The sequence below is a fragment of the Zea mays genome, chromosome 9 (genome assembly GCF_902167145.1).
Source record: "Zea mays cultivar B73 chromosome 9, Zm-B73-REFERENCE-NAM-5.0, whole genome shotgun sequence".
Lineage (NCBI taxonomy): Eukaryota > Viridiplantae > Streptophyta > Magnoliopsida > Poales > Poaceae > Zea > Zea mays.
Window position 1 is genome coordinate 107,115,788 of NC_050104.1, and position 72,089 is coordinate 107,187,876.

The 72,089-nt window shown below is 42.7% G+C and overlaps 1 protein-coding gene across 1 annotated transcript; it reads right to left on the reverse strand.

Annotated features, from left to right (window-relative positions):
- Nucleotides 1–16,484: 16,484 nt before the first annotated feature.
- LOC103638807 (zinc finger protein WIP2) lies at nucleotides 16,485–19,994 on the reverse strand. The gene is made up of 2 exons (XM_008661621.3): nucleotides 19,124–19,994; nucleotides 16,485–17,618 (listed from the first exon to the last, which is right to left on the reverse strand). Exons 1-2 carry the CDS (start codon nucleotides 19,736–19,738, stop codon nucleotides 17,037–17,039), a joined length of 1,197 nt encoding a protein of 398 aa, XP_008659843.1. The 5' UTR covers nucleotides 19,739–19,994; the 3' UTR covers nucleotides 16,485–17,036.
- Nucleotides 19,995–72,089: the final 52,095 nt, after the last annotated feature.

A 72,089-nucleotide genomic window follows, 5' to 3' on the forward strand; every position in this document is an offset into this window, starting at 1 on the left:
ACTCGTCCTCCACTCCCACTCTTTCTCAGGTGCGAGCAAGGAGAACGAGGGTGAGCCCAGCCATATGACCTCGGCATGATAGCTCACAACATCGCATACAAGAGCTCTAGGTTACTCCTTCCCTATTCGTCGTTCATTGATTATTATATATCTTTTTATTTGCATTATCGAAACATTAGGGTGAAATATTATAGGCTTGGCTAGAAGAAGAGAGGAGGGAACATGTGAAGTTGGAGGCGAGGATGAGGGCGGAGCAGGAGGCTGCCGACCAGAGGATGGCAGACATGTTTCTGTACATGTAGAATCTTGGCGCCGCATCTAGTTCTGCTCCACCACCTACGATGTTCTCTACCAACTCAACCTCCTCAATTTTCTACTCCTACGAGTATGAAATTACTAGTTGTGTGTTATATATATTCATCTTGTCTCACACATGCAATCTATTCTCTATGCAGAATCAATCGGCGGCATCAAATACCTTTCATTGTTCGCCCAACACTTTGTCGAACCAATCCAACCGGCCACCTCGCCAATCTTTTGAACTTAGTGTTGATTGTGAAACTTATGTTTGTGAAACTTGTGATACTTATGTTTGTGAGTGTTGGTGATACTTATGTTTGTGAAACTTGTTGATGTTGGTAATACTAGGTCTAAACTTAGTGTTATTTGCGACAAACTTGTGAGCTTTGTGCTCTTTGTGAGATATGTGGTGTTGGTGATACATGTGATGATTTTGTTATGCATATGTGAAGTCCATGATATATATCTTGTGTTTGCTTGGATGGAATATCAAAAACAAAAAGGAGTCTCTAGTCACTTTGTCGAGTGTGACACTCTACAAAAAGTACCTTTGCCCAGTGTAGTGACCATAGCACTAGCCAAAGAATGCACACCTGGGAATCTGTTGGTCACTTGTTCTCAAATGTTGTGAATCAAGAACAAGGCAACACAATTGTTAATTATTATGGACCTTTGTCTTCTGAAGCATTATCTCCACATGGGTATAATGCTCATCAGATGAAGGACAAGAAGGACATACATTCATTATTTTATATATGAATAAGAATGCAAAAGGATGAAGACAATAACTGCATCTCGTTAATTCATTCATATTTGCATTCTATAAAATATGTATGAATATTAACAGAATTAATATTACATTGATACCTTCGGCTTGCTCGAAGGTGAAGACGCGAGAGAGTGATTACAAATCAGCGCTATTGTTCACCTATTTATAGGCACGGGACGCAGCCCGAGTAAAAGTACATTTATGTCCCCAATATTCACATATGATCATAATACAAGTTATTAAGGACTAAGTAGTCTTTTCCTCTCTCGGTCAGCAACATCATTATACTTCATCTCCGTCGTGAGCTGAAGCTGTCTGTCTGATGATAGCTTCGACATTTACTCTTATCCTTTTTAGATCTGTCTTCATCTTGTGTGCCTTCGTCATGAGGAAGAGGCTTGCATCCTAAAGGCGAAGCTTCCTGTAATATCTTATGTTGAAGACAAATGGTTAATTATGTTATTGAGGACCTTCGGAAGGAGAAGACCCCAAATAGTAGCCCCTCGCAGTATTAATTTGTTTCATTGTAACAAATTCAGACTGTGACAAGAACGAAGGCCTTTAGCCGAAGGTCCAAAAAACACCTTCCCTTCGCTAGAATAGCGAATTATTCTAACCTGTGGGGCCCACCGAGTTGTGGGGCTCTAAGGATATATATAGATACCTATGTTGTAAGTATTTTTCATGCTATCTAGCTGATTGCGCTGTGTTTGCCACTTTAACTTTCTTTGCTTTCTCGAGCTCGATTAACTTTTGAGCTTCGGCATCTGTGAAACCATCGTCTGAATGGCCAAGGAGAAGAAGATCACTGACCCCTCACTGGCCAGGTTTTATGAAGCTATGGAGAAGACCAACACTGAGAAAATCACCAATGAGATGTTGGCTGGGTTGTCTGAGAACTCCAGCGATAGTGAGAGTTTTGACATAGAGAGTGGAAATGAAGATGTCGAAGACCGGCCATGAAGGCCGAGCCATGTTGTTTTTGGAAAGTCAACTGTTAAACAAGGGCAGATCGAAGCGATGAAAGGCAGATACTTTCGTGATATTTCTATTGTGAGGGTCGGAGGGGAGAATACCATTTCTCTTCCCGAAGCTGATGAGGTGGTGGTTTTCAGAAGCTTCATGAAAGCTGGACTTCGGTTCCCACTGCATAAGATGTTGGTCGAAGTTCTAAAAACTTTTGAAATATATCTTCATCAACTTACCCCTGAAGCTTTTATCAAGGTTGGGGTTTTTATATGGGTCATGAGGAGTCAAGGGTTAAAGCCAGATGCCAGGTGCTTCTGTAATATTCACGAGTTATCCTATCAGACAAAAGCGAGTGGGAAAGAGCAATACCACAATAAATTCGGCTGCTACAGCTTCGTTCCCCGCTCTGAGGCCAGTTACCCTGTGCCCACGTTTCGAAAAAGGTGGCCAGGCTCTTGGATGCAGGAATGGTTTTATGTGAAGAATGACCTGAGTCAGAGGGAGGATGTGAAATGGATTATGCATTGCCCTAAATGGTCTCGCTTCGGCATTAGAAGGCCACTCATTGCATTTGGGAATGACGTGCAAGCATGCCAGGCAGCTTTCAACACAGTGTGCACCTATATTGGCATAAGAGACTTGGTCCAAGAGCATATTGCTTACAGAGTGTGGCCCTTGCAAGTGGATGGGAAATGCCGAAGGAGGCTGCCGCTGGCTCCAGCCAAAATGGCTTGGTCTATCTCAAGTATAGCTTTCAGTACAAAAGCCAATTTGATGAACCAAACGATGACTGGCTAGATGCTATAGAGGCAACTAGTGATGAGCTGCTTGGAGCCTACTCGAAGGCTGAAGATGAAGCTATGACGGTCGCCTTTGGCGCTCGAGGGAGAAAGAGGCTAAACAGGGTATTTGATGTTATCGGGTCTGTATACCCAGACTACTGCTATCCCACGTGGAAGCAAGGGAGGAAAAGGAAAGCTGCTACCTCGGCATCTACTGGTGTGTCGAGGTCGAAGAATATCAAAGTTTTGATGCATCGACCCAGGCGCATTGAGACGACCGATGTGCCAAAGCTAAGTGAAAGGGTGGAAACAACCCCCCGGCCATAGAGGCTATTCCTGTTGTGCCTACTGGAATTATTGCAGACCTGGCCAGAGAGCCAGAGCCAGTAATAGAAAAAGTACCAGAGCAGCCGAAGATGAAAGTAACAAAATTGCTGAAGTTGCCAACTGCCACAGGCACTCCAAGGAAAAGGAGGATGGCGAGCGTTTTGGAAGCTGTTCTAGAATCTATGAAGACACCACCTTCTTTTTCTGTCGAAGCTTCTAGGAGTAAAACTAAAGAAGTTCCAAAGATAATTACCACCAGTACCTCTGCCCACGTCGAAGCGGGTCCTTCGAAAGTCGTACCAGAAAATCTTACGGAAGAGAGCGTTCCAGAGAAACCTTCGACGCCTGCTCCCGAAGCACCTTCCCAGGGTGACTTGGACTATATCGTTCGACATGCTTCGGGAAAGCAAATAACAGAAGAGCATATTGCCAAAGTGCAACACTATGCCAAGGATCTGAAATACCCCCGAGGATTCTTGGTATATGGTGGAAATGACGAAGATGACTTCCATTACCGTCTACTAGACAGTAAATAAATACATGTTTGCCGAGAAATAATGGACAACATAAGATATCCGAAGCTTCAACTTGGCCTGTCTGCAATGTCGAAAGATCAACTTGTAGACAGTCTTGCTTACAACAGTCTAAAGGTGTGTTTACTTTGACTTGTCTACTGTTATGGTTTTTCTTGCCGTTGTTATGTGCTCACTCTTCATTTTCTAGGGCTTAATTCTAAGCAAGGCTTTGAAGGACCAGAAAGATGTAGAGGATGAGAGCTATCGAATAGCTCTTGGGAATCTTCATTCAGAAGTTATCACGCTAAGGAATGAAGCTCTTGAAAAGGATAAAATATTACTCTCCTTAGTAGATAGACTGAAATATAGCGAGGCTAAGCTTGCTGCCCAAGCCGAAGCTCACAAAGCCGAAGTACAAGAACTAAAGAGGAAGGCTGTTGAAGCAACCGAAAAATTTGAAGTTGAAGTGGTGGAGCATGAGATATGCGAGATCAAAAGATTAAGAGCGCAAAAGAATGCCGATGAGCTTCGTGCTGCCAAAGTAAAATGTTACGAAGTATCCTTGGAATGTGCTAAGAGATTAAAGAACAGCTTCGCTAAGGTTGGAGCCTATTCCTCTGAGCAAAGATTTATTCGCGGTGACCCCGATGGAGTTATCCTGTGGATCAGCGGGGAAGTCGAAGCTTTTGAAGAAATTCTTAGTGATCGAGGAGATTTCCGCGCCTTTGCTGGTGCTCGGGGGGCACGTCCGTCTTGGAGAAGGCTAGTTGCGATCATACTAAGGATGTAGCTCAGTCAAACTTCACCTTCTCAGTTGATGATATCAAAAACCCTTCAGCCGAAGCTACTACCCTAGGTGGGAAATTTTACTCCGAGATATGGCTAAAGGGCGGACGAGAAGTCGCAGATGAAGCCATCAAAAGGAACGAAAAGGAATCACATGATGCTTCAGAAGAGGCGAAAAGGGCTGAAGAAGCTGCCGAGCGGGCTAGGCTTATAGGTACATCTATTGTGTTTTAGCTTCGAAACTAACAAACATACTTCGGTGCAGCTGAACTATCTCCCCCTCCAGAGCCATATGATCCAGAGGTCGACCCGTCCCTGAAGGAAGCGCTTGAGACTATTAGAATTGCCAATGAAGCTGTTGACGAAGCTGTCAACAAGCCGTTAAACGAAGCTGCCGAGAAGGTCCTGAATGAAGACTGAAATTTTGTATTTTTGCTAGTTTAATGTCCTTGAACGCAGTCCCTAGTCTTGTAAGAAACACTTGTAAACAATTTGTATGTATATTGATGTAATATATTTCTTTGTGATGCATGAAACTTCCGTACATACCGTTTTTGAGCCGCTGGCGAAAAAAACACATTCCCTTCTTTTCATGTTTCATGAAGAAAAAGATTCTCCTTCTGTCGTTTCAATACTAAGTATTTTGCCACAGTTGTTGTATAGTAATACTGCTGATGAAGATTCCCCTCCTGTGCAAAAATATATCTGCCGAAGGCATACATTGGGCTACAACACATTCTTTCATGATCCAACATACATTTTCAAAAGAGCAATTTTCCTTCTTCTCCACAGCTTTTTGCTGATGCAAAATGATGTATGATGCGATGTTATGTGATATGATATGATGGTATGATGCAAAATGATGTTTATGCCAAAGATAAAAACCCACACGAATACACACCCAGACTTTGTATCCCCTTAGGAACGACTTTGGAGTCTCTTCACCTTTTGCTTAGGCGTTATTTCAGCTCTACATTCCCTTAGGAATGACTTTGGAGCTAAGCTCTACATCCCCTTAGGAATGACTTTGGAGCTTCTTCACCTTTGACTTAGGTGGCATTTAAGCTCAGCATCCCCTCAGGAACGACTTTGAAGTTTCTTCACCTTTTACTTAGGTGGTAACTTAGCTCTACATTCCCTTAGGAACGACTTTTGAGCTTCTTGATTCGTTCTTGTTACACTCGATGGTGTAACCACAGGCTTATTACATCAAGCTGAAGGTTAAAACTTCTTGTATTGTCTTTTTAGAAGAAAATATAAAGGCAAAAAGAGTAAAAATATATTGGATCAGGGCACTCCATGGCCGAATCGATGTGCCACCTTTAGTAGATATGCCTCGACTCGGGCACAATGTTGTTGACTGTGCGAGCTTCGGACTCCTCCTGAAGGTCACGCTGTTGCTGAGCCTGGTGATGCCCTTCTGGCTGTTGGTTGTGAACCAAGGCAGGCGCGGTGGTGGCAGTGGTGGCAACTGAGCCCAGGAGGTTTGGGAGTGACTTGCCGAAGCAACAGAAGTCGTAGGTTGTTGATTGCCCACATACTCCGGGATATATAGAGAATAGCATGAAGCAGTATGCAAGACCTACTTCGGTGGGTTCTGTCGTGCTTTGGTTTCAATGATTTCCTTCTGCTTTTGGATCGTGACTTGGCACGTCAATGTCGTGTGTCCCTTATCTTCGCCACAGAACAGGCAGAACACTCTCCTGGGCTGATTACCATATCTTCCTCCAAAGCTTCTCCCCCCTCTACCTCTTGGAGCTGGTGGCCTGAAGGAACTTTGTTGTGCCCCTGAGGATTGGGAGCTATGGTGTTGCCCATAGGTATGATTTCCCCTGTCGTCGCTTGAGCTAGGATTATGGATCGTCCTGACATGCTTAGGGTGGAGTCTTCCTCCGAAGCCTCTGGTCATCTCGGAGTATCTGTAGGCTTCTTCCCTTCTCTGCCAAAAGTCATTGTCGGCTCTGATGTACTCGTCCATTTTCTCGAGAAGCTTCTCCAAGGTTTGTGGTGGCTTCCTTGCAAAATATTGCGCTATTGGTCCTGGTCTGAGCCCCTTGATCATGGCTTTAATGACAATCTCATTGGGCATTGTAGGCGCCTGAGCTCTCAGTCGTAAGAACCTTCGGACGTACGCCTGCAAGTACTCCTCATGGTCCTGCGTACACTGGAACAGAGCTTGGGCAGTGACTGGCTTCGTCTGGAAGCCTTGGAAACTGGTGACTAGCATATCCTTCAGCTTCTGCCATGAAGTAATTGTTCTTGGACGAAGAGAAGAACACCATGTTTGAGCCACACTTCTGACTGACCTAACGAAGGACTTCGCCATGACAGCAGTGTTGTCCCATATGAGGATATGGTTGCTTCGTAGCTCATCAGAAACTTCTTCGGATCTGACTGCCCATCATACATGGGGAGGTGAGGTGGCTTGTAAGATGGTGGCCACAGGTTAGCCTGCAACTCTGCTGCTAGAGAAGAAGCATCATCAAAAGCAAAGTTACCATGATAAAAGTCATCATACCATTCATCATCATTAATTGGGATTTCTTGACGAAGCTCCCTGTGTTGGGGCCTTCGGCCTTGGTCATCCTGAGTAATGTTACACATTTCTTCATCAGCTTCATCGATCTTCCTCTGAAGGCCGACTAACCGAAACATCTTTTCTCTCTTCCTTTGCACTTGCTGGTGAATAGCCTCCAAGTCCCTGATCTCCTGGTCCAACTCCTCCTCCCGAGGTGTTGGACTGGTAGCCTTTCTCTTCTGGCTCCAAGCTTCTCGTAGTGAGAGTGTCTCCTGATTTGTATCCAGTGGCTGTAGGGCAGCCCCTGGCGCTGTTGTCTTCTTCGGCGGCATGACGAAGGTGAATGATTGTCGAAGGTGGTTGTTTGAGTTCACCGAAGGTGGGCACCAATGTTGGTCACTTGTTCTCAAATGTTGTGAATCAAGAACAAGGCAACACAATTGTTAATTATTACAGACCTTCGTCTTGCGAAGCATTATCTCCACATGAGTATAATGCTCATCAGTCGAAGGACAGGAAGGACATACCTTCATTATATTATATTATATATGAATAAGAATGCAAAAGGATGAAGACAATAACTGCATCTTGTTAATTCATTCATATTTGCATTCTATAAAACATGTATGAATATTAACAGAATTAATATTACATTGATACCTTCGGCTTGCTCAAAGGTGAAGACGCGAGAGAGTGATTACAAATCAGCGTGAACAGTACGGTGCTACTGTTCACCTATTTATAGGCACGAGACGCAGCCCGAGTAAAAGTACATTTATGTCCCCAATATTCACATATGATCATAATACAAGTTATTAAGGACTAAGTAGTCTTTGCCTCTCTCGGTCAGCATCATCATTATACTTCATCTCCGTCGTGAGTCGAAGCTGTCCGTTTGATGATAGCTTCAGTGTTTACTCTTATCCTTTTTAGATCTGTCTTCATCTTGTGTGCCTTCGTCATGAGGAAGAGGATTGCATCCTGAAGACGAAGCTTCCTGTAATAGATTATGTTGAAGGCAAATAGTTAATTATGTTTTTGAGAACCTTCGGAAGTAGAATACCCCCAACAGAATCGATTAATCTTCTTTGTCGAATGCCAGCCGCACACTCGGTACAGAGCTTGTGCTTAGGGCCCACGAAAGCTTCCTTTGCCGAGTTCCCAATATAAAGTAATCGGCAAAGAAACCGTTGTTGATAAACAATTCATCGAGTCCTCTTTGTCGAGTGCTACACTCGGCAAAGCCTTTGCTGGGTGTAGGGATGGCAATGAGTACCAAAAACCCGATAACCGATGGGTAAAAACCCTATTAGGACATGAGTATGACGAATTTTGATACCCATGGGTATTTTGTTGGGTCATTTGTTATACCCATCGGGTATGGTGGGCATGGGTATATTCTCTCTTGCCTTATACCCACTATCTGATAAGGAAACCCGCTAATATATGACATGTAGGTCTAGATTATGGTGCATGTTCTCTCTCATGCATGGGCTTGTATGGTGTTGTCATTTAATGTTGAATGTTGTTAACCTTGTAACAAAATTACGTTGGGTTCGATGAATTTGTCATTGCTGGCACAAAGATAATATATCATTTTAGCATCTTTTAATATTGACGAGGTATGAGGTTTCAAAATTTTCTATTTTATACTTACTTTTGTTATACAAATGATCATGTCTATTGTAATGTTAGTGGGTATGAGTACCCTATGGATAACCTCTATCCGTGATGGATATAAATATGGCGTAATTTTGTATCCATGATAGGTAGCGGGTATGAGGATAAAACATTTTTTCTCTAGTGGATATGTGTATGGCTTTATGTACCCATTGGGTAACTTACCACTGCCATCCCTAGCCCAGTGTCATCGAGACTTTTCCAAATACCTACGGCATTCGGCACACAACAGACATTCGGCAAAGAACTCTGTTCTGGTAGAGAACCCGCCGCCCTCTAGGCAACAGAGCACCTCGCTGTCTGTTATTGCCGTCTAGAGGTCCTCCACCTTTTTCTCGAGCAGGTCAATGAGACGGTGAAGAAAAGAACAGGAACTGATTCCTGCTGCTGCATTGCGCTTGCGCAGCGCCGGTGCCTCTCTCGCTCCAACCCTACCATGCCGCTTGCGGTTTTCTCGTACATGCTTCGAGAGACATCTGTAGGTCTCCAATGTCGATCGTGTGGCCGGTGACAATATATAAGTATAATGATTATTGTGACCCCAGCTGGTTCCCTCCCTTTGAAAAGACGCAGAGAGCTAGCCTATCACCCATCCCAGGCCCCGGCCTGTTGGCTGCCTGCCTCTCCCCTCTCCCTTTTGTTCAATCTCGATGCTCGAGTGAAAAACAGTGTCGGTGATATTTTCCCATCCGTGACGTTGGTTGTGGTCTCTGTCAGCAATAATAATGTCTGTGTGGGGCTCTCAAGGAAACATCTTCATCATTATATAAAGCTCATCAGGTTGTGTTTATTGGCGTCGTTCCACAGATTTCAAGCCATATTATGCGTGGCCTTGTGCATAAAGGGAGGATTGTGTCATTATCAACAATTGTTACCAAGTATAAATTTAGTGACATGTATATAATATCAAATAAATATACTGTATTAAGAAAAATTGTATGGCTTATCGATAAGAACTAGTCCGATGTTGTATATGTAATTTTATTTAAGCTATTAACCATTCGTATATAGGCTATAGCTTAATAAGAATATAACACTCAATCACCGTACGTACCGTCTAATTAATCTCTTTTTTCCCGCATACTGCTTGCAATAATCATGTTTAGATTTGTCCCGTACCTAGCAGGCTCAGGGTATGTTTGGTTTCTAGGGACTAATTATTAGTCCCTCAATTTTATTACATTTTAATCCCTAAATTACTAAATATAGAAACTAAAACTCTATTTTAGTTTCCCTATTTAACAATTTATGAACTAAAATGGAATAAAGTGGAGGGACTAATGTTTAGTCCCTATAAACCAAACACCCCCTCAATATACCGTATACGTGAATTCAGATGAAACAAGAGATCGTTCTTAGCGTCTGTTTGTTTGGATCGTGGGTGTGAAAAAAAACGATATAAGCATATATATATATATATATATATATATATATATATATATATATATATATATATATATATATATATATATATATATATATATATATATATATATATATATAAGTTGTAAAAAGCTATTGTATGTTGTAAGCTGTAAAAAAAGTTAAAACTTATTTTACGGAAATCATAAAAGCTGCTAAAAATTCTTTCATATATAATTTCACAGTTTCATCCGGATATATAGATGAACTATTGATACTTCCTCCATTTTACATCCACCTATTTTAAATTATAAGGTTTTAGCTTTTGCCGTTCTAAATCAAACTTATGTGGTTCTGACTAAATTTATAGGAATATGCACAAACATTTACAGCATCGGACTAGTTCTTATCGATATGCCATAATTTTTATTTTCTTAATATAGTGTATTTATTTGATATTATACAAGTTACTAAATTTATATACGATTTGATCAAAACTAAACAAGTTTGATCGTAGGATAAAATTAAAATGACTTCAATTTTAAAATGAAAAAAATATGTAATGAGCCAGAGCTAATTGGGTCAGCGTTTTGACCGCATGAAGGCAATTAATTTTGTCAATAACACTGCACATTGATTCCTTTATTCATGCCATTCTTGACAAAAAAAAATCTTTGACTTCGGTTTGTGGGCCTGAGCTACTCTTCAACGAAGTCGCTTTATTTGTGCAAACTTCGTCTCTTGTCTGACATTTATTTTTGTTCTTCAGTTTTTTTTTCCTTTAGCGACTATGCATGGTCCATGGACATGAATGTATATATATCGTTGTTCTGGTCAGATTAGACGCGTCCGAAGAATGCTAGTTGAGTCAGCGTGGAGCAGCAGCAGCTAACACACTTGATGCATATCTCCTACAAAGTGGACGACATAAAAATTCCAGAACAACGTCTATGGACCATGAAAATCTTACCATAAAGGCAGCCCAGCATGGAATTTCATACTCATACAAATACTCATATAGTACAAGTTGAAAATGAAATACTACAGTAGAACAATGTAGAAGCAGTAGAAGTCCGTACGAATTAAAGTCAAGCAAGCAGGATATTTGCAGCCAGCATTTACTAAGACCCACACCCACCAAACAGACAGAATTACTAGTGAACAGTAAAGCCGCTGACCATTCTGGTATACTGTGCAGCACTACTACCCCTATTCTTTATACTGCCTGGTCGATCGTACAGAACCAAACAGTTGATCCTCATCATGTTCTTGTCCCTGGGCCGGAATTACATATGTATCTCAACATTTTCCGGCTCTTTCTAGCAAAGGTAATCATGCATTCCGGTTTTAATATCCCATGACTGCTAGCTGATCTACTATGCATTATTACTGTCACAAGCATATAATAACAAAAAAAAGCCTGGCATTGCCCATTGCCTTGCCTTGCCTTGCATCGTCAATGCAGAAGGGTTCAAAAGCCGCGATCGCCTGCTCCTGCTGCTGGGCGTCTACCACTCCAAGCTCCCCTCTCTCCTCGTGACACACCACTGTTCTGTGGGGCGTGGATGCATGGCTGGGCTGACACCATGACTGAAACAAGCACGGGAACAGAAGGGAGTGTACGTACGTAATTGAGCAGGTGTAAGCGCTAACTGGTTATGCTCAATAAAAGAATCTAGTGACTGATCATGGCAGAAGCTACTATAGCAAAAGGGGACGAACGAAGAGGGTGTGGTCGATAGAACCGCTGAAAGGTCTCTTTGTTCAGTACCATTTTTCGAGGAGGCGGACCAGTTTAAATTAACTAAATTATACATACAATTACTAACATATGTAACATTACATTAATTATGAAATATATTTTTTGTAGCATATCTATTGAACTCATAAAATACTAATAATGTATACAACTTAGCTAAACTTGATTAAGAAATTTTGAATTAATCCTAATCAGAATGGCATCCTTCCAGCTAGAATGGAGATAGTACTACCCTAGATGCATGGCATAGCATACATAGGGCCTATTTGTTTTGTCTTCTGTTCGTCAGAATTGGCTTCACACAGCCAAATGCTTCGCTTCTTAGCTAGCTTATGTGAGAATCATTTTGTGTGAAAGTCGTCTAAATCAATGTGAATGTATAATTCGCTGAGTCGTCACGATGAAAGGAACCCGCCGCTCCCTACACCCTAAAATATGCATACCCCTTTATTTCCCTCCGCACGCAAGCCCAGTGTTGTGGTCACTTGTTTTTTATTACTAAAGGATGTCAAAGAACAAGACAATAAAGTTATTAAAACGAAAGCTTCTCCCTTCAATTAACTCTTCTTCGAAGGTTAATTCAAGAGAGAAGACACAAGATAAAGACGTGTATTAACGAGAATGGTGTGTAAACAATAAAAAGTAAGACAAATAACTCATCTGAATGCACTCACGCATTATATCATTCCTTACATTTAAATGATTATAAGTGTACCTTCGGCTTTACACTTGTATGGGCTCGAAGGTAGCTTCAAAGGCTGAGCAAATCAGTGATATGAGCTCTCGAGAGGTAAATTTATGCCTGACACAGTTCCTCTATATATTTATAGGGTAAAGATATAGCTTCGATCGTATGTGCAATTACATGTCTGCCCACCAAGTTTATACACATGATTCACAAGTATCACAAGGGCAATATTATCTTTCCTCCTCTTTTCTTGCTGAACAAGTATCATGAATCCACTTCTTCTTCTCTGCTTCATACATGAGAGCCTTCGGCGACGAAGCTGTCTCTTTCGATACACGCCTTCGAAACAAACAGGGGCATAGGAAATCCACCGGAAGGCGGGGGATGGGACAGTTGGCTGAGCGAGGGGCGCATGTGCGGGGAGGGTGGAGTCATGATAGTGTCGTGATCTACACTATTGACTTAATAGGTAGTAGAGATTGACGTCGTACGGTGAAGAATCTCTATTTTTTTCCGAATATGTCTTATTAGGAAAAAAATGTAAGGATGAACACCATGTATGCAACAAGGATAATGAAAGATATGTGTGAGCACAACGTGCTGAACTGAATTTCCTGATTACTGAACACACACATATGGCAATGTTTCCATAAAAAAGTAAGAACAAAATTTCTGCTCAAGAATAATTTAAGCCCGGCCGATTTGTTTGAGCATAAACTTTATTTAGCTTTGTCTTTCCCTATGGCCTAGTTTCTCTCTGAGTCTCTCTTCATACAAACATATATTGTACGTGCTTAGAGATATAATGCCTACTCTCTCTAGATGGCATTATATTATTTGAGTACATACGTACATACAGACAGACGCACACAGATGGAGAGTCATATATGCGGCCAGGCAGACAATGTGAGTCATAAAAGAGAAAATTAAAAGCTAGCAGCCAAATGTTACCCTGAAAAAAATTATAAGAACAGCTCCTACTACTATGCATTGGCATTTCATTCGTCAGCTGACCGACAAGTCAACAGGTTATCACTGGGGATGTACAGTTACTTCAGTACATTGGTTTGTAATATCATAGTAACGGCAAGTAGTACCCCTCTGGTAATAAATATATGGCATTTTTCATTAAATCTGGGCAAGGTTTTGAAATTTTGGCCATTGATAGTTTTCGAAACATTTTGTTTCAGAAAATTGAAAATCATATATGTATATAAATTTGTCTTCAACAATTGTTTTTTTCCATAATCCTATACAATTACTTGGCACTAAATTTACCGGGGATCCCATGAAAACTCAAAAGCAACATATACATCCGCTAGATTAAAGGGGACGTAAAGAACCAAAGGCTAATGTTTCAGGCAATAGCAAAAGGGCAAACTTTAAGCCTGCTTTTCCTACTTTGATCATTGCCTGGTGTACGTAGTCAGGGATACCAAGACTGCAAATGAAAGAAACCTAAACTGTAGGATCGACAAACATAGTTTGCCAAGATATCGTCCATTAGATTTCGTATAATCATTCCACCTTTACCTTTCCGACCTCCTTTTTTCAGCTAAATCCATGAACATATAATTGGACACGGATACACATACAGAGAGAGATCGTCCCATCTCTCTCGTGATTCTTAACTACAGGCTGAAAAGCACAGTGCATTTGCAATTGGGGCAAAGCATATGCATGGGCTTCACATTCTTGAAAGCTGGGGTTATCCCAGGCATAGGGAGGAGGTTGCTCAAAGGGATGAACTTTAGCAAAGCACACATCTTTGTGCAAAAAGATGAGAGGATTAAAGCAAAACTAGCTATGAGATTCACATGCATTGGGATCCACCAGGTGTGCTTCATGTTCCACATAATTTCTTCCCACATGCACGGAATCACCAAGTTAAATTAAAAATAGGGCCGCTACACATCCGTGTAAAACTCAAGCACAAGTGAAAATGAAAATTTCAAACGACCTACATGCACGGAAATTCATCAAAGCATCAGGTGCTTAGGGGTCTACTACATGCATGGATGTACTTGAATTGTAAAGGAATGGTTAGATGTGAAAGATTTTACACTCACATAATTTCCATTTTTATTTCATCTTTCATGCATATGCATGTCTAGTTATTACTTAATAATTCAATGTGTGGTTATCACGGGAGAGAGTACTTATAACATGTGTGTTTATCCTAACCTATCCGTGGGGATCTGTTGGATCTCGCCTATGAAAAGTCCAGACCTAATCCCTTTAAATATAAAGGGGTACGACCGATTAAGAACCTCGAGCACATTCTAACCGAACCAATCTATTATTTTCTTTATCATTTCTGACTTAAAAGTAGATATAGCATAGACCTAGTTGTAGTTCACACATCATACCCTTTTCGGCTCGACGTCGTTTGGGGACGCCCCGAGTGGCCTGCTAACCCTCGGGCATCATCTTCACCTCTATTCGACTCTACATCGTTTAGAGCTGTCTTGGGTGACCTTCCGACCCCAAGACGATCTTGAGATCTTGCCCCTCGGGGAGGGACAAGAATCATGTTATACATTCAACATCTGTTGCTCGACTTGATTTCTTAATTCCTAGGCGACTCCACGTCGTTTGGGGACTCCATAGCCGACCTGCTGACCCGGAGCACCCTAAGATCTCTACCCAGCAGCGAAATCTAGGTTCATGCAAGGAAGAAGATGACCCTGTGTCATCGCGGACTATCCAGCCCAGAGAGCGGATCGTCCGACAATGACGCGGAGAAGGAGCCGCTCTTGCAGTGAGGTCATGGACCGTCCGACCTAGAGCCACGGACTGTCCGCGTCACCGCCGCATAGGGCACCACCAAGTGGTACACCCTAGCGTTTGGTGTTAGATCGGCACCAATAGATTGATATGAATAGCAATATTGGGTTGTTCATATATGGTAGATATATATGAAATGCCAAATTATAAGCAGTGTTCTAAATACTGAGATAAGATATTTAGTGGTCTCTCTCCTCAAACTATTAATAGCAGACTAAGTCGGGCTATATAGCCACTAATAACAACTAAATTATACATAGGAGCTAATTTATTTGCTTTATCACCTGCAAACAAAGTACATCCCAACACGTAACGGGAGATTTAGAACCTTGGCTACAAGCTAATTAAACGTAGTTTCTTTTAAAAATGTAATATGCGTTCTCCTTATTTGTTACCTAATTAAGCTGGTTTCACTTCATCAAAAGGGAAAAAAGTATGCTCACTACAAATTTCATCAAACGCATAGTCTATTATTTGATTGAACTTCAAAGAACCGATAAAAAGAAAACTTAGTCCACATTGTCTTTCCACAAGAAATACCTAGCATCCAAGAAGGAAAAAAATCATACATTGCAGGTATCAGAAAAAAATATTACTCCCTTTCAGTTTGATTGATTAATAGTTTTGGGTACTCGTATGTTCGGAAAGAAAACTTTGGAAACAGATTTCCATCTGGTTGGGAAAAGGAATGTTCATTGTAATCTGCTTGTTAAATCTAGAATAAAAAACATAGTAAAAGTTATTATGAACTCCAATATACATATATCACAGTTTAAGTGCTCAACACAAGTATTCTTAAGTAAAACGTTGACTTTAAAAAACCCAGTGATTTGGGAGTACATAAGCTTTCCTTTTCGTGTATAGTTCATCTAAACAAAGAATGGCACATTTTCATCACTAAAGTCATTTCTTTAATTGCATGAACAAAGTAGAGTTCCAGCCTCCAGGGACCAACTAGTAGTGCACTTTGCAGTAGTCATGCACGAGTTTAAACTGCCTTAGCTTGGCAAATATCTGCAACTATTTGTCTGCATGGAATTTTTTACTAGCTGTACCTCAATTTAACATCTTACATTAAATCCATATGCAATAAGTTAAGTTTGATATGGACAAAAAAAATAGATTAAATATCTGGAAAAGAGAAATGTGCAGCTCATGTGGATTAATTATTGCTACTAACTCTGTGCCACTTTCTGATAAAACAACAAAAATAATTTGCTAAATAGGGAAAAAAACCCAATCAGCTCCAGACCCCAATATGTATATCCCCAATCATTATGGAACCATCATAAATTAACATGCTAAAAGCAAAACAAGAAAAATAAAAAAAACTTTGTATATATAAGTACAGACTCAGTAGGATTACTATGTACAGTGTACGTATATATCTTCACCACTTCCATGCTGCACTGCACGATTATTTTCTCAGGTTAACATTAACAATCTGTATATTGAACCGTCCACCATATACGTATAGCAGATGGATCAAAGTCCGCACATACAATGAAGCTAGCTAGGCTAGGCTACGGCTAATCAGACGTACAATTAGATCCTTTAATTATATGCATACATACATAAACCCTGCTGCATGCTGCTTATATATACGTCTATCGATCGATGAATGGAAACCTTGCGTGCATGCTCTTTTCTCATGCACGGTTAAGTGATCGACGCATGGTTTCAGTTTCACACGCAACACACTCAACAATATACATACGTTTGCATTGGGTTACGGATCGATTGCTTGCTGTAGTAGTACCTTACCGTACCGTAGCGTACGCACTCACCCCTGGTCTATAGCAGTCGGTCGCCGGAGCCTCTGCTCGACGACGACAATGGCGGCGGCGGCGGCGGCGGCGGCTTCCACACGCTGTGGTGACGACGGTGAGCATTAGCTGCGGCGGCGGCAGCGGTAGTAGTCATGCTAGTAGCGTTGGTGGTGGCGGCGTGGTCGACCTCGGAGGAAGGGTCGCGGTCGTCGTCGTCGAGGTCGTCGAAGCAGTCGATGCCGCAGGCGGCGTGGCCGCGGCCGAACGCCCGGATGTGGTCCTTGAGCGAGCGCTTGTGCTTGAAGTCGGAGCCGCAGGCGCAGTACCAGAGCTTGCCGCAGTTCTTCTCGTGGGTGCGCCAGTCGCCGCGCACGGCGAAGGCCTTGCCGCACTTGCGGCACATGAAGGGCTTGATGCCGTGCTTGCGGCGGTAGTGCGTCTGCAGCGTGCGGAAGTCCTTGAGCGGCCGCGCCCGCGGGTGGTCGATGTTGTTCCGGCACCCCGCCGCGCAGCAGTAGCACGGCAGCCGCAGCATCGCCGTCGGCTGCGTGCCGCGCAGCGACTCCGGGCCCTTGCGGTACTGCGACCCGTGGCCCCACATGTGCATCTGCAGACCATTACCACATCCAAGGGCATAGCTATAGCATCAGTGATTCAGTGGTTACTGGTTAGTGGAGTTGGAGTAGTGGATCGATCGATCGATATTAAAAATGGGAAAAATCTATCGCCGTGATAGCAGATTAATTACTACACACGCCATCGCCATGTGAGTTATTAAGCATTCTCTGTATGTATTGCCGTGTGAATGATCTACGGAGCAGTAGTATGTAGGCTGTAGCTATGCAGTTCGTTAGCTGCATGCATGAGAACTGACTGAGCAGTTAGCATCGCGTCGCAGCCGTGTGGGTAGGGTACTGAGACTGTCTACTGTCTACTGGCTAGGCAGGAGGAGTGAGGGAGAGAGAGAGAGAGCTCGGAGCTGCAAGTGTGTAAGTGGAGTGGCGCTCTTCACGTGCTGGAGCGAGGCGACGGCCGGACGGGGGCAGGTGGTAGTTGCTGAGAGCGAACAGGATGAGGGACCAGCTAGCTCCACCTCTGATCCTCGATCCCTTCGTTCTTTGGATGCTGGCTGGTCTACCATGGCTAGCTACCTTGCAGTACGCAACCCACAGTCATGTCGATGCTGCATCAGTCTGCTATGTTGAGGAGAGAGGAGGGAGACGATCGAGCAAGGCAGCAAAAGGGATGTTGCATGCGGCAGGGGTCTGATCGATGAGGAAATTGACTGTGCCGTGCGTCACTGATGAACGGCACTGCTCGTGGTGGGGTTTTTGTTGCGATGAGAGAGGGAGAGACAGGGGTGGGGGTAGAGATCTAGACTCTAGTAGAGAGAGAGAGCGCGCCGCGAGAGAGAGAGAGAGGAGGAGGAGCCTTGAGGAGATGAGACCTTGTTTGTTGCTTGAGAAGCACATCTGTGTAAGCCTGAAGGAACTGATCAGGCAAAGATAAAGATGCCTTTTTGCCAGATCTTTCATCTCAGATCTCTCTTTCTCTCTGCCCCTATTTCTCTCTGCAGTCTCTCCAATTGAAAAAAAAGGCACAATAAGGCGCAGACTCCAACAACACTGCACACTACTACTACTCCTAGGTAGCTAACACAGGCTCTTCAGAGTCCTTCCCCATGCCAATGGCACGGCAGCCATTACTGCATGCCTCTGTGTCGCTCCTGCTTCTCCCTTCTGCTGCTCGGTTCAATCAAATCAAAGGTACATGGGATCAGAGAGAAGGGGGAGAGAGAGGAGGATTGAATGATCCAAGCCTGCAGGTCTAGTACTACTCCTGAGCTTGTGATGGATGCATGCATGCACATCTCTTCTGATGGTCGAATCCATGCAGCAAGGAAGAGGAAACACAAAAAGATATAGGGAAGGAAATTCACAAAAATGAAAGGAAATTAAAGATGATAGACGAGACGCAGCGGGTGATAATCACGAAAAAAAGAGCGGAACCCAGCACCAGCACCAAATCGATCAAAATCAGGCACAGCAAGAACAGGAAGAGCATGTCAGATCGATCGATGAGACTCAGGGATGAGCTGCGCCTGCCCCTCACCTGCATGTTGTTGTATCGGTTGAAAGTCTTGTAGCAGACGGGGCAGGAGAACTGGGTGGGCCCAATGAGGATCTGCGACGGGGTGGGGATCCAGTACTGCCCTTTCGTCAGCCTCCCGATCCCGATGGACGCGCAGCCCACCGTCATGGCGTCCTCCTCCTCCGCTTCCTCCTCTTCCCCCGCTTCATGGTCGACGCCTTGATGCTGCTGGCTCCTCCCTTCCGCTGATGGTTCTTGGCTATCGCCACCGTCCGCCGCCGACTCGGAGGGGCTGGGGCCGGAGCCGGGGCTGGGCAGGCCGATGTGCAAGGCCACCGTGACCTCCCCGGCGGCGGCCTGATCGGCCTCTTCTTGGTTGCTGCGCGAAGTGGCGCGCTTATTGCCGTCCTTGTGATCTCGGACGTCGCCGCCGCCGTGGTTGTGGTTGGTCGCTGACGATGGCGTCAGGTTGCTGAGGAGGGGGAGGGCTTCCCTGATGGGAGGGGAGTGGGGAGGCGGGTGGTGGAGGTAGTAGGAGGAGGCGTAGCTGCTGGGGAAGGAGGTGGCGGGGGGAGCGTTGGAGGGAGGTAAGTGGGAGTAGTGGCCTCTGAGAAAATTGCTGTAGGGGTCTCCCATGGTGGAGTGGTGGAGTGGAGCTGAAGATAGAGAAGAAGAGGAAGAGCTGTGGCTGGGAGGGAGATGGGGAACTATTATAGAGAGAGAGAGAGATGAGATGGCCAGGGTTGCAGCTGCTAGTAGGTACTCCCTATGGAGAGAGAGTGAAAGAGAAGCGTGTGCTTGCAGCCCTAAAGGTGTAATTGAGGTTGTAGTGGAGGAAAGGGAAGCTCACTAGAGAGAGAGGGGTATGGAGAAAGTGTGTGTGGGAGAGAGAAAGAGAGAAGAGGCAAGAGTGGGGTGAATATCTCCTGGCTGACAGCAGAGAGAATAGATGAAGGTTGATGACGAGTAGGAACAAACGCAAAGGTTCGGAAAGTGGCGTTCATACTGAAGCTCAAGTAGTAGTGTATGCTGTATACTCAGTAAATGCATGGTGAAAATCTTGGGACTTGGAAGTATAGTTTGGGAACCAAATATTCCACCTGCTATGCATCATACGAAATTTATTCCACTCGTTGAAAACATGCACGCGTGAACCCTGTACGAAAAAAATCTCTGTATGCTACAATAATTTTACTTGGTAACGTCACTTCTATAGCACTTTTTATCCTTCCATACTATCATTAGTGATATAGGAGGTTAGTAGTGTTTGAATGCACTAGAGATAATAGTTAGTTGACTAAAAATTGTTAGTAGAATTAGCTAGCTAGTTAACAAATAGCTAGCTATAGCTAACTATTACCTAATTTGCTAAAAGTATCTAATAGATGAACTATTAGTTAGACTGTTTGGATGTTTCGACTAATTTTAGTAGCTAACTATTAGTTATAGTGCATTCAAACACGCTCTAAAAAAATTGCATGTCATAATCTCTTATGTACCACTATCTAAGTGGCACAAAATGAATTAAAACATTTACGACGATAAATAAGGTATTGGTTAATGTTGGTGGCATACAAGAAATTGTCCCATATGAGAAAAATATATACACACTCTATCTATATGTACCACTAATAATAATCTATCAGTTTAAAGTTTGCAAAAAAAGCCACTCAGCCAAACCACCCCACGACCCATAACCTCGACTAAAATCCACAAAAAAATTACAACCAGAATTACACACTGTCAAAACCAACGGTTCAGATAGCCGAATAACCACTCTTCCTTACTCAAATCCAAGAAACAATATTATGAATCATATTTTATCCCTCGACCCTCTCCCTTTTCCGCAACCTCGCCATCCTTAGCTAGCTCCCCCTCTCCCGTGACACCGTCATTCGCGCCGCCGTCACCAACCACCGCCGACCCTTTATCTCCATTCTTCGGGATCATAGCGTTTACACGAACTATATATATATATATATATTTGTCACTTAAAAATAGACGAGTGTGTAATCATATGTGTTACTAAGATCATGCTCCGCGACAGAACAATAAGTTAGACGAGTACTATAACGTGCACATGCGCGTGTCAAGTCCTAAACATGCTCAGAATTAAACAGAGACGATCACAGAGAAGGAGATAGACTAGTACCTAGATGGCTCCGTGACAACAAGCTTCATGCATGCATCATGCTAGCGGTACATGCATGTTGGACCGGTGTGTCCCACCTAGAGAGAGAAAGTTTAATTAGAGGGCCAGGAGAGGCGGCTACGACTAGTAGGTGGTGTGCCAGGAAGTAACACACAGCTGCTCGGCCAGCGCACGCTTATAATTACAAAAAAAGAGCGTAGTTTTGGAGGACGCAGTCACTAGAATACAAATTACCGTATACTGTACAAAATATGCACAAAAAATACTCCTTGTATTCCAAATTAGTACTCCCTCCGTCTCAACTCCCAATACACTATTTGATTTAGGTCTTTATTTTGTGTTAATATTCTAATTGATGACAATAAACTTAAACACATATACAAAACACATACATCAAATATTGTATGAATCTATTAAGAGCCTAAAACGGATATTATTTTGGGATGGAGGGAGTTGTTGTTTTAGCTCTTGACTTTTTTGTCTATATTTAAATGGATAATGATGAATTTAGACACATGTATAAAACACATTACTTATTTTATGAATCCATTAGAAAGCTAAAATAAATTCTAATTTGGGACCGGGGGAGTATATATATGCTTATAGTACATGTATGAATGTATGGCAAAAAAAATCTTTTTCAATGCATGCATGATATCCTTAGGTTATCCGTATGTGTATGGAGTAATAATGCCGCATGCAGAAAGAAAAAGAAAAGAAAAGTAGAAATGAAACAAGTCGCGATGCATATGTATGTATCTCTTAGCTACGCCACTTTTTGCTTTGTGGGTAGTGGAATACTAAAGCAGAGCTTTTGGGCCCAGCAGCTTTTGCAAGTGAAGTCATATACTAGATTGCCTTGGTGATTAAACAATTACTCTACGCGTGGTTGTCGCCTTGTCTATTTGTTTGAATGCTTAACGAGCTCCGTGTTCGCTTTGATCAGTTGATTATTACTTCTCTATTTGCGACAGGGAAGCAGTTCGCCTTGGGTCCTTGACAGGCGAGCTACCTGTTGCCTTCAGCTAGCGAGCGGAGCTACCTGTTGCCTTCACCTTGGTCCTAGTGCAATCTGTGCTTGGAAACTGTACATGGATCGCTACTTGCCGGTGAAATTCGGGCTTTGACTAGGGCGTCGGACGCCGTGGCTGGTTCAGCAGGCTCGGGCCCCTATGCAACGCGTGACTGAGGGCTTGTTCGGTTATTCCCAATACACATGGATTGGATGGGATTGGAAAAAATTGTGAAGAAGTTTGAGCTGTTTGGGATTCAAACCCATCCAATCCCGCTCAATCCACATGGATTGAGAGCTAACCGAACAAGCCCTGAAGGGGAAAAAAGAAGGAATAGGAAAAACATAGAAATAAGAAGATAGGAATGTATATGCAAAACAATGAATTAAAAAACACCCGATGTTTGTAGAATTGCAATTGGAGAAATACGGAAAACCAAAACATGATGTTTGAGTAGAATTTTTTTCGATGGATTTCTTATGGAATCAAACGCAAAGGAAATTTCCAATGTGCAGTTCCTGTGAACCCTGGGTCAGGTGCTACAATGACTCAATCGATAGGAACGGGAGTCCTATTGTTGAGCCCGCTTTTGGGCAGGTGGACGGTCCGGCCTATAGGGCCGGACGGTTGCGGTGGTGACGCGAATAGTTCACGTGTACAGAATCAGTTATGTTCAGAGTTTTTTATGAGATTTGTTAGCTAATTCTATGTGATTAACTTGGGAACCGACTTATAACGGGTCTAGACTTCTCCGATCCCTTTATATAGATGAAGGGCTACGACCGATTGTATCCTCCACAATCGATCAAATCAAATCTACTCATCGTTTTGACCTTATGCATTAGGAGTAGCTCTAGTTTAGCCCTAATTTAGCCTCCATCTACCTCAAATCTTCGCCTCCCTTCGGCTCTACGTCGACTACAGGCGTCTTGGGTGACCTGGCGACGCCAAGACACACCCTGGGATCTCTCCTCCCTGACGGGGTCGCTCCCGGGAGGTGAGATATAGGTCTGCTGCGAAGAAGACCCTCTGCGCCATCGCGGACCGTCCAAGCCCCAGATGCGGACCGTTCGAGCCCCAGACGCGGACCGTCTGGATGTATGTAGAGGAGGAGACGCTCCTGCGCCAGGTCGCGGACCGTCTGGCCCTGTGCGACGGACCGTCGGTGCCTCCACAGAGAGCACCGCCAGGCGGTCTGTTCCAGTGTTTGGCGCCCAGTTCGACGCCAACACACTTTTCGACGACTTCGCTAGGATCAGGTGTCTAGATCTACTAAAAATCAGGCCCTTAAATGGTCGGTTCTAAAGATCACACCGATATTTCCCTAGATAATATCTTAAAGCTGGCTGTTGAAAGTCTAACGGCTGAGGGGCAACAACATTACGAAGACTACTGGGCTGTTTGGACTGGCACCTACGGCGCCGCACCACGCCTAAGGTGCGGCGGCCAATTTGAGCGCCACACCAGAGTGTGGCGCGGTGTGGCGTCTGGGAGAGCCTACCAAACATGCCTTACATACGTCAAGCGAAGGAGAAATTCTTGTCACAATACACGGTGGATCGCCACCAAAAGGTTGTCAAACATGGAGAGACCAACGTCGCATCTCTTCTATCTTCGCTTCAAGTCCCCAATGTAAGTAAACCCAACGACATCCAATCTATAACATTATGTAGATCAGTGGCAAGATCAAATAAAACAACAGATTGGAGGGTTAGAAGAATCAATTAGGAAATTAACACGTGCGTTGGAGAAATCTGTTGCCCCTAGTTTTCCATCATATGAAACTAGTAGTAGGATATCTGTGTCTAATACATCGGCAACAAATGAGGACTCGCAGCCCCAGCCATTATATGGTATGCCGATGAACTCATATCCAGGACAAATACCACCACCGCCATCCCTGCTTGGCAGATCGGCGCCCCTGGATACGGTTGGACCGTCCGAGCTTTTTCCTGGATAGTCCAACCCTTACGCGGACCATCCGGCTTTCCCTGTCGGACAGTCTGGGGCCACACCAGGACCATCGCGTGGCGCCCCAATAGTAGCAAACACAATCGAGCAGTTCGGATTTACCACCGGACAGACCAGATACGCATACGAAGAACCTACTGTTGCACAGTATGCTCCAAATTATTGCACACCACAGCAGCAGTATGTTCCGCCCCCTACATATTTAAACCACATCGCGTCATACGATCACAGGTCGATCAACATTATCGATCGGTCACGACAAAAAGGTTGACATAGCAGTGCTCGACCGAATGAGCCCCACAGCCCAGGGTCTGGTGGTTTGCCACCCGGCGCAATAGAGAAAATTAGGGAAGAGATGGCTAAACTATTTCGAAATAGTCTCAGAGTTAGTGTAGCCAGAGTAGGGCAGTCATATCAAAAGCCATATGATCACCGGTTTGACACTGTCCCATATCCACAAGGGGTAAGGATACCGAAGTTTCCTAAATTTTCTGGTGAAAATGGTAGTACACATGCACATATAAGCCAGTTTCTAGCACACCTACGCGAATTGGCCGATGGGGAAGCTTTTCGTGTTCGTTTATTTTCCTTATCCCTTACTGCTACCACTTTTGTATGGTACGCCGCTATGCCTCCTAATTCCATTAATTCCTGAAATGATTTAGAGAGTAAATTTCATGAGCATTTCTTTTCCGGGAAATATGAATTAGTGTTAGCTGACTTATCTTCAGTTCAACAGGGACGCGAAGAATCAGTTAATAATTATATCTGGAGGTTCCGGGACACCAGAAACCAATGCTTTCAGATCCATGTCACAGACAAAGAGCTGGCAGGGCTGGCTTTTAATGGGTTGCTATCCTACTTAAGAGACAAATTAGATGGCGCACAATTCTTTTTAATAGCTCAGCTACATCAGCAGGCTTTAGCCTGTAAAAGCCGATTTAAAAAGACATAAAAATCGATCGCACGTACTATACATCTAGTAGAGCGTGATAATTCAGATGATGAATCCGTAGATGTATATACCGCTGAGCTTGTTTGACAACAAAGGCCAAATCTTGTGCATGTTCTTCTTTATAGCCGGTTCAAAAAATCGGCATGAAGAGATTAAATTTACCTTTAATGTTGCTAAATGTGATAAAATATTTGACGAGCTACTAAAAATGGCAATATTAAATTAACTCATACTATTCCTCCTATGGATGAATTAAGAGATGTGCTTATTGTAAGTGGCATAATTCTTTTTTCCATGCCACCAATGATTGTAATGTTTTTCGTCGACAGATACAATCGACCATAATTGAGGGTCGGTTGCCTTTTTAGGAGATGCAAATGGACACACAACCATTTCCTGTCAATACAGTAGAACCCATAAGCAAAAAGGTTTTAGTTCGGCCCGAAGTGGCCGATAAAGGCAAAGGCAAAAACATCGTTATTTGCGATCCTCGCACGTCAAATATATCACAAGAAGAGATTGCTCGAAAAGCTCCGGGCAGAAAGACTAACAAGTCTGGAGGCGCCAGGGGGCAGGCTCAACCGAGCAGCCGATCAAAACTCCCTGACTCGAGCATTGCGGAAAGTCCGGCACATGCGCGCGAACGGTCCGGTGCTCATGTGGACAGTCCGGCTGACTAAGCCGGACAGTCCACCCATGGCTAGAGGCGTCAACCTCCACACAAAGCAATGTAAGAGATGCAAGGGCAAAGCATACATGGTCGGCTGGTCAAAGCCGGCCCTACTTTTGATTAGTTGTTCTACAAATACGCTAGCAAGAAGGCCATTCTATGTGATCGGCCAACAAAGAAACCCCGGTCACCCGCTAAAACAAAACAACCGAATAAAACGGCTTGAAAGGCGACGCAAAAAGCATCATCTATTCACCTTGTGATGTCAGGATGCTTTCCAACCGCCTACTCATCATCGATGCATTGTCCTGTTCAAATAAGGAATGGCACGACGATGAACCCATGGTACATACATAGTCCCTTTATCTATTCAGGCTAGGGGCACCTCCATTCTATATCTTTTGATCCATTGATCAAATGGTCATGGCCAAGAAAGATGCAATATGAAATGACCTTTATGCATTGGAGCTCTATTGAATGATCACCCTATTGCATTAAAAAGCGGTGACTTGCATCAGGCTTAGTTCTTACTTCGGAACAAGTGACTTGTAAGATCTAGTGTTTTCCAAAGATTGTTGGTAGCACATATGCTTTTGGTACATCAACCTTCACCAAAAGGCAGGAGGGCATATGTTGAGCCCGCTTTTGGGCAGGCGGATGGTCCAGCCCTGTAGGCCAGATGGTACGTGGTGGTGGCGCGAACGGTCCGCTTGTGCGCAGAATTAGTTAGAGTTCCGAGTTTCTTGTGGGATTTGTTAGCTAAATCTACGTGATTAACTCGGGAATCGACTTGTAAAGGGTCCAGACCTCCCCCTTTATATAGATGAAGGGCTACGACCAATTGTACCCCCCACAAATGATCCAATCAAATCTACTCATCGTTTTTACCTTATGCATTAGGAGTAGCTATAGTTTAGCCCTAGTTTAGCATCCCTCTATTTCAAATCTTCACCTCTCTTTGGCTCTACGTAGACTAGAGGCGTCTTGGGTGGCCTGCCGACACCAAGACACACCCTAGGATCTCTCCTCCCCGATGGGGTCCCTCACGGGAGGCGAGATCTAGGTCTGCTACGAAGAAGACCCTCTGCGCCATCGCGGACCGTCCGAGCCCCAGACATGGACTATCCGGACGCACGTAGAGGAGGAGACGCTCCTGCGCTAGGTCGTGGATTGTCTGGTCCTATGCCGGGGACCGGTCCGTGCCTCCGCAGAGAGCACCGCCAGGTGGTCCGTTCCAGTGTTTGGCACCCAAATCGATGCCAACGCCTATATTTTTTCCTTTGTTCACCTGCAATCCAAAGGGAGCATCGATGTCCATTGGGATGCATTGGTGACTTAAACCCAATTTGCAATATGAGTTAATAGAGATATGCTACTAGGACTTGAGCACAGGATCCAGTATTAGGAGTATAATTTTCTACTTGCTTGTATAGAGGTCTCAGAAGGGATTATATAGAGGTCCCAGAAGGGATTATATAAGGGTAGAGACTATAGACATCGACCAAGTCAACATAAGGTGACAAGGGTCTTTTTCAAAAGTTGTAACTTGTAAGAAGAAAGTAGGAGCGCCAAAGAGAATTAGGTTAGTAGTTGTATTGCACGAGGTTCATGTATAGGGCAAAAAAATTAGTGGGTACTAGAGGGTCAAGTAGGGTTCTTGTGAGCGATAATTACTTGTATTCTTTTGCAGTTGTGCTAATAGAATTTATGGCTAGCTTTTCCTAATCGTAAACTCCTTTTGGGATTGCTTCAATATCGCCATTTAGGGATTTCTACAAGATTCAACTAAACCATTCTTGATACAATGCAAGCTCATGTCGAACTCACAATATTATTTCAAAGATTGGACGACAGTTACATGTTAATATATGCATCAGATTCTAACAAGAGATATCAGAGCCAACATCGTATTGATTTGATTTTATTATGAGAAGGTTGACAGTGCTAAGAAACACAAAATTAAGTAGGGACATGTAATCGAGTAGAGAAACTTGATGGTAAAGGGAACCTTAGCCTGTGGCCAGGTGTCGGTGTTTACTACCACACAGTCCACCATGGGGTGATCCTCATGGCGGGTTTAATTCGTAGAGGATTTGAAGGATTTAGCAATGGTATATAAGACAAAGAACACAAGATTTAGATACATTCGTTATAGCCAAATAACTATACCCTACGTCCTGTATGGGATGATCGATGCTTACATCGCATACATGTGAGCCTATATGCCCGATTAGAGTATATCAAGTCGAATGCTCTATGCTTAGATGCGATTGGATCTGAGAGGATGGGATGGAATTAAATGACTCCATAGAGGGTCCCTAGCTCCCTTTATATATGCAATGGCTAGAGTTACAAGTTGGTTATGACTTATAGACCTAGTTAGCTTAGAATATGAGTACTAATCATACCAAATATCATAACTGATTAGAACTTTATCTTTTGCTTGTAAGGACTTTATTATCTTGTATTGTATCCCCTTCAGGACGTGAACTGGTAAAACCAGTCAAATCTATTATTTTCCTATGCTCATTGGATGTTATGGTACATACTTCTCACGAGCCTCTAAGCTTCACGAGAAGTATAGAGTGCATTACTAGATGCAAACCGTATAGCATAGCCCCTGAGCTTCGATGTGTATTAAGACACAACTAGTTTGAATGTCTTCAATAGAATCGAAAAGTAAAAACTACTCCCTCTATTCATTAATATATGTCGTCCGTTACACAAATTTGAACTACTCGACGACAAATAAATAAAAATGAAGGTAGTATTTAGGAGTTACCCCATGTAGCCCCAAGCTTGGAGTTGTATTTTGGAAGAAAACATCTCCAAGATAGAATATGGGTTTTCTTAGTCCTTAGGGAAGGTAATCTGAGTGGATTATAATGTTGCATGTAATTGTCGAGTTGTAAGATATATCTTATGTCATGTGAAATGATATCTGTAATGTATGTCACATTTTCCATTTATTTACTGATACTGAAGTGCCATTCTTTGTTGAGGTACTTTATCGTTTTCTGCAGTCACGGGAGCACCAAGCTTTGTCCATATCTCTATCTAAAGTGAAAGGGATTTAATCGTCTAAATGCAATTCTAAAATGGTTGCTGGTGCATAGATGTATTGACTTGTCATGAGATCACTGTCACTGTCTGCATGTGGCGTTAGCTATAATTACTCCTCGATGGTTTTGGTACATACTTGATATTCAAGATACTTAAGCATGTTGTATTAGTTGAAGTAATTATGGTATATTTGTATCTAATAAATTCCTTATGATATATAGGGTTCAACCAAAAGTTGAATAGCTATCATATATAGCTAGGAGAAGTCTTCTAAGATGAATGTGCCTATTCAGTTGGGCACACTTGTTCATCTACGCTACTCAAATACAATACCATGCCTGGCCCAATATTGGATGTAGGACAGTTGTTAGTGAGACTAGAATATATATTGGTAGGACATTGGAGGTGGTATATTTGTCTTAAACCTATGGAAGCTCTTCAAATCTTGTACCTAAATTATGTCTTGCTCACTCTCTTGTGTGCATTTCTCTAAAAATGACACAATGCCCTCCTCTGATTAACCTCTTTGACAGACCTTGGTGCACTATCATCAAAGTTAGTGTTGTTGTTGTGCAACACTTAGAAGCGTTTCAGACTATTACGGTTGCATCGAATGTGATTTGTCACATTATTCTGTCGATACAAAACCTAACATCTAATTCTTTATACTATATGTGTTCCATTATTGTTTTGTCATGCATTGTGTTCCCATGACACTTCCTTTTACTATATTTGGATGTATCTGATTTGTCAACATTATTATTGTTTATCCCAAGCAAGGTTGATTGTCTATGTACATATGTTGGCACCAAATCCTGACCAGATTGCGGTATTCACCTTTTTGGCTGAAGGCCTCAAAGATAGGTGTCACATCTGGTTTTCAGGACAAAACCGAATGTACACTATACATGTAATCGGGTTGAGAATCACATGTACATCGACTTCATACATTTGATTATATCAAAGCATAGTACTTTATTAATAGTAAAAGAATGTTATTACATAACCATAATGTTGGATACAAAACCATCAGTTGACTGTCCTGCAGTCATCTGGTTGATCGCATGCATAGAATTCATTGTAATCCTAGAACTCTTGAGTCTAGGACACCTGTTCTCCTACATCTGAGCAAAAGATACATATGGCGGGGTGGAAAAGGCAAGAGTGTGTACTTTTATACTCAACAAGTATCCTATTATTTGATAGCTAGGTTGGCTATATAGTGGTTTTGGCTCAAGCGATTGCTTTTAGTTGGTCAAGTTTTATTTTTACTTGTAAAGCATACTAATCCCTTTATTTGTAAGACATTTATCATGTAAAACATCAATACAATCCAATAACTTCAATGTTCATTGCATCCCACAATGAATCAATCACCAAGTCTCATGATGAACCATTATAGTAAAGTAATGTTGAAAACTCGTTCATCGCATCCCACAATGAACCATTCACCAAGTCTCATGGTGAACCGCACATAGTGGGCAATAGCCCCTCAATGTATTGCCTTTGTAAACATTAATATTTTAGGATCCCAAGGCCACTATTAATCGTGAGCATGGCCGATTAATTAGTTTTACACTCTGTAGAGATTGTATAACTTTACCCGCAAGTTGTGTTATGACCCGACTGCATTGGTTTGCAAGACCCATACACCTATTCTAAGGAGGTGAGATAGGGTTCACTACGAGACCTTAACAAAGGATCCTTTATGTGTATTAGTTTCATGCCAGAATATTTCGAGGCAATCTCATGTAATATCTATCCATACACTACCACACACGTAGGCACTTCAGGGGCATCCAACCCACCGCCTAGCCAAGCGTAGGTGTGGCCAAACAACCTTCCTCTATTCCCATCTGCCATGAATAATGCCCACACATGTACCCCTAATTACTTTGTCTAGACCAGAGCCCATATAGTTCTTGTGGTTGTACTGTATTCTCGGGTGGTCGCTCGACGAACCGGACCTTAGGGTGAGACACTTGAGAAATCTTATCCCATGCTGAAGTCCCCATGGTTTGCTAAAAACATATTTTATAAAAAGTTCCATAAATAGTTGAAAACACTTTTCTCTTTTAAACAGTGTGGACGACTAGCAATGTCAACAAAAAATTTTCCCAAAATTCCTAGGTGCTCAAGGATAGGGTAAACAATTACTAAGGTAAATCCTACTAGGAGCAAAACTTTATCCAAAACGATGATTAACATTAAATGTAATAGGTAACATGCTCATGGAATACTTGCCTTCTTCGGGGTTCTCGAGATCCTCAAAGCTAAGGACCTCAGTACAGCTACAAGGTTCTGGGTCTTCACATGCACATACAACAAACATGGGTACAAAAACAAGAAACAATACACCAAGCACAAAAATATGGCTTAAAATAGTTTAAGAAAAATTCTATGCAAATTTACAATTTACTTGAGACCAAAATCATTTAATTTGAATTAGAAATAAATTTGTTATGAATTTTATTTTTTTAATTAGTAAGAGTGTATTTCTAATTATCTACAATGGTAACATAAATGATAATGGTACACGACAAGGCTCTATTTAGTGTTTAGACGTGTTTAAATAAAATTAAATGGTCTAAAATATTTTCTACTATAGCAACATTTCAACAAGATTAAATAGCTTTTCACTAACCTTTGTTAAGTAAACACAAAGCTTTTGATGTCCTCTCCATCTAAACTATATTCCTACAAAAGAAGGGTTATACAAAACTTTTCACTGACAAAAGCTTGAAGCTTTTGTTAAGTAAAAACAAAGCTTTTCACTAACCGTTGTTAAGTAAACTATATATACTACAAAATTTGCATTCCAAATTTTAAAACTTCAATTTTATTTTTATATGACACAATGATTTCAAATCAAAAGGTTGTTATTTACAAAGTTTTATAACTTTTTGAGATCTACAACATTAATTTTGGCGGTTTTCCCCAAAGGTCATTTGAAAATTTTGAATTTAAAATTTCAAACATACTTTTACATGACAAGATGATTTCAAATCAAACAATAGTCAACTACAAAGTTTCATAACTTTTTATGACATACAACTTTCATTTTAGTGGTTTTTCCATCCGAGGTCGTTTGTGAAATTCAAAATTTAAAATTTTCAAATTCAGACATAGTTTTTGTTGACAAGATGACTTCAAATGAAAAAGTTGTAAACTACAAAATTCTATAACTTTTCAAGATCTACAATGTTTATTTTGGTTATTTGGTCATTTGTTCATCCAACATGGTGGTTATAACATTGTTCGCAAATCTTATACATCTCTCTTGTTTCATAAACTACAAGAGAGGTATGTAGGTTTTGTGAACAAATTTATTTTTTACTTTGTTACAAGAAGAAATGACCAAAATAAAAATTGTACATCTTGATGAGTTATACATCTTTATATTTAAAACCATTTTCATTTAAATTAATTTACTGCTTCAAATATGATTTAAAAATTGGCTTTACCAAGTGTAAAAAGAAAACACTCGGCAAAGAAATTCTTCGCGCGTGCAAAAAAAACACTCCGCAAAGAATATCTTTGCCGAGTGATAAACAATCACTCAGCAAAGATCTTCTTTGCCGAGTGGCCAATAAAACACTCGGCCAATTACTTGGCACTCGGCAAAGACTCATTTTCCAGTAGTGTTAATTGAAGAACAGAGTTACATGTGATGGAATAAATTCAAATTAATTTTAAAATTCTTGGCATGTGTTTGTATGATTACAAGTGACTTCAAAGTGTTAATTCACCAATAGTACCTTATATAGTTTAGGAAAACTTGAATATATTATTTCTAGATACACAAAGTAGGTTTTATACATAATTTTACTGCCAAATAACTAAGTAGTTAATTGGTTTCCTTTGTGATACTTCCTATTGAGCGAACAAAATTATGTGCAACCATTAAATTCAAATTAAACAATGTACATGTATAGTTGAACTTTGAAATTAGTATAGTTGCAAACACCCTCCCCAAAGATACATGATGCATGAACATTTTGTGGATCGAACCGTAGTGGATCTTTGAAAGATGAAACTTTTGATTCGTATGGCCTGTTTAGAACAACTCTAGATTCACTAAAATAGATTAACTCCATAAAAAGTTAGCTAAATGGTTTAGATCCATGAAATTTAGATTTACTAAAAATGGTTGGTCCAGAGACTAGATTCATTATTTTGATTGAGCTCCTCAGGATGCTCCACCAACTAAATTTTGGAGTTACAAAAAGTTACCCATAACTACCACTTATTGAGTTATTGTACATATGTATAGGTTCGTTCTTTCCTATCGTTTCTTTGTTGTTGTTTCTTCTTCCCCGTTGCCCGGCCCATAGCCACCAAGCCCCACCTAGGGATGGCTGCGAGTACATACATGTAGCGTAGTATCATTTCATATTTGTACCATCAAAAAGAACTCTATCCGTCGGATTACCTATATATGCTCGCATATATAGAATTTTACCATAATCGTACCCACGCTGGTAAATTTACTCGTCGAGTAACCCATGCATACTCGCTAAGGAAGTCTTAAATTCTAATATACCAATCACTCAAAATATCAAATAAAACACAAAAATAAGTTCCAACTTCAAATATAACAAAACATATGATTGCATAACTTGATAGCTAAAAAAATGATAGCTAGATAAGGATTTCTTTTTGCTAAGATGAGCTATATTAGATGGTTATAGTAGTATGATGCAGGTATATTCTACCCATGGGTACACGGGTATGGGTAGTACCAACCCGTACTTGTACTCCTCTACCCAACGGGTAGAGGTTCTTACCCATTAATATACCCGCGGGTAAAGAAATCATTCTGTGCCGCCTTTATATTGGGTAAAACCCGTTGGGTATTTGAGTTTTGGGTACCCATTGCCATCTGTAGCCCCACTCCATGGCCATTTTTCGCATACATGCGAGCTCCTTCGAGACGAAAACAATTTTGAGGGCTATTTTGAAACTTAAATTCCGTTCGGTATTCCCGAAAAGGGAGGGGAAAATTAAGCTAAATTTTCCCTCAATCCTCAGAAATCCCGAAGGGGATTCAAGTTTTTAACTAGCCCTTACACTAGTACAGAGAAGATCTATACATACGGTTGTGAACACATTTGTAGTGGCGTTTTTTAGAATCGCCAGTGCAAGGGGCCAATAGAAAAAAATATTTGTACAGTTTGGTAACTGAGACCCGCCAGTAGAAGTCGATTTCCATTAGCGGTCGGGCTAAGAAAACCGCCAGTGAAAAGCTTTTCCGGGAAACATAAAATGTGTTTTAAAAATAGCAACAAATATTCTTATTAGGACAGGGCCTCGCAATTCGTGGCATTCTTCGCGCAAAATCATGGCTATGTGGCTGGTGGGAATCGAACCCACATAACATCACCCTCACGTGTAGCCACTCTACCACTCCGTCTATCACTTACTTCATGTTTATATTGCAGTTTTGTTATCCACATATTAGAACAATCCGAGTGTAAATTGACTATTTAAGGCTGTAAATGAATTCAAGGTTGTCAACTACAAAATTTCATAGATTTTAAGTTCAAGTTTTATTTTGGTACTTTTCTAATCTGGGTTCATTTGCAAAATTTGTATTATAAATTTGACAAATTTAGATGCATTTTTTGAGAGCCAAAATGATTTCAAATAAAAAAAGTTGTCAACTACAAAGTTTCATAACTTTTAGAGATTTACAACTTTTATGTTGGTAGTTTTTTCATACGAGATCATTTGAAAAACTCAAAAAAAATCAGGATAAAAATAATTTCTAGCGACGGTTTTTAAAGAAAATCGTCACTAGAAATCGATTTTTAGTGGCAGTTTCTTAAGAATCATGATTTCTAGTGCCGGTTTTCTTAAGAAACCGCCGCTAGGAATAGCAATGACGATTGATAACTGAAACCGTATGTAAAAATTAAACTCCACCACAGTCTATATATATGAGTTCTTTTCTACTTGTGTTAGAGGAAGAACGAACATCGATATGTGGAGCCTATCTTAAGGACAAAACGGGTAGTTTCAATCAACATACCCTTGCAATCGGAAGCTGCTATATGTGGCGAAACACTTTACTGCAGTGGATCTAGATTCACTAGTAGAGCCATGGTGATTCCAGATTCAGATTCAAATTTTAATTAGTAGAGCTATATATACCCCAAACATGCCTGAAATATAGCCGAGCGCTAGGCAACAAAATTCTAGACATGCTGCTGGCGAACTAGTGATATACAAATACAAAAGGGGCAAGAAAGTCTCCCATGTCATGAATATACATTATTGTCGGTGCACCAACATGCGGGCCCGTGTGCTAATGAGGTGCCTCTAGCTTGTCCCTGTCAAACACTCTAATCGTTTCATATGCATATATATGTATACGTACCCTGTCATAAACTTGACTTGATCTCAAACCTAGCTTAGTCATCAGGACTAGCTATGTCATACAGATATGACCCTTTTTAATCAATCAAATCATACATGTAGAAACAAAGACGACGTTCTCTAATTATTAGGATATCACGTACCAAATCTACCTAACGTATACTCTAGTACCAGGTATCCCTAGCTGATGGCCATCCCGCTGCGGTCAAGGAGTCATGCATGTTGAATTGGCCATGAACTTGAACGACTAATCACTTCCTGTACTTGCTATATATTACTGTTAAAATATATATACACGTAAGACAACACCAGTTCGTCTAGACGACGCAGCGTACCAAGTCCTCATAAGCACACAATACCTCGATTCCCATAGAAGTGGATCAAACCTTTCTAGCTAAAATATGCACATATATACTACTGCCAAATGGCATGTTATATATGCAATGTCCGATGGCTTCCTTGAAGGCCACCGAACGTAGGGTTATGTTCGACGGCTTTCTACAGCCGTCGGATATAAGATACTACGTCTGACGGCTGTCAGACATGCCGTCGTTGATATCCTTATGTCTGACGGCTTATCTGACAGCCGTTGGACATAGCCATAGAAACACAAGAAATTAGTGTTTCTTTAGACCTTAGATTCAAGAGGAAATTAAGAGGTCGGGCTGCATACCATTTGGACCTTATTAGATTCAAGAGGAAAAGGACAAAAGGATTAAGGATCCATGACATGGTCGCCTTGTGTTGAAATTGCCTGGCACACGGTTCCGTACGAGTGAGTCAATACGAAATCTAGGTCTTAGAAGATCGTATCTTCATTTGGGCCCGATCGATTGACCTTTAACAACGTTGCCATTTCTTGTAGGCTAGCTCGCTCTGAAAAACGTCACTCACTTTCAGAGGACATGCATATCTCTGCACCGGCCGAATCTTTGAGTTGTTTTATTTTTTCATGATTAAAGTAGACTATGGCGCAACAAAAGGTCCTTAAACTTGTCGAATTTTATCCATAGGATAATGTAGTATTAGACTTGTTCAAACTGCTTTAACAGGTACAGGGGGATATATTATTATATTCCGAAAGCTAGCTCTCAACGGAAATCAATCCTTGCGAAAGAGCTAGCGTGTATTGATTCCTCAGACTCGGATGAACGCTGTGCGACACAAGCTACACTAGACCTACTCCCAGTCCCAACCTGAAGCGCAGAGAAGGCGTTTCTCTACAAGAGAGAGCCCCGGCCGGCGCTCCCAAGATTCCTAGCCACGCCAAGTCACCAAAAAAATGTTATGGTTCGACATAATCTCATTCCCACGTTTGTCGATGCTCTTTCTCTATCTCAAAGAAAATATCTCGTCAACAGTAAGGTCCCTTTTATCTCGATTTTTTTTATTTTCAAATTTTTAAAAACTATTTTTAAAAGTAACATCAGGAATTATTTTTTAAAAAAATATTAACCCGTTTGATCGTGTCAACCATCCCGCACGCGTGTTGACTGCCGACATGGTGAGATTACGTATGTGCAACCATGTCGGTCGCTTTGTGGTGTGGAGGTGTGGAACACAGGAACGGTGGTTGACGACTGGGGTGAAGGTCATGCGGGCTCATGCGGAGTGCTGGGTCTTGGCTGATGGGCCGGAGCAGCCGGGTGATCAACAGTGGTGGCTAATACCTGGGACACACACTCACGTGAGGACGTGGTGGAGTGAACCGTGTTGCCGGCGCGATCGAGGACTGACGGGACATGCATCTGGTCATGTTGGACTCGCACGCGGTGCGATACTCACGGTGGGTTTGGTGGTTTGGGCCTCAAAATCACCCGACGCTACGGATGACAGATTTTGTGGCGTTTGGGCATTAAAACTCGGCGACAGCGGTTTTGGACGGAACCAATGCGTGGTGGCACGTGGCGTCACAACGAAGGTTGCGTCAAGGCGAAGCAACTTCGTGTGGAGCGTGTGGTCGTCAGATCGAAAACATAGGACTTGGTCTATTTTATCCCTGACGGAGTGGATATACTCTATGTAAATAGGGTCGTTTAGGAAATAGAAATAACCCTCTATAAATAGAGGGGAGGGCTGGTTAGTCTAGTATCACTTGGGTGCCATTTGTTTTGGCTTAGGGTTTTAGCACTCATATTTCCTGTCTCTAGTCGGCTCTAGTTTTTAGCCAAGGATCCACAATGATTTTGTACTTCGATTATGTTTGTGTCACCAGTACAACCCACAGGTTTAGTCACTTCTCAATTTCAGTTTTGCATCCTTGCTTTCTGAAGTTTTGTGTTCTTAGTTTCTCCTTTCCCTTCTCTTGTGGATTTGTGGAGAACCCTTGATTTTTTGCGACATGGGTATTGTAGAGGATTGATTTGGGTGGAGATAGACTCTTTGACTCACTGCATACGCCCTCACGATGCAGTTCTTGGTCGTTATCCTAGTTGATTTTCATTTGAGTTCGTTTTGAGAAAACCCTAATGAAAGGGAAATAGGGTTAAACCTTTTCCTAAATGATTTTGGTGGTTGAATTGCCCAACACAAACAAATTGGACTAACTAGTTTGCTCTAGATTACATGTTCTACAGGTGCCAAAGGTTCAACACAAACCAATAAAAAGTTAAAGTTAGGGTTCAAAAAGAAAGGAGCAAAACCAACCGAAGGCTGCCCTGGTCTGGCCCAACGGACTGTCCGGTGCACCACCGGACAGTGTCCGGTGCACCAGGGAGATCAACTCTGACCTGCTCAGCTTCGGGTTTTTGGAGAGCCACTCCGCTATAATTCACCGGACTATCCGGTGTAGCACAGGACTGTCCGGTGTGCCATGCGGAGCAACGGCTACTGCTCCAACGGTCGTCTGCAAAAGTGAACAGTGCGCGGACAGCGCGCGCAGAGTCAGAGCAGCGCCAGAAGGCGCACCAGACAGTGAATAGTGACTGTCCGGTGCACCACCGGACTGTCCGGTGGCCCAGTCGGCCAGAGCTCCAACGGCCGAACCCTAACGGTTGGGTGACGTGGCTGGCGCACCGGACAGTGTCCGGTGGCACACCGGACTATACGGTGCGCCCATCGACAGACAGCCTCCCCAACGGCCATTTTGGTGGGTGGGGCTATAAATACCCCCCAACCACCACACTTCAAGGCATCCAAGTTTTCAGCCATTGCATTCAATACAAGAGCTCTAGACTTCACTCCAAGACACAAAACAAAAGATCAAATCCTCTCCAAGTCCCAAACTCATTCCAAAGACTTAGTGACTTGTGAGAGAGAGACATTTGTGTTCATTTGAGTTCTTGTCGCCTGGATCGCTTTTCTTCTTCCCATTCTTGTTCTCAACACCTTTGTAATCAAAGCAAGAGACACCAAGTTGTGGTGGTCCTTGTGGGGTCTAAGTGACCCATTTAATTAAGGAGAAAAGCTCACTCAGTCTAGGTGACCGATTGAGAGAGGTAAAGGGTTGAAAGAGACCCGGTCTTTGTGACCACCTCAACGGGGAGTAGGTTTGCAAGAATCGTACCTCGGTAAAACAAATCTCCGTGTCATCCGCTTTCATTTGCTTGTGATTTGTTTTTCGCCCTCTCTAACGGACTCGGTTTTATTTCTGACGCTAACCCCGGCTTGTAGTTGTGCTTAAAGTTTATAAATTTCAGATTTGCCTATTCACCCCCCTAGGCGACTTTCAATTGGTATCAGAGCCTGGTATAGAGTCTAACCACTCGAAGTGATGTCGGGAGCATCCGCCAAGAGGGAGATTGGGACCAGCGGCGACAAGTCCGCAAGCTCGGGGAGAACCCACTCGAGGGAGTCCGATCACAAGCACAAGGAGGAATCCTCTTCCTCCATCAAGTCACAACAGAAAGGTGACAAGAAGAAGAAGATGAAGAAAGTGGTCTACTACGAGACAGACTCTTCGTCACCTTCCACCTCCGGCTCTGAGTCGACGTCCGTCACTTCTAAGCGCCATGAGCGCAAGAAGTATAGTAAGATGCCCCTCCGCTATCCTCGCATTTCCAAATGCACTCCATTACTTTCTGTCCCATTAGGCAAACCACCGGGTTTTTACCGTGAAGATTATTCTATGTGGAGTGATAAAATGAGGCATCACCTAACCTCACTCCACAAAAGCATATAGGATATTGTTGAGTATGGAGCGCAGGTACCGAAGGAAGGGGACAAGAACTATGATTCGGAGGAGGTCGACCAAATCCGACACTTCAACTCCCAAGCCACTACTATACTCCTCGCCTCTCTAAGTCGAGAGGAGTATAATAAGGTGCAAGGGTTGAAGAGTGCCAAAGAGATTTGGGACATGCTCAAAACCGCGCACGAAGGAGATGAGGTGACCAAGATCACCAAGCGGAAAACGATCGAGGGGGATCTCGGTCGATTCATGCTCAACCAAGGGGAGGAGCCACAAGCCATGTACAACCGGCTCAAGACCTTGGTGAACCAAGTGCGCAACCTCGGGAGCACAAAATGGGATGACCATGAAATGGTCAAGGTTATTCTAAGATCACTCGTTTTTCTTAATCCTACACAAGTTCAATTAATTCGTGATGATCCAAGATATAAGCTAATGTCTCCCGAGGAGGTTATAGGAAAGTTTGTGAGCTTTGAATTGATGATCAAAGGCTCCAAACAAATCATCGAGCGAGGCGCCACCTCCACACCCGAGGTGCAACCCGTCGCATTCAAAGCGACGGAGGAGAAGAAAGAAGAGTCTACGTCAAGTAGGCTCCCCATCGATGCCTCCAAGCTCGACAACGAGGAGATGGCGCTAATCATCAAAAGCTTTCGCCAAATCCTCAAGCAAAGGAGGGGAGGATTACAAGCCCCGCTCCAAGAAAGTTTGCTACAAGTGTGGTAAGCCCAGTCATTTTATTGCAAAATGTCCTATGTCAAGTGATAGTGACAGGGGCGACGACAAGAGGGGAAAGAAGAAGGAGAAGAAGAGGTACTACAAGAAGAAGGGCGGCGATGCCCACGTTTATCGGGAGTGGGACTCCGATGAGAGCTCCACCGACTCCTCCTCCGACGAGGATGCCGCCAACATCGCCGTCAACAAGGGTCTCTTCCCCAACGTCGGCCACAAGTGCCTCATGGCAAACGACGGCAAAAAGAAGAAGGTAAAATCTAGAGCTTCCACTAAATATGCAACATCTAGTGATGAGGCTAGCTCTAGTGATGATGAGGGTGATTTGCTCACACTTTTTGCCAACCTCAACATGCAACAAAAGGAGAAATTGAATGAATTAATTAGTGCTATTCATGAAATGGATGAACTTTTGGATTGCCAAGAGGACTTCCTTATTAAGGAAAATAAGAAGCATGTTAAGGTAAAAAATGCTTATGCCCAGGAAGTAAAAACATGTGAAAAATTAACTAGTGAGCTTAGCATTTGCCATGACACTATCTCTAACCTTAGAATTGAAAATGCCAAATTAATTGCTAAGGTTGAGAAATTAAATGTTTGTGGTGATTCTCTTGTTAACCTTAAAAATGATAATTGTTGGGGACTTGTTCTCAAATGCTAAGAATTAAGAACAAGGCAACACAAGAAATGTTAAGTGTTAAGGTCCTTCGTCCTCCATAACAATATATCCCTTCGGGATATAAAGCATCTCGGACGAAGGTTACGAAGGACATACCTTCGTAAGCATAACAACGAAGAATGAAGCGTTTGCATAAATCATAGAATATGAAATAAACATTTGAATATTGTCATAGAATTATATCTACTTGTATTAGTGAATATAAATGACTTCGAATTACAAATGTACCTTCGGTCCTGCGGAAGGCAAAAGTACAAGCGTGATGCAAAAGCAAATGACAGGTTCCCGTGAACAGTACAGAGGTACTGTTCATCTATTTATAGGCACAGGTCGCAGCCTGTGACAAATTACAATTATGTCCCTTGCGAAAGTTTACAGCATTGACTCAGACCTATATGTATAAAAAGGTCATTCTATCTCTATGTCGGTTTAAAACGCCGAAGTTCCATGAAAAGGGACCTTCGGCCATCTCTTGGAGACGACTTCAGCCGAAGCTGTTTCTTCGTGTGAGACCTTCGGCGCACCGAAGCACAACCCCAACAGTAGCCCCTTTCGCGGTGCTAGATCGTTCTTCGTAACGAGCTTGACCCGTGAAAAAAGCCTCTTCAGCTTCGGGAAGCCGAAGGTCCAAAAAACACCTTCCCTGAGCTCGTTGCGGAGAAACGATCCGACTTCCGAGCGCGTGTCGGTCCCACCTTGCAGAGTTACTGTTTGATCCTTGCGGCCCACTGCGCAGCGGGTACAAGTTACTGCGCGCCTGGTGTAACAATTCCGCCGCTTCGCCTTCTTACCTGCAGCACTATATAAACTGACAAGTAGTTGTGAAGTTACCACAGCATTCATTGCTATTTGCACTGTTTTGCTGCCAAAATTTTTAACCATCGCCGAAGCTTGCTTGTCAGAATTGAACGAAGCTCCATCTTGAAACCTGCTTCGGAGAAAAAAGTATTAAAGTTTCACAAGTTCATAGTTAAATGGCCAGAATCCGTTCTACTGCTAGGATTGAACGCGAGGGGGAGGAAACTGAAGCTTCGGAGACCGTCCCTATCTCCGAAGCCATGCAACGGTCCGGGCTGGTGATTTCGGAAAAGATTCCTATTGATGATGCAGAACAAGCAATCGCTGAAGCAGAAGGAGAAGAAGCTGAGGAAACAGACTCCGAAGATGATTATCACCTTGCCACACCAAGCAAACCCAGCCATTTGGACTTCGGGAAATCTACTGTTTCGAAGGCTGACTTGTCCAAGATGGTAAAGTCAGGCTATTTTACTGAAAATCAAAAGAAGCTACTACGCTTCGGAGGAGAAGAGACTACCCCAAAGCCGGAGAAAGATGAAATTGTTATTTTTAAAAGCTTCTTAAAGGCTGGGTTGAGATTCCCCCTTCATGGGATTATTGCAGAGATATTGAATAATTTTGGAATCTATTTTCACCAGCTAACCCCTAACGCTATCGTTAGGCTTAGTGTTTATATTTGGGCACTCCGAAGCCAGGCGGTGGAACCGTTTGCGGACAGCTTTTGCCGAGTTCATGAACTGCACTATCAGACAAAGGCTAGAAAGGATGGATTACATGACAACTTTGGTTGTTATAATTTTGCTTATCGGAAAACTTCAAAGTGTCCTGTGATTAGCTACCGAAGCAAATGGGCAGCAGGGTGGAAATCGGAATGGTTCTATGTTAAGGTTGATGATGATAAAGAGAAGCTTGTGCAAAGCCCACTGGAACTGACCTTCGGAGAAACCCGCCCCCAGTGCCACATGTTACCAGAGGGTTCAACTCAAAAAGCAATGTATGAATTCAAAATAATTGCAGAAAATATCAGTACAAGGGACCTGGTCCAGGAATTCTTGGCTTTCAAAGTTTTCCCTAGTGTAAAAGAGTGGGAAATGCCGAAGCTGGAGGGGGAAAAGAAAAAGGGTGAACTTGTACGCTTGCCTTACTACTTCAAATTTAAGAAATTCTTTAAAACTCCTTGCCAAGAGTGGCTAGATACGATTGAAGTGATGTGCAACGAAATACTTGGTAATTATTCCAAGAAAGAAGATCAATTGATGACTGCAGCCTTCAGCAGCCGTCCAAAACGAAGGCTGAATCGAGTATTGGACGCCCTGGGCTTTGAATATCCAGACTACGAAGATCTGAACAAAGGTGCCAAGGGCCAAAAAAGGAAAAGAGCAACTGAAGCCTTAGATGAAGGTGAAAAAGAACCAATAAAGAAGAAAATTCAAAAGAAAAAGAAAACTTCTTCTCCGAAGCAACAAATGTCCGAAGCAGAAGAAACCCCCGCATCGCCTTCTGCTGCTGTTGTTGGGGAAATTCTGAAGGTAATGACTGAATCCTTACCTGCGAAGCTAAGTCCACTAAGTCCTCAACTGACAAAGTTTTTTCAGAAGGACAAGGAGCCCGAGAAATCAAGGAAAACAATCAAGGCAAAGAAACAAAGAATCATTACCGTGACAGAGGTAATTGACAAAACGCCGCCAAGAGCTTCGGCCCAAAAAACACAAGCGGCTGCAGAGGGAGCAGATATTGAAATTGCACCTTCGGAGGCCGCAGCCGCCGAAGGTACCTCAGCTGAAGATTTTAATTTAGAGAGCACAATTGAACATATTGACCAAATGCTGCTAGACATGGCTGCAGAAGAAGCTGCTACTGGTGTCGGAGAAACTGTGACCGTAGCGTCAAAGAAAGGTAAAGAAATTGCTGACGAAGCTTCAAAAAACGAAACCTTCGCGTTTCAAAACTTAGTTGGAGAACATCTAACAAAAGCTGAAATAGAAGAGCTTAAAGAGTATGCCCAATCCTGCGGATACAAACCTGGGGCACTCCTCTTCGGAGGTGTTGATGATGAGAAGTTAGAGTGTATTCGGGACCAAACAGGGGCCAGAGTTATTAGTACTCTGTCCAAGAGTATTGGATTTCCGAAGCTAGAAGCAGATATCAGCCGCTACCGACGACAGCATGTCGTTGGTAGTTTGTTTTATTCCAACTTCAAGGTAAATGACTTGTCCCCTAACTTTTATTGCTCCTAACAAAAACATGTCTGATGAAGGTTGTGTTTGTGTAGAGTATGCTATTGAGCAAGGCTTTGCAAATGCAGCAGGATCTTGAAGATAAGAAGCATGAAGTTATAATTGAAAATTTGGAAAACAAAATAAAGGAACAATCAGATGCTTTTGAGAAAAAGAACTTCGAACTCCAGGCAGCCGAAGGTTTACTGGCGGAAGCTGAAGCAAAAATATTAGAACTGAACACGAAGCTTCTCCGCCAGTCTGAGCAGTTCGAACAAGAAAAACAAGATCTCAATGCAAAACTTGAAGCCGAAGCTCAGCAAAATTCGGATTTGAGAAAATTATTGACAAATCTTCAAGAAAAATGCCTAGAATTTAGCAACAAGTGCATTCAGCGACTAAGAAAGATTTTTCATTCGGTTGGAGCTAGCAGCGAAAAATTTACCCCCTCAGCTGAAGACCTACCACAAACCTTCGAACACATTGAGGGGGAAATTGACGAGCTCGACGAAGTCATAGCTGGGCATGGTGATTTCTGTGCCTGGGTAGCTTCTCGAGGGACTGCTGCAGCCTTCATGAAGGCTGGCTGTGAACATGGAAAAGTTGTTAACAGGCCCAACTTCGCCTTATCTCCATCAATCCTGGATGATATGCCTGACCTTGCCCGAAGTATCTCCAACAGATTTATAAAAATGATATGGACAAAAGGCGGGCGGGAGAAGGCTGGAGATGAAGCACGAAGCCATCTTGAACCAGTAAGAGATAATACTTCGTACTTACCTTTTTCTTTGCACTTGATTTTTACTCACGGTTCCTTGATTTATGTAGGATGACGAAGGTGAAGATGATGCCTAAGTTATGTCGCCGAAACTGTCGCCGAAGCTGAAGCTTAATGAAGATCAGTAGAAATGTACTATAGGAAAAAACTCAGGATACTTTTGTAACAAGTTTTGTAAATACAATTGAACTGTTCTCAAGGAACTTTGTACATACCTTGTAATATATCCTTACCCTTCGATTGAGTCGCTTTGATGTGGACGAAATCAGTATTTTGAGCCGAAGGCGAAAAAACACCTTCCCTTCTTTTCGTACACAACGAAGCCTAAACGGTCGCTTCCTCTTTTTGCCAAAGCTTTTCTTCACATAGCAAAACATAAAAAACTACTTCTTCTTTCTGCCGAAGCTTTTACATAACAAGACATAAAAGACTACTTCTTCTTTCTGCCGAAGCTTTTACATAGCAAGACATAAAAGACTACTTCTTCTTTCTGCCGAAGCTTTTACATAGCAAAACATAAAAGACTACTTCTTCTTTCTGCCGAAGCTTTTACATAGCAAAACATAAAAGACTGCTACTCTTATATACAACGATTCATAAAAATCCAGTTCTCCCTTATACTGAAACTTTTCTTTGTGCCAAAGCAACGGAACTTTTCACTTTTGCACACAACATAGCGTAACAAGTCATAAAAAGGCACTTCTCCGAAGCTTTTTTGCCGAAGCAGCCACTTGGGAACACAAATGCTATGAATGAATGCTTATGCATGCGAATGTTATGATGTAATGTAATGCACGAATGAATGTCCGAAGCATATGTCCGAAGCCATATTGTCAGCCATTACTTGGAAACAACCACACATTAGCTCTGCATTCCCTTAGGAACGACTTTGGAGCTTCTTCGCCTCTTACTTAGGCAATGTCAGCGTTGACTTTTCGCTGTAAGCTCTGCATCCCCTTAGGGACGTCTTTGGAGCTTCTTCGTCTTTTACTTAGACGGTATAAGCTCTGCATTCCCTTGGGAACGACTTTGGAGCTTCTTCGCCTTTTACTTTCGGCGGAATCAGCGTTGACTTTTCGCTGTAAGCTCTGCATCCCCTTAGGGACGTCTTTGGAGCTTCTTCGTCTTTTACTTAGACGGTATAAGCTCTGCATTCCCTTGGGAACGACTTTGGAGCTTCTTCGCCTTTTACTTTCGGCGGAATCAGCGTTGACTTTTCGCTGTAAGCTCTGCATCCCCTTAGGGACGTCTTTGGAGCTTTTTCTCTTTTTTGGTTTCGGCACTCGATGGTGCGCTCTCAGCTTTTACATGTACATCTTTGGGGGATTTTGCTCTTATAAATCTAAAAAGAAAAATTACATGTGATGGCCCCATTAAAAACCTTTCTCCCCCTTTAGAAAGGAAAAGGGTGCCATGAAAAAGAAAAGAAAAGTCAAAATTACATCGAGTTATACATAAAACCGCCGAAGCTCATCCGCATTCCAAGATCTTGGAATTTCATTGCCATCCATGTCCTTCAGTCTGTACGAACCAGGCCTTGACGAAGATGCTACTAAGAAAGGCCCTTCCCATTTCAGTTGCAATTTGCCCACTGTATCTGGATTGGCCACTCTCCGAAGCACCAAGTGTCCTGGCTCAATATTTTTTAGCCGGACCTTTCTATCTCGCCATTTAACTGTTTCAGCCTGGTACTTATTGATATTCTCCACGGCCTGAAGCCTGATCCCTTCTAGGGCATCTTTTTCCACGAGACAAGTATCTTCGGGACCTGATTCTGCCGAAGCTACCACTCTTATTGATCCAGCTTTGGCTTCTTCCAGGGTTATTGCTTCGTCACCAAATAACAACTTAAATGGGGTGAATCCTGTAGATCTTGATGTTGTTGTGTTATGGCTCCATACCACCTTGGTAAGCTGATCTGGCCACTTTCCCCTTGGTTGATTGAAGATTAGCTTCATTATTCCTGTCATTATGATGCCGTTGGCCCTTTCAACAAGCCCATTTGACTCCGGGTGCCTGACTGATGCAAAGTGGATCTTCGTGCCAATTTGATCACAAAAATTCCTGAATTCTTCGGAGTCAAATTGTGTTCCGTTATCTACAGTTATAGCCTTCGGCACTCCGAAGCGACAGACAATATTCTGCCAGAAAAATTTTTGGACAGTGGCCGAAGTTATTGTAGCTAATGGCTTCGCCTCAATCCACTTGGAAAAATATTCCACAGCAACTACAACATATTTCAGATTGCCTTGAGCCGGTGGTAATGGGCCCAGCAAATCGAGGCCCCACCTTTGCAATGGCCAGATGGGTTGTATTAGCTGTGTCAAAGACGAAGGTTGTTTTTGATCTCTTGCACATTTCTGACAACCTTCGCACTTTTGAACTAACTCAGCTGCATCCGAAGCTGCCTTCGGCCAATAAAATCCTTGACGGAACACTTTTCCAAGTAACGGCCTGGATCCGATGTGGGATCCACAAAGGCCTGCATGTATCTCCTTCATCAACTCTATACCTTCGGCTCTAGACAAGCACTTGAGCAGCGGGGCACAAACTCCATGCTTGTATAACTCCCCTTCTATAATGATATACGGGCGAGCTCTTGCCTCTATTCTTTTATTATAAGCTTCGTCATCTGATAGGAAGTTGCCCTGAAGGTAAGAAATTATTTCAGTTCTCCAATCTTCACTGTACACAGGAGAAATGGTAAGAACTGCTCTTTCAAGTAACTCTACTGAAGGTGCCTTTATTGTTTCGAAGAATACATCCGAAGGTAGCGGCAGCCCCTGTGCTGCAGACCTGGCTAACAAATCAGCATGCTCATTTTGTCCTCGAGGGATATTCTTAACAGAAAATCCTTCGAAGGAAGCTTCGATCCTTCGGACTGTGTCTAAGTATTTTTCAAGCTTCGGGTCTTTAACCTTGCAACTTTTGTCAATATGACCCGAAACAATCTGAGAGTCAGTTTTAAGGATCGCCCTCCTGATCCCCATCGCCTTTAGTTTCCGAAGACCCAGGAGCAAGGCTTCATACTCAGCAATATTATTTGTGCAGCTGAAATCCAGTCTTGCTGCATAGCAAGTTTTAACCTTGGACGGTGAAACCAAAACAGCAGCTGCTCCTGCTCCGAAGGTTCCCCAGGAGCCATCACAAAACACTGTCCAAGCTTCGGCATCTTTATTCGCTTCTTCGCCCTGAGCCCCTGGCGTCCAGTCGGCAATAAAATCTGCCAATGCTTGAGACTGGATCGAGGATCTGTGCACATAATCAATGTAAAATTCATTAAGCTCCGCAGCCCATTTTCCAATTCGGCCAGTAGCTTCTTTATTTCTCATGATATCTTTCAACGGCTGCGAAGAAGGAACAATAATATTATATGCCTGAAAGTAATGCCGAAGCTTCCTGGATGCCATTAGAACGGCATACAACACCTTCTCCAGTTCTGTATAATTTTTCTTTGAGATACTAAGGACCTCAGATACAAAATATACTGGGACCTGCTTCTTGATTTGTCCATCAAACTTCTCCTGCACAAGTGCCGCACTTACTGCTGAGTGCGAAGCTGCCACATACAACAACAGAGGAGCCCCTGGCATTGGTGGAGTTAATGTTGTTAGATCTATCAGGTATTGCTTGAGTTCTTCGAAAGCTTTTTGTTGAGCTGAGCCCCAATGAAAGACTTCAGCTGATTTTAGCACCTCGAAGAAGGGTAAATTTCTTTCCGCTGATCTGGATATAAATCTGTTAAGAGAAGCCAGTCTTCCTGTCAATCTTTGGGCCCCCTTTCTTGTGGTTGGTGGCTCCATTCGAAGTATAGCTTCGATTTTATTTGGGTTAGCTTCAATTCCCTTTGTTGAAACCAAGCATCCAAGGAACTTACCCTTCTTCACTCCGAAGACACATTTTTCTGGATTCAGCTTCAGACCAGCTTGTCTGAAGCTGGCGAAGGTCTCCTGCAGATCAGCAATATGGTCTTCTTGCTTCGTGCTTTTTACAATAATATCATCAACATAGGTCAACACATTTCTGCCTATCTGAGATTGGAGAACCTTCGCAGTCATCCTGCTGAAACTCCCTCCAGCATTCTTAAGCCCCTCAGGCATCCGAAGATAGCAATATGTACCACTTGGGGTTATGAAACTAGTCTTCGACTCATCCTCCTTTTTCATCCAGATTTGATGATAGCCTGAGTAACAATCCAGGAGACTCATGAGTTCCGAAGAAGCTGCTGCATCAACTAAAGAGTCTATCCTTGGCAGCGGGAACTCATCTTTCGGACAAGCCTTGTTGAGATCTGTGAAATCAATACACATTCTCCACTTTCCATTGGCCTTCTTCACCATAACAGTGTTAGCTAGCCATTCTGGATACTTGACTTCTCTGATAACTCCTGCACTTAGGAGTCTTTTTACTTCGTTGCGAGCCCCTTCGGCCTTGTCATCAGACATTTTCCGAAGCCTCTGCTTGCGGGGTCTGAAGGATGGGTCAATATTGAGCGAATGTTCAATAACATCCCGATTCACTCCACAAAGATCATTGGCTGACCATGCAAAAACATCTTTATTGTTGAATAAAAACCTTATCAAGGTTTTCTCTTGATCTTCAGATAATTGCGAGCCCAATAGCACCTTCTGCTCTGCTATATCCTCACACAGCAGCATGGGCTTCGGCTGATCAGCCGAAGCTGCTTTTTCCCTCCTGAACTTATACTGTTCACAAGCTTCAACTCCATCTATATTATGAATTGCCTTGGAATCAGTCCAGCTTCCTTCGGCCCTTCTGGCAGCTTCCTGACTCCCATGAATAGCAATAGGGCCTTGGTCCGAAGGTATCTTCATGCAGAGATAAGCTGGGTGAAGAATTGCTTCAAAAGCATTTAGGGTACCCCGACCAATGATGGCGTTGTAGGGGTATTCCATGTCAACAATATCAAACACAATTTGCTCAGTCCTTGTGTTATGAACAAATCCGAAGGTTACCGGCATGGTAATCTTCCCGAGTGCCACAATCTGTCGCCCTCCGAAGCCACAAAGAGGGTGCGTAGCATCATGAATCTTGTCTTCAGGCTCTTGCATCTGTCTGAAGGCTTTGGCAAATATAATGTCAGCTGCACTGCCTGTGTCAACTAGGACATTGTGAACCAGAAACCCTTTGATCACACAAGAAATGACCATAGCATCATTGTGAGGATAGTCCTTGAGCTGAAGATCTTCCTGAGAGAAGGTAATTGGAACGTGAGACCATTTTGACTTAATGAAGGGTCCCTGCACTCCAACATGCTGCACCCTTCTCTGAGCCTCCTTCTTCTGCTTTTTGTTAGCTGGCTCTGAGCAAGAACCGCCTGTTATCAGGAGCACCAGCTTCGAAGCCGAAGCAGCTCCAGCTTGAGTGTTGAACGAAGCCATCAGCTCAGAAAGGTGGAAGTGAGTTGACCGGAGGTGGGCGCCAATGTTGGGGACTTGTTCTCAAATGCTAAGAATTAAGAACAAGGCAACACAAGAAATGTTAAGTGTTAAGGTCCTTCGTCCTCCATAACAATATATCCCTTCGGGATATAAAGCATCTCGGACGAAGGTTACGAAGGACATACCTTCGTAAGCATAACAACGAAGAATGAAGCGTTTGCATAAATCATAGAATATGAAATAAACATTTGAATATTGTCATAGAATTATATCTACTTGTATTAGTGAATATAAATGACTTCGAATTACAAATGTACCTTCGGTCCTGCGGAAGGCAAAAGTACAAGCGTGATGCAAAAGCAAATGACAGGTTCCCGTGAACAGTACAGAGGTACTGTTCATCTATTTATAGGCACAGGTCGCAGCCTGTGACAAATTACAATTATGTCCCTTGCGAAAGTTTACAGCATTGACTCAGACCTATATGTATAAAAAGGTCATTCTATCTCTATGTCGGTTTAAAACGCCGAAGTTCCATGAAAAGGGACCTTCGGCCATCTCTTGGAGACGACTTCAGCCGAAGCTGTTTCTTCGTGTGAGACCTTCGGCGCACCGAAGCACAACCCCAACAATAATGCTAGTTTGATTGCTAAGATTGACAAGTTGAATAAATCACTTTCTAGCCTTAAGATTGAGAATGATAAATTAATGTCTAAGGCTAAAGATTTAGATGTTTGCAATGTTTCTATTTCCAATCTTAGAAATGAGAATGTCATGTTACATTCTAAGATTGATGAATTAAATGCTTGCAAACCCTCTACATCTACTGTTAGCCATGTTTCCATTTGTACTAGATGTAGAGACATTAATGTTGATGCTATCCATGATCATGTAGCTTTAATTAAACAACAAAATGATCACATATCTCAACTTAGTGCTAAATTAATGAGCATGACTTAGAAAATGAAAAATTTAAATTTGCTAGAAGTATGCTCTATAGTGGGAGACGCCCTGGCATTAAGGATGGCATTGGCTTCCAACAGGGAGACAATGTCAAGCTTAATGCCCCTAAGAAATTGTCTAACTTTCTTAAAGGCAAAGCTCCCATGGTTCAGGATAACGAGAGCTATATTTTATATCCTACTGGTTATCCCGAACATAAGATTAGGAGAATTCATCCTAGGAAGTCTCACTCTGGATCTCATCATGCTTTTATGTATAAGAGTGAGGCATCTAGTTCTAGGCAATCCACTCATGTTAAATTGCCTAAAAAGAAATCTCCTATTGCATCAAATGAACCTAATGTTTCATTTAAGACTTTTGATGCTTCATATGTGCTCACTAACAAATCAGGCAAAGTAGTTGCCAAATATGTTGGGGGCAAACACAAGGGCTCCAAGACTTGTGTTTGGGTACCCAAGGTGCTTGTTTCTAATGTCAAAGGACCCAAGACCGTTTGGGTACCTAAGAACAAGGCCTAAACTTGTTTTGTAGGTTTATGCATCCGGGGGCTCAAGTTGGATAATTGATAGCGGGTGCACAAACCACATGACTAGGGAGAAAAAGATGTTCTCCTCCTATGAGAAAAACAACGATCCTCAAAGAGCTATCACATTCGGGGATGGAAATCAAGGTTTGGTCAAAGGACTTGGTAAAATTGCTATATCACCTGATCATTCTATTTCCAATGTTTTTCTTGTAGATTCTTTAGCTTACAATTTGCTTTCAGTTTCTCAATTATGCAAAATGGGTTACAACTGCCTTTTTACGGATATAGGTGTTACTGTCTTTAGAAGAAGTGATGATTCAGTAGCATTTAAGGGAGTATTAGAGGGTCAGCTATACTTAGTTGATTTTAATAGAGCTGAACTTGATACTTGCTTAATTGCTAAGACTAATATGGGTTGGCTCTGGCATCGCCGACTAGCCCACGTTGAGATGAAGAATCTTCAAAAGCTTCTAAAGGGAGAGCACATTTTGGGACTAACGAATGTTCATTTTGAGAAAGACAGGATTTGTAGCGCATGTCAAGCAGGGAAGCAAGTTGGTGTTCATCATCCACACAAGAACATCATGACGACCGACAGGCCGCTTGAGCTACTCCACATGGACCTATTCGGCCCGATAGCTTACATAAGCATCGGCGGGAGTAAGTACTGTCTAGTTATTGTGGATGATTATTCTCGCTTCACTTGGGTGTTCTTTTTGCAGGATAAATCTCAAACCCAAGAGATCTTAAAGGGATTCTTGAGACAGGCTCAAAATGAGTTCAGCTTAAGGATCAAAAAGATTAGAAGCGACAATGGGACGGAGTTCAAGAACTCTCAAATTGAAGGCTTTCTTGAGGACGAGGGCATCAAGCATGAGTTCTCTTCTCCCTACACACCACAACAAAATGGTGTAGTGGAGAGGAAGAATAGAACTCTACTTGACATGGCGAGGACCATGCTTGATGAGTACAAGACTTCGGACCGGTTTTGGGCGGAAGCAATCAACACCGCTTGCTACGCCATCAACCGTCTCTACCTTCACCGAATCCTCAAGAAGGCATCATATGAACTCCTCACCGGTAAAAGCCTAATGTTTCATATTTTAGAGTCTTTGGTAGCAAATGTTTTATTCTTGTTAAAAGAGGTAGAAAATCTAAATTTGCTCCTAAGGCTGTAGAAGGCTTTTTACTTGGTTATGACTCAAACACAAGGGCATATAGAGTCTTTAACAAGTCCACTGGACTAGTTGAAGTTTCTTGTGACATTGTGTTTGATGAGACTAACGGCTCTCAGTAGAGCAAGTTGATCTTGATGAGCTAGATGATGAAGAGGCTCCATGTGTCGCACTAAGGAACATGTCTATTAGGGATGTGTGTCCTAAGGAATCCGAAGAGCCTCCACAAGGACAAGATCAACCATCATCTTCCATACAAGCATCTCCACCAACACAAGATGAGGATCAAGCTCAAGATGATGAAAAAGATGATCAAGAAGATGAGCCACCTCAAGAAGAGGGCAATGATCAAGGGGAGATGACCATGACAAAGACAAGGAAGATGATCAGGGTCAAAGACCGCCACACCCAAGAGTCCACCAAGCGATACAACGAGATCACCCCGTGAACTCCATCCTCGGCGATATTCATAAGGGGGTAACCACTCGATCTCGTGTCGCTCATTTTTGTGAACATTACTCTTTTGTGTCTTCTATTGAGCCATACAGGGTGGAAGATGCATTAAGAGATTTGGATTGGGTGATGGCAATGCAAGAGAAACTCAACAACTTCACGAGAAATGAGGTATGGCATCTTGTTCCACGTCCTAACCAAAATGTTATAGGAACCAAGTGGGTTTTCCGCAACAAGCAAGATGAGCATGGTGTGGTGACAAGGAACAAAGCCCGACTTATGGCCAAGTGCTATTCACAAGTCGAAGGTTTGGATTTCGGTGAAACCTATGCACCCGTAGCTAGGCTTGAGTCAATTCGCATATTACTTGCCTATGCTACTTACCATGGCTTTAAGCTTTATCAAATGGACGTGAAAAGTGCCTTCCTCAATGGACCAATCAAGGAAGAGGTCTATGTTGAGCAACCTCCCAGCTTTGAAGATAGTGAGTACCCTAACCATGTGTATAAACTCTCTAAGGCGCTTTATGGGCTCAAGCAAGCCCCAAGAGCATGGTATGAATGCCTAAAAGATTTTCTTACCACTAATGGCTCCAAAGTCGACAAAGCCGATCCTACACTCTTTACTAAAATCATTGCAAATGATTTGTTTGTATGCCAAATTTATGTTGATGATATCATATTTGGGTCTACTAACAAATCTACTTGTGAAGAGTTTAGTAGGATTATGATTCAAAAATTTGAGATGTCTATGATGGGGGAGTTGAAGTATTTCTTAGGATTTCAAGTCAAGCAACTCCAAGCGGGCACCTTCATCAGCCAAACTAAGTACACTCAAGACATACTCACCAAGTTCGGAATGAAGGATGCCAAGCCCATCAAGACACCCATGGGAACAAATGGGCATCTCGACCTCGACACGGGAGGTAAATCCGTAGATCAAAAGGTATACCGGTCGATGATAGGATCATTACTCTATTTATGTGCATCTTGACCAGATATTATGCTTTCCGTATGCATGTGTGCAAGATTCCAAGCCGATCCTAAGGAAGTTCACCTTAGGGTTGTGAAAAGAATCTTGCAATATTTAGTTCATACACCTAAGTTTGGTCTTTGGTACCCCAAGGGATCCACCTTTGATTTAATAGGTTATTCTGATGCTGATTGGGCAGGGTGTAAAATTGATAGGAAGAGCACATCAGGGACTTGTCAGTTCTTGGGAAGATCCCTGGTGTCTTGGGCTTCAAAGAAACAAAATTTAGTAGCTCTTTCTACCGCCGAAGCCGAGTACATTGCCGCAGGTCATTGTTGCGCGCAATTGCTTTGGATGAAGCAAACCCTTAGGGACTATGGCTACAAATTAACCAAAGTACCTCTCTAATGTGATAATGAGAGTGCAATCCGCATGGCGGATAATCCCGTTGAGCACAGCCGCACTAAGCACATAGCCATTCGGTATCACTTTTTGAGGGATCGCCAACAAAGGGGGGATATCGAGATTGCCTATGTTAGCACCAAAGAACAATTAGCCGATATCTTTACCAAACCACTAGATGAGAAAACCTTTACCAAACTTAGGAATGAGCTAAACATTCTTGATTCTCGGAATTTTGATTGATACTTTGCACACATAGCTCATTTATATACCTTTGATCATATCTCTTTCATGTGCTATGACTAATGTGTTTTCAAGTAAATTCTTATGCTAAGTCATAGATTGAAAGGGAAATGGAGTCTTCGGCGAAGACAAGTCTTCCACTCCACTCTACCGGTATTATTTACCCTTTGCCGTCACTTCGCATCGCTCTCCACTTTGGTATAATCTTCACTCATATTCATTACTCATACCATTGGGGAGAAAGTAAAAGGGCTCTAAAGACTCCGTTTTTGGCGATTAATGCCAAAGGGGGAGAGAGTTAGCCCAAAGCCAAAGGACCGCACCACCACACCAATTTCAATTTTTTTGAAACAAAGTTGTTTTCAATTGGTATCTTTGAAATTAGTATTCCTCTGAGAAATTCTATCTCATTTGGTATCTATATTTGAAGGAGGAGTTTTTCAAAAATTGGTATCTAAAATATTTGATCTTCTTTCAATTTAAAAACCCTCTTGAACACTAAGAGGAGAATTTCATTAAGGGGAAGTTTTGTTTAGTCAAAGGAAAAGCATTTGAAATAGGGGGAGAAAATTTCAAATCTTGAAAATGCTTTTTTAAGTCTTATTCATATACCTTTGACTATTTGCAAAAGGATTTTGAAAAGAATTTTCCAAAGAGTTTGCAAAAACAAAACTAGTGGTGCAAGCGTGGTCCAAAATGTTAAATAAGAAGAAAGCAATCCATGCATATCTTATGAAAATTTAAATTAGTTTAATTCCAAGCAACCTTTGCACTTACCTTATGCAAACTAGTTCAATTATGCACTTATATATTTGGTTTGGTTTGTGTTGGCATCAATCACCAAAAAGGGGGAGATTGAAAGGGAAATTGGGTTAAACCTTTTCCTAAATGATTTTGGTGGTTGAATTGCCCAACACAAACAAATTGGACTAACTAGTTTACTCTAGATTACATGTTCTACAGGTGCCAAAGGTTCAACACAAACCAATAAAAAGTTAAAGTTAGGGTTCAAAAAGAAAGGAGCAAAACCAACCGAAGGCTGCCCTGGTCTGGCGCACTGGACAGTGTCCGGTGCACCAGGGAGATCAACTCTAAACTGCTCAGCTTCGGGTTTTTGGAGAGCCACTCCGCTATTATTCACCGGACTGTCCGGTGTGCCATGCGGAGCAACGGCTACTGCGCCAACGGTCGTCTGCAAAAGTGAACAGTGAACGTGAACAGTGCGCGGACAGCGCGCGCAGAGTCAGAGCAGTGCCAGAAGGCGCACCGGACTGTGAACAGTGACTGTCCGGTGCACCACCGGACTGTCCGGTGGCCCAGTCGGTCAGAGCTCCAACGGTCGAACCCTAACGGTTGGGTGACGTGGCTGGCGCACCGGACAGTGTCCGGTGACGCACCGGACTGTGCGTTGTGCCCATCGATAGACAGCCTCCCCAACGACCATTTTGTTGGGTGGGGCTATAAATACCCTCCAACCACCACACTTCAAGGCATCCACGTTTTCAGCCATTGCATTCAATACAAGAGCTCTAGACTTCACTCCAAGACACAAAACAAAAGATCAAATCCTCTCCAAGTCCCAAACTCATTCCAAAGACTTAGTGACTTGTGAGAGAGAGACATTTGTGTTCATTTGAGTTTTTGTCGCTTGGATCGCTTTTCTTCTTCCCATTCTTGTTCTCAACACCTTTGTAATCAAAGCAAGAGACACCAAGTTGTAGTGGTCCTTGTGGGGTCTAAGTGACCCATTTGATTAAGGAGAAAAGCTCACTCGGTCTAGGTGACCGTTTGAGAGAGGGAAAGGGTTGAAAGAGACTCGGCCTTTGTGACCACCTCAACGGGGAGTAGGTTTGCAAGAACCGTACCTCGGTAAAACAAATCATTGTGTCATCCACTTTCATTTGCTTGTGATTTGTTTTTCGCCCTCTCTAATGGACTCGGTTTTATTTCTGACGCTAACCCTGGCTTGTAGTTGTGCTTAAAGTTTATAAATTTTAGAATTGCCTATTCACCTCCCCTCTAGGCGACTTTCACCTAACAAACCCCCATGTCTCTCGGGTTTTCTTATCTGCGCTTTGATTTTAGGTTTGTTCGAATTCATACTTCACCAGTAAACATCTTCTACCCCATGCAAACTTTCTGTGATGTTTGAGAATTTTCTTGACATTTTCCCTGCCTGGTATTATCGCCCGTGTGCGCGGCATAGCCGGACCTAAGGCCGATACTGCCGCTCTAACTTCCTTGTGTTTCTTGCTCTGATTTTTGACTCGAAGTTAGGTCTGCTGTTTCTAAGGATTTTTGTACAGTCAAACTACACTAGTTTGCACTATACTCTGATCTATTGCTTTGAGTCCCTAGAGAGTTTCTGAGTTGAACTTTGGGATCAAAGTCACATGCTCACTAGTCAAGAATTTTTAGTGGCTCCCATTCACCCCCCTCTGGTCGCCTCACCGGTCATACAATTGGTATCAGAGCCGGTTAAGGATTTTCCTTCCCTAATGGGCTTGAAATCCACATAGGTGACATAGAACGTGGTGTTGGCAAGCCACCATTCTTCGATGGGACCAATTACCCATACTAGAAGATTCACATGTCTGTGTTTCTTTAGAGTATTGGATATCGATTTGGGAGATTTGCTTCGATGTTGCATTCAATGCTGCAAGTGAACGAATCACTCCAATTCAAGTGGAGGTCCATGATTCGAACAGCAAAGCTCGCAACGCTTTGTTCTCGTGCCTCTCGTTAGGTGAGTTTGAGCGAGTTGGACATTTGGCTATGGCTCATGAGATTTGGTCCACCCTCGAGAAATTCCATGAGGGCAATGATCATGTGAAAACCGGACTCTTTGAGACGTACCAACAAGAGTACTAGAACTTTGTTCAGTTGGCTGGAGAGACCATAGACACTATGTTTTCTTGATTCTAGTTATCATGAACAAGATGTGTGCCAACAAGGCATAGTTACCCTATGATTATCACGAGAGAGCGCTCAAGCTACTTCATGCCCTAGATCGGAGGGTTTGGGAGGTGAAGGTCTTGGCGATCATTGAGTCACCCAACTACGAGACTCTCACCCTAGATGAGATGTTCAGCAAGCTCAAGTCCATCGAGAATGATCACCAGACTCAGACCAAGATTTAGAACCCTGGTGCACCCACCATGGCCCTAGTCTCTGGAGGTAGTTCCTCTTCTAACCCCTCACCTGTTATGTTTGCTTTGTCTTCTTTGCTGTCTACACAGAGGAGCAGATGGAGAGCCTCAGGGATGAGGAGCTGGAGCTGGTGGCTAGTCAGTTCATGCGGTTCCACAACAACCACCAGAACTGGTGGCGTGGCAGGTCGAAGGATGGATGTTTCAACTACGGCAACCCCAACCACACCAGTTGCCCCAAGAAAGGCAAGTTTGAGGTTGGCCCATGTAACAATCACTCTAATCGGCGCAAGGGAAAGTCAGAGTACACCTCCCACAAGCACAAGTCCAAGGGAGGATTCGACAAGGAGGCGCTCAATAAGAAGTACCTCCTGAAGGCCAAGATCAGGGAGCGTGTCATCCTTGCCTCCCTTAGCAACCTCAACCACGACTCCGATGACACATCATCTTCCTCAAGCGACGAGGAGACTGCCAGGCGAGTCGAGGGCAAGCTGAATGGACTTTGCTTCCTCGCCGACACCGCATGTGGTCTTTGCACCATGGTGCTTGGTGATGATGTGGTGGGCGATGACAACCAGGACATCGCCGTCAACTCTGCTTCTAAGGTATGACATTCCACCGATGATCTCACCGTTGAGGTAGAGGAGCTGACAGATGCTTTGGCTAGTTAGGATAAGCTGCATAGGTTTGCTGCTCATGAGAGGAAATATTTTAAATTCAAGTATGAGAACATGCTTAAGGGGCTTGAGTCTACTAGAGCCTTAGTTGTGGTGTCTAACGAGACTGAATGTGATGAGTGCGCCCTACACATGTCAAATATCACAACTTTGTAGACCAAGTACGCCACCTTGCTAGATGAGCGTGACGAGTTGAGATGTAGGTCTAGCTTGTTAGGTGCATGTACCGCTTGTCCCAGCTTGCAGATTGAGCTAGCCGAGAGAGACACTAGGATAGCCTTGCTTGAGAAGGATAACTCAGTGAGTGCTCCAGTACCTGCAAAGTGTGCACTTTGTGAGGGTTTGCAGTTTGCTCTTGGGTCCTACAGACATGACAAAACCTGGATCAAGGAAGAAAACATATACCTTCTGTCGGTATTGAGCTGGGTGTCTAGCGTGAGCCCTAGTTGGGCATTATATTCAATCAGTTCAAGAGGGGAACTAGTGGACCGAGGTTTGGCTTTGTTGTTAAGGATGGGAATGCTGCTTGATTTGGAAAGGTTGGTGAGTGGAGTGGATTGAGACCATTAGAGAAACCTTCAGCCACTCCCAAGATCATCCAAATCACCCCATCTAAGCCTACCACCCTTGTGAAAGATGGTGTGATTGAGGAACCTGTGAGAGCCCCTTCTCAGAAACAAGTGTGGGTTCCAAAACCTAACCACCTCAGGAACAAACTTGATACCCTTCTCAATATCTCTAATGATCCCCTTCCTAGAGCCCCTCAGCCATCCAAAAAGAAAGCCTCCTCCCACAAGCAAATTCCACCTAAGAGAGAGGTGAGGTTCCACTGTGAGTATTGTGGGAGGGATGGGCATTTGGCTGATTTTTGCTTTAGGAGAAAGAGAGATGAGCGGCAGGTTTCTAAGTCGAGCAGGAAGAACATGAACCACCCTTCTCATGTTGTTCATCTTTAGCCTGTTTAGAGACATCCTATGAGGCCTAAAGGTGTTTTGCCTCTTACTGCTAGGCCTCAGACTGTGAGACCACATGGTGGTTGTGCACGACGGGGTGTTGGTCGTGTGCCATATGGCAAAGGACCCCATTGAAGTGGTTTTGGTTCTTACTTTCCCAATGGACCATAGTTTCTTTCTTGTGGTGATCGCTTCCCTTCTGGACCAGGGATGAGTGGCGTTTTCCTATCAATTTTTATGGGCAGATGCCGCAACACTGGTATTATTCTCAGTATCCTAACCCTAGTGTTGTACCATCTGCTCACACCGTGTCTTTCTATTGATGCAGGGCATAGGTCTGGAGAACATATGGCTCATGGATTTTGGTTGTTCACACCACATGACCAGAAGCAAAAACTGGTTCTCTAGTCTCAACCCCGTGATTGGTAAGGAATACATCACATTCGGGGATAAGTTGAGAGGTAAGGTAATCTCTCGTGGCTCCGTTCGAGTGAACGAGAGTTTTGTTCTCAAGGATGTGGCTTTGGTTTCGAATTTTCATTTCAATCTGCTTTATGTTTCGCAACTCCTTGAGGATAACTATGAAGTGCGCTTTAACAAGGGCTTGTCTGACCAAGGGGATATTGTTTGTCAAATTTCCCGTTTTGGTCGAGTTTTCAGTGTTAATTTTTCACATTCTTCTGGCCCTTTTTGATGTTTGCTGGCAGGATCCTCTTCTTTGATTTGGAAGTGGCATAGGAGACTAGGGCACTTGAGCTTTGATCTTTTGTGTAGACTAAGCTCACTTGGCCTGATCTAAGGATTGCCCAAGTTGAAATTTGAGAAGAATCTTGTTTGCGGCGACCTTACCAGATTTATAAGAGATCAAGTATGCAAACCACTTGCCGCATAGTGATTATCTCACACTTGAGCCCATATAAACCCAGGGTCTAGTAAAATCGCGAAGGATTTCAAAACTTTTCCTTCGCAACCAAGATCATAATGAACTGACAATTGCTACATCAAGTGTTACAACATTCCACATAGTTTTTAACATAAATCGTAGTATATAGAGTTATTACAAAGAGGGAGGCATGTAGGCCCCAAATAACTCCAAGTAGCATTCATCGAAGTGACAAGTTTTTGCTGAAGCATTTAATTAACTAGCACCCACAACACCTGCGGGGTTTGATAATACTGTGCCAACATTAGGATGTCAACCCACCAAAAGCATGAGACAAGAATCGGAAAAGCCTGCCCTGGGCTTAGTCATCTCCCGTAGCCAGGTATAAGCAGTGCTCGCAGTACCCGTAGTACATCTGACCATCTAAAACAAATCATTGGGAATAGCACCCTGAGTACTAAAATGTACTCCCCTAGACTGACCCATCCAAAACCAGAAAATAAGAAAGTGAAAGACTCCAAGGAGTATGCAAGGCTATATCTGGATTTGGCTCTTTGCTTTTCAAGAGTAACGGGATTTACATAGGTTCTTAATAACTTGAGGGGGGAATTTACCAATTAAATTACTCCATTTTAGCAGGTCAGTATTAATACCTACTTTATAGCGAACTAAGTTTTGCACCTGATTTTCGAAGTGATCCATACCTTACTTGAAGTATATATCTAATTACCCATTTAGAGAATTACCAAGCTGAGAGTGTTGAATCAAGGCATCACATCAAGCTATCCTATCCTTTAGGCATGATTGGAGTTAACACCGTTTCTTATCCATTCAACAATTCTTAAAATGTAGTTCTTACTACGATGAGATAGCTCAAGTCAAGTGCTCACTATCCAGGAGCGATGGCGATTCAAATCATTTCCTAACTAGCTGGTGGGTACTCCTATCACAAATCGTACCCACAGTACTTCGTGAGATACAATCACCACTGCACACATTCCAATAGCAGCCTTGCTGCACATCTCAGATTCCACAGGGGCCACCATACCTAGGGACCGCCCGACTACCAGAGGGTTAGGGCATACCATCCACCATGGGTCATCTCGTCGTGTCCCCGTCACTCCTCAACCACACCAGTAGGTGCACCACAAGGTCGAATCCGGCTGGAATGATGTTCTGGCTTCACGGTCGGAACAAGTTATCCGGTCAGCTAAGTGAATAGGTATAAATTCAACATGACTCGAGGGACCACAACAGTACGGTCCTTAATCGACACAGGCGGGTTCACTATGGCCCATATGGCACCCATAAGAGTCCACCCGGTCTCATCTTAAACCTTTGTTTTCCACATGGATATTACCCATAAACTTCTTCCAATCAAGCACAAGAAATCTCCTAAAATCTCGCATGTGACATGAAATCACTCGACTTCTACCGTCTAAGCAGGCCTAAGCATTAAAGCGTGCTTAATTTTAATAGGTGGCAAGGGAAAGATAACTAATAGATCAAGGTGAATGCAGCAATTGGTTTCAATCAACTCCTATACCTAATGCATCAATATAGGTAGGTAGTGCATAAATTAAAATATTGTAAATATAGGTAGTTAGATGTTGGGGCTCGCCTTTCTCGAAGGAACTGGGGCGGTGATCCGGACACTCCTGAGCTTCGGCTTCGGGTTCACCTCCTTCCACGAGAATCCCTGGCAGCTCCTCGACAATCTCCACTGGTACTTCCTCCTGCGATCATGTATGATGTATGGATGCGGTATGAGGATACATGATGCTTCATACGAGAGATGTATGATGCGTATGGATGCATGTGATGTACACGTATGTCACAATCGATCTACTACATGTGAGCTTCTACAAGATAGTCTACATCGTCCAAGAACATGTAGTCTGTCTTTTCTTGGTCGGTCTGAACTACTGTTTAAGGATTCTACACAACATCATGTCGGTCACGTTATATAGCACCCTAAATTATCGTACATCTATAGGTTTAGACACACTAAGCTATATTCTTCATTAAGCTTCCTTATCTCTCAAAGGTTAGTTACTTCCTAGAAAATGGGATCTGTTTAACTCTAATCAACTCCGTAGAAGTAACCCCCTAAATTATCTCGAAGTAACTTATTATTGAACTAGAGTCTTTCTTAAATACATGAACTTTTGGTACACCGTTTAGTTGGACTTGTATTGAAACTACCATTTGATTACTTCAAAATTTATTATGAAAATTCTAACAGATTATAAGTCACTAGCATTCTTTACCACATAAATTTCAAAGGTTTTGGACCCATTTTTTGACTGTATAAAAATAACAAGAAATAGTGTAGAAATCAATTTAATCTATTTTTACACACCAAACCAGTCAAACAATAGATACCATATTTTTCTTATGTCCTACTTAACCTAACAACATCTCATAAACATTTACACAGGTAGTTCCTTTATAATTCTTTTTCTATGGTTTTCTAAAGAAATCAACCTTTTCGGTTTTTCATTTAATATCCAAAATTTCTCTATATGATTACTGGCTCAAATTAATTCCAGAGGTGTTTATTGACATATGATTCATTCATAAAAGTTTCATAACCCAATTTACAGTTTTACTATTTATTCTCAATTTCTTAAGGAATCAGTCATTTAATCTTTTAATCCATAATCACAAATTAATCCACAGAACATACCCCTAAAATAATTATCACAGTTAAGCAATACTTATAAAAACCTAACAAAAATTTGAATCATATTTTTCTAGCCTCGAATCTATTTATTTTATTACTTATAAGGAAACTCGGTTTTTATATTTAAATTCAAACCGTGAGAAAAATCACTCAAATCTTGACATGTAACATTTTTAAACTATAGAGCTGACTAGAGGAGTCCTATAAATTTGTTTCACCATTTTTCGAGTTCAAAAACTCGAGTTGTAAATTTTTCCAGGGTTCTCTGTGTTTTAAATCGAAAAAGGAAAAAGAAAACAGAAAGGCACTTTGCATGCAAGCCCCCCGGGTTTCAACTAACTTCAAACGGTCACAAAAGGTCCTCGGTCACTATTCTTTGAGTCTATGGCATCTTACAGAAAAATCCCTCGGCTTCGGCTTATTTGCGTGCGGGATCCATCGTCTTCATCAAACAGAGAGAGAGACAAGCGCGGCTTGGGTAATGGCTTACCAGCGGCAAAGATGGACTAGGAGAGGGTCATGAAGAAGCCATGGTAACGACGAACTCGACGATGTCCTCGGCTTTGCGAATGGTGGACGATGGCGCTCGGTCCATGCACGCCGGCGAGAACCGATAAACGGCAGCATCGACGGTGAGCTTCGATCGGCCTTTGGCTCAGGAAAAATGGTGTCGAGATGGCGCACGAGACGGCGATGCGGATGCAGCTTGGTTCGTGGGCTATGGTGGACAGTGGAGGCGTGGGCGCGAGCTAGTTCGCGGTGGCCATGGCGGTCGGTGTGGCGCTGGCAAGAGGCAGAAGAAGAGAGCGAGGCGAGTGAGAGCGAGATGAGAGTGAGTGGGAGAGAACGAGGCGCGTCCAGTTCGGCCAAAGGAAGCTAGGCGCGGCGTGAACAAGGCGTGCAAGCGAGGAGAAGCAGCGCTCGCGCACGGGCACGAGCTCCACGCGTTCCCGCAGCTGCCACATGGCGCTTGCCATCTGCCAGTGCTGCAGGTGCTAGTGAGACAAAACGGGAGCACGAACCGTCGCCTGCTCTAGCCGAATTGCTCTCCTCTCTATCGTCTACAATTTTTCTATAGGGACTAGGGTGATTCAGTGTCTAGAATTTGAATTATAAGGCTCCAAACTTTGGTTTGTCGGCACTGCGCAAAACGGTGGAAACTGGTCGTCTAACCGCATCAAAACATGTCAAACCGATTCAAAAGTTGACCAACTTTTTACAGGGCGTGACCTAAGTTATTATCTACATTTTTTGTAATTGGGACAAAGTGATTTGAAGATTATTTATTTTTAAACGTGCTAAAGTTTGAAAATACGTATAAGATTAGACTTAGAAAAATTAGGGTTGTCTCCATTTCCTTTTTGGTTTCTAAAGAAACTTCATTCATTAAGCACACAGTCACTAAATCACATCATCACATATAGTTTAAGAAACTATCCTTACTTGAATCCAAGAGTTGGTAGACTATCCATTATCAACTCAAATTAATTAAGTGAGGTTATCACACTCTAGTACTCTAAGAAAGTCTAAGTCTAAGAGAACTAGGGTTTCTACTGGTGCAAGCAAAGGTTCATTTCACAACTATTTGTGGCAAATTAAGGTTTCAATGGAAGTGATATTATGATTGATGATGCTCATGATAATGCCATTATGATGCACATGCCATGGATGAATATGCTAAACACCAGGGGTGTTACATTGTCTGTCGCCCTCGTCGTCATGACAAGATGGTTGTTGCTTCCCATTCCCCGGTCACCAAGGTGATGACCTCGTAGCCTGGCGGATTTCTTCATATGGACACTATTGGTCTAGCTCGGGTTTGTTCTTTTGGGGGGAATGTGGTATGTGCTTGTGGTCGTTGATGACTTTTATCGCTACTCTTGGGTGTTCTTCATGAAGGCGAAGGATGAGGTTTTCACTCATGCTCTAGATTTGATTCTTAGTTTACAAAATGAGTTTTCCAAAAATGCCATGAGAGCTATACACAGTGACAATGGCATAGAATTCAAAAATACTCAGTTTGAGACCTTTTGTGCTTCTTTGGGACTTGAGCATTAGTTTTCCTCTCTGTATGTGCATCAGCAGAATGGCGTTATTGAGCACAAGAATCAGACCCTTGTTGAGATGCCTGGGGCGATGCTTGATGAGCATAAGACACCTAGGCATTTTTGGGCCAAAGCGATCAACATTGCTTGCCATGTGTTGAATCGTATCTTTCTCTGAGCTTTCCTCAACAAGACTTCTTATGAGTTGCGGTTTGGATGGCCACCCAAGGTTAGTCATTTCAGGATGTTTGGCTGCAGATGCTTTGTGCTGAAACAGGGCAATTTGGACAAATTTGAGTCTTGGACTTCTTATGGGGTTTTCCTGGGTTATGCATTGCATTCTTTTGCTTATCATGTTCTTAACCTAGAGACTAACCGCATTATGGAGACTTGTGAGGTAATATTCGACGAGACTACACCTTGTCCATCCCCTGTCTTTGAGCCTATAGGTCCAAATCAGACAGGACAGACCATCTTTGTGGAGGAGGAGCATGACGATGTCGATTAGGGTGATCCTGAGCCGACTCCACCGGCTGCCCCAGTCGAGCCTACTTCCAATACTTCGAGTGACAGACCTGATCCCACTCCTTCCACTACTTGGGGTCTGCTCGAGCTAGCTCCTGCTGAGACTGGAGGAGTTGAGGCTGATGTTGAGGGGGGCGACCTCTTTGAGGATGGCTCCACGACATGCATGTTCAACGCGATCACTCTCCTCAACAAATGATTGGTGATATTGATATGCGAGTCACTCGCTCTAGGTGTCAGCAGATGTCTCATTTTGCACTCAGCTCTTGTTGCTTCTTTTGAACCCTAGGATGTTGGACATGCTTTGCCTGATCCTAACTGGGTCAATGTTATGCATGAGGAGATCAAAAAAATTAAGAGAAATCAGGTTTGGGTTTTGGTGCCACCTCCTTCAAACTACCATCCCATAGGTACTAAATGAATTTTCAAAAATGAAGAGAGTGAGGATGGGTTGGTAGTGAGAAACAAGGTGAGGTTGGTTGTCCAAGGATATTTTCAGAAAGAGGGAATTGATTATGAGGAGACCTTTGCCCCTATTGCACGTTTAGAGGTCATTAGGATCCTTTTAGCCTTTGCTGCTTCAAAGGGTTTTAAGATTTTCAAATGTATGTCAAGATTTCCTTTTTGAATGGGGATATAGAGGAAGAGGTTTATTTTACCCCTGGCGGAGTGGATAAACTCTATGTAAATAGGGGTAGTTTAGGGAATATAAATAACCCTATATAAATGAAAGGAAAATGTGCCCTTAGGCCATTTCCAGTTATTTTGGTGATTAGATGATCAACACATTACTATGGACTAACATCTTCTCTTATGAGCATGAGCATAGGTAGTTGTAAAGCAAATTGAAAAAAATAAGAAAAAACATCCTTTGGGCTTGAAAGAAGGCATACCGTAACATCTATCGATCAAAATGGAAAAGGTACACTTCTAGCACTTAGTCAATTGTTCTAGGTACTAATCACACTTGTCTAAATGTTAGGGACCATATGAAGTCAAACCAAAAGGAGTAAAAGAAAGTTGGCACAAAAAGGAAGAACTCGGGCCAGTCTGGGTAGTAGCGGACGATGTGGTGCCACCCACCGGACAGCCCGGTGTGCACCGAACAGTCCGATGACCGTCCATCTGTACTGGCCGCTCTCAATATAAGTCAGGCACCATCGGCAATAATTTATCAGACAGTCCTCGTCGAGTATCGAATAGTCCGGTGTGTAGATAGCTAATGGCTATCTGACATGTCAGCCGCAGCCAACGGTCAGGAGGCGCGCCAGACAGTCCGGTGCCCCCCACCGGACAGTATGGTGCCCACCTAAAACGTAAAGTGACCAATCAGGATCTGGTGACTGTTGCACTATGTTGTGTCTGGTGTGCACCGGACAGTCTGGTGCTCCCGCGGGCAGCAACCAGGGCCTTCCAAATGGAGCTCCAACGACTTCTAGATCCCTTGGGGCTATAAAAGGACCCTCTAGGCGCATGGAGCTATTAACAAAGCACCCTTTGAGCACAATACAACTCTGAACCTTTGCAACCACGTTGTTGATTTGGTAGAGAGAGATTTGAGCTTGTTCTTGAGCTCTGACTCTGTCGTTTTGATTTGTGCTCTCTCTTTTGCTTATGTGCGTGTTGTTGCTGTGTTGTGCTCTTGTGTGTGTCTCTACTCCCCTCCTTACTCCAATTTTGATTGTAATAATTTGTGTAAGGCGTGAGAGGCTCCAATTTGTGGAGATTCCTCACAACAGGATATTAATATAAGGAAGACAATTGTGGCACTCAAGTTTGATCTTTGGATCACTTGAGAGGGGTTGAGTGCAACCCTTGACCAAAGGAGGTCACCACAATGTGGAGTAGGCATTGGTCGTACCACAGTAAAAATCACTATGTCTCTTGTCTATTTTAATTATTGCGATATTGCTCCTGAGTTTAATACTCATCTTAAGGAGCAATCAAGTGAAGAGTTCTCATTTCTTCTCTGTTTTCTTCCTAACTTGGTTTTAGTTCTCACAAACACATACTATAAACCAAGTTTGTGTTGTTTAGAGTTAATTTTGCAGGATCACCTATTCATCATTTCTAGGTGCTCTCAATTGGTATCAAAACTATTCCCTTCATCAAGGGACTAACCATCCGAAGAGATGGATCCTAAGGGCAAGGGGATTATGATCGACGATAAGGAGAAGGAGACTGTTAACAACAATGAGCTAAAGGGAGATAAGCCCATCGACCTAGGCTCAAACAACAAGAAGAAGGACAGGAAGAAGAAGAGATGCATCAAGAAGATAGTCTGCTACGACAGTGATGCCTCCTCATCTTCACCGAAGGACGACGAGGACTCTTCTTCAAAGAAAAAGAAGGCTAACGAAAATTACTCTTTTGATTATTCTCGCATTTCGTACAACTCCAATGCCTCATTTATTGTCTATTCCTCTTGGAAAACCCCCTCACTTTGATGGGGAAGATTATTCTTTTGGAGTCATAAAATGTGTAGTAATTTATTTTCTCTTCATCCTAGCATCTGGAAAGTAGTAAAAAATGTAATGCATTTTAATAGTAATAATGCCATATTTATTAATGAACAAATTCATAAAAATGCCCAGGTTACTACTGTTCTTTAAGCATCTCTATGCATGGATGAATACAACAATGTTATTGGCTTAGACAATGCCAAGGAAAAATATGGGACACCCTCATAATCGCTCGTGAGGGTAATGACACCATAATGTCACCAAGATGGAGTTGGTGGAAGACGAGTTGGGGAGGTTTGCCATGAAGAGGGGTAAGGAGCCAACTAAAATGTACAACAAGCTCAAGACCCTGGTGAACAAAATCCAAAGTATGGAAGTACAAGATGGATGAATCATGACGTCGTGCGCCTCATGTTAAGGTCATTAACAGTTATTGATTCTCATCTTGTTAATCTTATTCGTAAAAACCCTAGGCATACCAAAATGTCGCCCGAAGAAATTCTTGGTAAGTTTGTTATCGGGCGCATGATGGTAAAAGAAGAAAGGTACGTCGATGACATCACCAACGAACCTCTTCCTCAATACGAGTCGCAACCTATTTCACTCAAATCAACGGCCAACAAAGAGGCACTCCCAAACAAGGTGGCGCAAGTTGAGGCGGATAGCCTTAATGAGGAGAAAATGGTGCTCGTAATCAAGCGTTTCAAGACTGCGTTGAAGAGACACAAGGACTACCCCAACAAGAACAAATCAAGGGGAAAGCATTCATGCTTCAAGGGCGGTAACTCTGGTCATTTTATTGCTCAATGTCTCGATAATGAGAATGACCAGGATCAAGACAAGAAAGGGAAGAAGGAGAAAAAGAAGTTCTATAGAAAGAAGAAGGGCGAGGCGCACATCGGCAAGGAATGAGATTTAGACTGCTCTTCATCCGACTCCGACGATGAAGGACTTACTGCCTCTGCTTTCGACAAGTCTTCCCTCTTCCCCAACGAGCATCATACTTGCCGCATGGCAAAAGAGAAGAAGGTACATACACATGATATTCCTAAGTATACTTCTTCTAGTGATAAAGAATGTGATGATGATGTAGACTATAGCAATCTTTTTAAGGGCTTGGATAGATCTAAGGTTGAAAAAATTAATGAATTAATTGATGCTCTTAATGAAAAGGATAGATTGCTAGAAAAGCAAGAGGATCTGCTTTATGAAGAACATGATAAAGTAGTAGAAGTAGAAAAATCCCTTACTTTAGAAATAAAGAAGAATGAAATGCTTGCATTTGAATTGTCTTCTTGCCATTCCTCTATTACTAGCCTTAAGAGTTTAAATTCTAATTTAAATGCTACAATAGAAAAATTAAATGTTGCTAGTTCATCTATGGAGCATGTTTCAATTTGTGCTAAATGTAAAGATCATGATTTTGGTGCTTGTAGTAACCATGCCTCTACTATTGCAAAGTTGAATGAGGAAATTATTTAATTAAATGTTCAACTTAAAACTTGCAAAAATGAAGTAGAGAAAGTTTAATTTGCTAGGGATGCCTTCACCATTGGTAGACATCCCTACATTAATAGTTTTCAAAAGGGAACCAAGGGCACTAAAAAGCCAAAAGGCCCTCAACTTCACAAAGGAGAAAGGGAAGGCGTGTATAGCTAGTAGCTCGCATTCTTTTCATGAAAAGAAGAATCATGCTTATTTGTATTCTCATGTTAAGAATGTTTCTCATAATGCTCATCATGATATTCATAATAATAGGTTTGATTTTCGTCATATGATGATGTCTTTACTCCTCGTACTATGTTTGCTTCATCTAGTGATTCTATTAGGAGTATAACTAGGTGCCATGCATCTCATGTTGTCTCTCATGCGCCTAAGGATATGATTGCATCTCATGGACCTTCTATTATATTTCGTACTTTTGATGCATCCTATGTAATTTATTGCAATAATGATAGAATTGTTGCTACAAATCTTGGACCGAAATGCAAGAAATGTAAGAGTTGCATTTGGGTTACAAAATCTTAGGTAACTAACCTGACATGGCCCAACACAAGTTGGAGACCTAAATCCTAAGCCTAAATTTTTTGTATGTGATGTGGGCTCGACGAAGAGAAAAAAAATTAGAAAAATAGGGAGTAGTCAAAGAGTCTCTCTCGATAGATTTTTTTCAAGAGGCCCTACCAAAGGTACCCCAACGACTTTCATAGGCCTCGGCACTGTAACCGATCCGGTAACTGAGCATCCTAGCTGCCTTTGAGTACTTTCTAGTTTCTACGGGGCAGCGCCCCCCTTTTTTCTTTAACTATATGGTGCCATGGTGCCCAACGCTAAAAACAATAATCAATATGGGACGCAGGGAGTACGAATAACGTATGGTGGTACGTACGTAGTAGCTACAACAGAGACTCTACTACCCCTCGATCGGTACGTAATGACTGATCTAGCTAGCTAGCAGTGTATTTATATGCAGACGGGCAGCAGGACACCACACGTACTATGCATTGCGTGTCAATGAACTGCATTGTAATGGTGTACACAGTAACTTGGAACCGACAAGAGAGGTTCGAGGTACAATGGGGAGCAGATGAACAGTGCGCGCGCTTCAATTCAATGGGAAACAGTGTGATGCAGCAATGAAAGAAGGTGGCCGCGTTCAATAGATTATGCTCCGGGCCGGGACGGCCGCTCCTCCCATCCGTCGACGGAGCATGCATTGATGGGCTTGATTGGGACGGCTCGCCCCCTCTTCCGCTGTTCATCCATCCGTGCTTGGTGCACTGCAAAGCATATACACGGCCGGCGTGGAGTGTGAGTGCGTGGAGCCATCTGCAGGTCATCTCCTTCTCTCTCCGTTTCGTTGCCGATTTTAATTTGGTAGACTAGAGCTATAGCTGCGTGAAACGGGCCACCGCCGGCCGGCGTGCAATGATCAGTGCGTGTGCGACAAAAGGGATATTTTTCTTTAATCCCAGAGTAGACAAAGGGATATTTTGTCCTATGTACTTTGGCGCTTTCATAAGCACGTATATGCATACGTGAATACGGCTGCCCGAGCAAGAAATTGAGCTGGAGATGTTTGGTCAGAGATGGATTGAGCCCTCTCTATTTAGTTTTAAATAAAAAGGGATTTAAATCCCCTCAATCCTTCTCAATCGAGCAGCACCTAGGTGGAAGAGAAATCGAGATTCTTTAGAGGAATAATATTTGTTTGAGAAATATAATCATTTCACTAGTAGAAAAGAGCTCATAGGCTGCGGCACCCATAAATTATCACTGGCGGTTTCAGTTATCGCGCGCCAGTAAAAAAACGAGGTAGACCCGGCTTGGGAACCGTCAGTGGAAACCCATTTCCACTGGCGGTTATCTTAACACAACCGCCAGTGGAAATAGGATGTTTCCACTGGCGGTTGGTGTAACATAACCGCCAGTGGAAACCAATTTCCACTGGCGGTTGGTGTAACAGAACCGCTAGTGGAAATACCCTATTTCCACTGGCGGTTGTGTTAAGATAACCGCCAGTGGAAATTGGTTTCCACTGGCGGTTTTTCAAGCCAACCGCCAGTGAACTGTCTGTTATAAATACCCCTTTTCTTCCCCCGACAGTGAACTGTATGCTCGCAGCCAGCTTCCATTGGAGGCGATTTTGGAGGTCCAGATTTCACAAAAATATAAGGGGGAGGTTTTGGTCTTCATTTCTTGGAAGAAGGTGGATAAGAAAGGTTGGTTTATGTTTCTTTGTCAATTTTTGTTCATTCTTGCTCAATTTTAGCCACATTTTGGATCTAGGGTTTTACATGTGAGAGAGAAGAGTATAGCTAGGTAATTTTCTCTATTCCCTCAAATGAGGTTGCTTAAGATGGTTAGTTTTTGTCTATTCCCTCTCCTTTTTCATGTTTAGTTCTCAAATAAGTTTATCCATAACACATATTTAGTT

Coding starts and splice junctions, on each gene's coding strand:
- LOC103638807 (XM_008661621.3), bottom strand. CDS start 19,738: ATGGGAGACCCCTACAGCAATTTTCTCAGAGGCCACTACTCCCACTTA. Junction 17,619..19,123: donor ACCGATACAACAACATGCAG/GTGAGGGGCAGG, acceptor AATGGTCTGCAG/ATGCACATGTGGGGCCACGG.